Source organism: Salvia splendens, chromosome 9 (assembly GCF_004379255.2).
Source record: "Salvia splendens isolate huo1 chromosome 9, SspV2, whole genome shotgun sequence".
Classification (NCBI taxonomy): domain Eukaryota; kingdom Viridiplantae; phylum Streptophyta; class Magnoliopsida; order Lamiales; family Lamiaceae; genus Salvia; species Salvia splendens.
In genome coordinates this window covers 27230622-27302710 of record NC_056040.1, presented here as the reverse complement: position 1 = coordinate 27302710, position 72089 = coordinate 27230622, and the positions used below count along the sequence as shown (strand labels likewise).

Genomic DNA, 72089 nt, shown 5'->3' with positions numbered 1-72089 from the left:
CTTGGTGGTCTGCAGGACTTGCAGCTCTATCCTCCTCAACTCCATGCTTTTCACCAAGCAAGGCAATAGACGAAATCGATACACCATTAGCATCCGAATTAGAAGCATCATCGCCACATACATCTTCCACTTCTGTCTCGGATTTAGAGTCCATTAAAAGCATAATGCCCAAGTTTTCACAATGCTCCTCTTCCACCGTTCTGCGCTTAGAATAATAGTCAAAATCTCTTGTAACCTCACATGAATACCCAATCGGCGCAACGAAACTCGATGAAGAAGAATCGTCTTCGTCTTGGTCTCTCAATTCATGTGTATATCCACACACATAACTATCCAAACACTCGTCAAGGTTTGGTCAATGTGTATGAGTAATGACTTCTCCAATGTATCTTTCCTCATCTGCTGCATTCTGACAGCAATGTGGTTGTGGTGGCTGCGGCAGGGGTTGGAAAATACAGTCCGGGGTCTCCATACGCACTGGTGGCTCATGTGGCTGGTATTCGGCATCAGGATTTTGTAGCGCCGCGTCTGAAAGCGTGCAGGTGTACGGCGAATGCTCAAAGACCGGTGTTGGGTTTGATTGATGTCGAGGTCGGGAATCGCCAAACCTAGGGATGTCAATGTAACCCGAACCCGTGGGCCGGCCCGAATAACCCGATAAAAATACAGGGTTAGGGTTGTAATTTCGCAGCCCGAATTTAAAATCGGGCCATTCGGGCTGACCCGTTCGGGTTGTCGGGTTAGGCGGGCTGACCCGTTCGGGTTACGGGTCGGCCCGTCGGGTTGAAGGTTTCTGCACAGCGAGTAGTTTTTTTAACGGTCATAACTTTCTCTACAAAGCTCCGATTGAGGCGTGCAATATATCCACGCGAAGCTCTTTCGAAGACGAAGAGAATGATATGTATTAGAGGTTTATCAGACTTCAAAATCGCGAGAAACATTGACTCAAACAAGGCTGCTGCACATCCACATATTTTGTGTACATTTTCTAATCAATTTTCTATCATTTCTCAACAAACATGTAAACATACCAAAATATAGAAATATAATCAAAATCATCCAAGACAACCCTCTAAAACCATGCAAAATTCAAATACGTCAATCGACTATATAAGATCACAAAAAAAATCACCATGTGGTTCATGGATTCATAAATACGCGTATATAAAAGCTTTCTTTTAGTATATTTCCAATATAATAGTGCAAAGTGTTTTGACGCCGCTTCGTCATTGAATTATGCGTACTTTGATGATTCTTAAAACAAAGATAAATTATTATTTGACTTATTTACAGCTGGAATAAATTAAATTTGACCAATTATAATTCAAGAAAACTTAGAGTTACTCCAATTAGCTAGCATCTTGATAATTCACTCTTTAACAATTCAAAATATTTTTGTTACATCTACGATGCACCTCTCACGTTATGAAAATTTTATTTAATTTTCTACGAATTGATTTATGTTTGAATTTTGAAACAAAGTGTTGATTTATGTTTTAAATACATAAACATAAACATACTATTGATAGATATTTTGCAAATAATTATGTAATGAATAAGTTATTTAAATTTAAATAACTTAATCTTTTTTAAAAATATTAAAGAAAATTAAAAATATGTATTTCATTATTGAATGATTAATTAAAAATATGTATATAATTAAAGAAAATTTAAAATACGTATTATTTTTTGAAAATATTAAAAGAATTAAAAATACGCATTGGCCCGAATAACCCGGTGGGTTAGCCCGAAACCCGAAGGGTTAGGGTTAGGGTCGAACTTTTATAACCCGAAAAAATCATAACCCGAATAGCCCGTACCCGAATGGCCCGACAACCCGAACGGGTTGGCCCGAACCCGAACGGGTTGGCCCGATTGACATCCCTAGCCAAACCTATTGAGGGGCTCCATATGTGCAGCAACAGGTTGGTGTTGCTGCCTATAGGCGTGTACCTGCTGTTGCTTCCCGTAGACGTGCCGACGCTGCTGTGCGGGCCAATAACTTGGGGGTGAGTGTTGCCAAGGTTGTGTGCCCGGGCGTGGGCTGCGCTGCTGCCGGAAGTGATCGGTTTGCCGCCTGGGTGTATCCCAACAACTAGGCGGACATGGTGGTGGCTGATCATATTCCAAGTATCCTTGCGATGCACGATGAAGCGGTGGTTCCCAACAAGAGGGCTTCCATGACCGTGGTGGGTCGTAGGGTGGTTTTGGCTCGGGGATGCGCAGCGCCTCCAAATTGTAGACCCGCCTATCAGTCGAATCCAGCCTGAACTCTAATTTGTCGAACTGGACCATGATCTTCTCCAGTCCGACGGAAGAAATCTCGCTCGTCCCCGGAAAGTTGCACGACGGATTGCTGATTTGAACCCTCCGTCTGACTCCGGTGTAATTGCGTGACATGATGACGTTGAATGGTGGCAGTGAAGCACGACAGTGATCGGTGGTACTTTATTTTTGGTGAACAAGGTATCTTCTTTTTTTTATTATTGATAGAATATGGAGGGTGAGATGCGGTGGTGATGGTGGTGCTACGGAGGGTGTGCGGAATGATTCCGTCGGGTAGCGGTGTGGCTACTTGCTGTGCGCGGGTGGATTCCCGTCGGGCAGCGACGTAGCTATGGTTCGATCGGTGTTGTAGAGGCAGAGCTCACGATGAAAGCACCAGTTGTTAAGGATAGCGATCCTCAACGTTGAATTCCACACACAATCAAGAAACAAGACCGTAGTCGTCGAGCGCCCAAGAGGTTTGGGTCGGCGAAGACTTCCGGCGAAGGAGACGGCTAGGCGCGAGTTGTGACTCGTTGGCAGCCTTAGGGAAGGTTTCTTGATGCACAATCAATTGAGCCAAAATATTATTTTTCATAGATTCATTGACTGAATAAAATGATAACAACCTATCCCTATTTATAATACTAGAATACTAGCTTATGGAATAAGAAAACAATATATGAAAAGATACTATGAATCAAAAGATAACTAAATAAAAGATATGGAAGATATGGCATTAATGTCTCGTATCAGTTACACAATACCAAATGACATCAGCTGCGGGAACATTCTGCTACATAGACCCGGAATATCAACAGACAGGGATGTTTGGCATAAAATCAGACATATACTCACTTGGGGTTAGAGGTTCCCAAATCGAACCGAACCGGCTGAACCGGCCCGGAACCGTCACAGACGGTTCCGAACCGGAACCGGAACCGTCGGCGATGGTTTGAACCGTGACCGGAACCGCCGGTTCCCCCAGGCCGGTTCAGGTTTCAATTTCATACAAACCGTAACCTCCAGTTCTGAACCGGCGGTTCGGCAGTTCCTGACAACTTTTCAGGCCTATTTCCGACCTACACCCTAGCCTTTTCATAAACCGGTTCAAAAACCGGCGGTTTTCGTCAGAAACCATTGACGAAACTGACGGTTCCGACCTAAAAACCGCCGGTTCCGACGGTAAACCGGCGGTTCTGCCGGATTTTCAAAAATTTGAAATTTTGAATTTTTTAAATTCAATTTAATCACATTTTTCCCCTATAAATACCTCATTCCTCTTCATTTCTACTCACCCCATTCTTGTGTTAACAAGTATTTCTCTTCTCAATTTCAATTTCTCTATTCTCAAGCCACCATTCTCTCTAATTGCTCAAGTTGTTTACGTTATTTGCGCTCATAATTTACTCACGTTGTTTACGTTATCATATTCACACAATCACACTACTCTCTAGTCTCTATTCTCCACTTTCAATTTCCATAAATATCATGTCTTCATCTCATCGTGGTGGTGATCAGGGCAAGGGAATTGCCCAAGATCAAAGTGATACTCGTCGTCGACGTGCCCCTACTAGAGCACAAGTTGCGGAGGAGGTGGGAAGGCGAGCCGCTCTTCGAGCGCAAGTAAGTTCTAATATGTTTTTATTTTTTTAATTCATTTTTATTAAATTCATAATTTCATTTTTTAACATTTATGTGTCTATGTGTTTTATTTTTGTTAGTATTTTTACCTAATTGTATAATTTTCGTAGGAGGAAGAAGATCGAAATGCGGCCTTGTTACTTGCCCTCGCCGACACCGACCAATAAGGGGGCATTCACATTCGGCTTCGCATTTCGAATACGATGTGAATCTATCATCGGACGAAGGCGATGATGTATCGCATCAATTCCGCCGGCCAAGTTGGCGAAAATGATGAGGAGGCCGATGCTCCTCCTCCTTCAGGACGACAAAAGAAGAAGATGCCTGCAAAGTTGAAATCCGATATTTTCACCAAACATTACAAGAAGGTCCCGGTGGTAATTTCAAATCCTAATGATCCAACCACTACCATAGAGACAAGTGAGTTCAAAGCATATTGTAACTACTGCGAGAAAGTCTATCCATTTGTAACCGGTGGGAGATATGGTACTCTCCATCGCCATTTGAAGGTAAAACATCCCGTGGATGGGCTTACTAAGTCCCAAAGCCAAATAAACTTCTCTGTCGGCTCATCGTCTCAAACAGGTATGCCTCTATTTAAATATGATCCAAAAAATGTTACCGATGCTATGGTAAGATGGGCGGCAATGAAGCATTTGCCGTTTAATTTTTTTAATGACAAAAAATATGAAGTTACTATGCAAACCGTATTTAATGTTGCTACAAAAAGAATTCCCTCCTCAACTGCTCAAAGATCTAACAACCGGCAGTTTTTTGATTAAAAAAAGAGAAGTAGGAAAATTTTTATCTAATTTGGGACACAAAGTTAATATTTGCCCTGATGTGTGGACGGATTCTTTCCAGAGAAATTCTTACATGGGAATTTCATGTCATTTTATATATAATAGTTGGACTTTAAATAAACGTTTAATTGGTTTTAGACAATTTCCTTCACCACACACCGTACAAGCAATTGCATCTTTAATTATTCAAGTTTTGAATGATTATGATTTATGCAACAAAATATTTTCGGTTGGTTTTGATAACACAACCGCTAACACTGCAAGTATACCCGAATTAATTATCCATGACTCCTAGCTCAACTGGTTGAGAAGGGAGGCAAGGATACCGCTCATCCAGGAGGTCTTGAGTTCGAATCATGGATGGTGCAACCTGGGATTAATTTCCCCTGTGGGCCTTTACAAGGCTTGTTGCCTTGGGGCTTGGCAAGCTGATGAGCCTTGACCCGTCCGGGACAGCGCTGGTCTACGGGCCGAACCTGTCGGAGGGTGGCTGGTCTACGAGCCTGACCAAGGCTAGTTCACGAGCCTAGAGGGTTGGGAAGGGCTAGTTAGCTTGCCAAATGTATTACGAACTCCGATGTATGTGTGTGTAAAAAAAAAGTATACCCGAATTAATTGCGGCTTGCTCCCCGGTGATAAGTGGTAAGTATTTTCACCAACAATGAATATGTCATATTTTAAATTTATGTGTACAAGATGTTTTGTCTTTATGGCAAAGACATATTCAACCTATTACAACAGCTGTATCATTGATCCACTGGAAGCCTCATAATAGCAAGGCATGGAAGAAGTATTGCCATTCGAAGAAAATAAGGTACACCTTTTACTTTAGATGTATCTACTAGATGGAACTCTACATATGATATGTTGCATTTTACATTAGATCATATAGAATATTTGGTTGATTTTTATAGAACTTTCCCTGTAGATGATTTATATCTAACCTCTTCTTGTTGGGATCAAAGCATGAGTTTATTTAAATTATTCATAGGTTTTAGAAATGCCACTGTTGAGTTATCGGGTGTGTATTATTGCACATCGTTCGTGTTTTAGAACATTGCATGCATATATCACTTGGTTTCAAAACTGCAATGAAAAATTCCGCAAATAATCCTGAATTAATGTGTGTTTTAAATTATATGGTTGAAAAATGACTTAGTATTTTAATGAGATCTCAATAGTTTTTTTGCTTGCAAAAGTTTTGGATCCAAAATAAAGACTAGTTAGTACTTTAAAATTTTTAGAATTTTATTACAACAATTTGGCTTCTATTGATCTTGAACCACTCCGAGCTTTGCAATCGAATGACGAGGACGACGACAACTACATAAACCTAGCCCAAACATTCCAAATAAACCTCCCCCACCTCCCAACCCTGCAAAGAAGTTTTGAGTTCGACTTGCGGGCTTTCTTTCACGATTACGAAGCCAAGTACAACAGTACCCACCAAGTGAGACCTAGACCCCCCCCCTCGTCCAACACATAACTTTGGCTTCTTCCAAGTTGATGACCCCGCCGCCCAATCCCAATTGGCGGACCTATACGGCTACAGCAGCGGAGGAAGGAAGGCAAATTCGGCAAGTGAGTTAGATTTATATTTTGACTCACACTTTTCCTTCAATGATGAAGAAGGAGGTCATGTTCCCCAACAAATCGACGTCCTAGATTGGTGGGGATCACACGAGAATGATTTTCTCATCCTTGCATCAATGGCCAAGGAGATCTTTTCGGTTCCGACTTCCACTGTCGCCGTCAAGTCCGCATTTAATGTTGGAGGCAACGTCTTGGACCACAGAAGAAGTAGACTTACCGGGCAAAACATGGAAGCCACCATGTTACTTGATGATTGGTGCTCCGCCAAAATTAGAGACCAAGAACCAGATTGGGACAATCAAGTAGCACAACCCGACCAAGACTACTTCCCCGACGAATAAGAGTAGGCCAATTCCTCCGATCAAGCCAAATAGGTAAGCAAGGTAAGAGAACTACGTGGGCTTTGATTCCAAAATGCAATTGAGCATTGAGGATACGTAGGCATCTCAACTTAAATTTTAAATTTAAGTTGAACTCAAGTCCTTTTCCTTTATTTCTTTTTTCTCCCATTTGTTTCGAATATGTAATTTGTAAATTGTAATCAAGACTTTAAGTCTTTTGTAATTTGTAAATTTTAAGTTGTAATTTGTAATTTTAAAGTTGTTATTTGTATCAATAAAATTGCATTTATACATCGCATTATTCTAATTTTATTTATGCAAGTATATTTACATTTTGTACTTGAATTGCAATGTTAACAAAAAAAAATACATGAACCGCGGAACTGGCCCCGAACCTGCCCGGAACCGGCGGTTCTGGACCTTGACATGAACTGCCGGTTCACGGTTCAGGAACCGGAACCGTGGAACCTAGGACCGGCCGGTTCGGGTTCAAGATTTTCTTGAACCGGAACCGGCGGTTCTGAACCGTGAACCGCCGGTTCCCGAACCGTGGTGACGTCTACTTGGGGTTATGTTGCTTCAAATTGTAACACTCGCCACGTTGAAAAGTCGATTGAGAGGGGGACCTTCGCTCAGATGCTCTATCCACAAGTCCATGACTGGCCTGTTGAAGAGGCCATAATGTTTGCCAAGTTAGCACTCAAGTGCACTGAATTGAGGAGGAAGGACAGACCTGATCTTGGAACTGTGGTGTTACCCGAACTCAACAGAATCAGAATGCTTGCTGAACAATCCATGCCCACCACCTATCACTAATTGCAAGTGCAACATGATTTGATCAACTAATTGGCCATTTACTGGCTGGATGCATCCAAGACAGAAGTCACCTAACACATTTTTGTTGAAATCTTTTTTTGCATCAAACTCTGCCTTGGAGCTATATGTTAGTTGTTAGACACAAACCCATCTTCTTGTTATGGAATGTATAAATGTGTGATAGAAAACTTGACTGTCAGTATAACCAAGTTTTGGTATTACTCCACTTATACATGAGATAATATTTCTTAAGACTTTTGTGTATCAAATATAAGATGTTACGGTAATGATTCAAATAAACATAACATACGACACTGTACTTGTTCAAATTAGCACATGACTCAGTGATGTTTGCCACAAAATCACATAAAATAGTTTATACAAAGTAAAGCTAAATTTTATAAATACACACCAACTGCAGTCAGCATGGGATAAAATTTTTACTTTCTATCAATCTCAAAATCTGAATAAGAGGAAATTTCTCTCAGATTTGCTGCATGATTCATCGTCAGATGGAAAAAGAGTTTGTAACTAGAATAAATTAAAAGAGAATCTCAAATAAGATGCTTCTACAAATTATGTATGTAGACAAACATTAATGTCCATTCTACGGATAATGTCACCAAATCAGCATTATAGAGCAATGCACATATTGTATAGTCACCTAATGGTATGCCTGCTGAAAATAGACAACCTATAAATTCTCTGCAGGAACTAGAAGAAATTTATCTTGATCCATATAAGAAGTTCCAAAATACCTTTCCCATGGCGGGTCAGAAGACGGATTCGGATGGATTACGTGACATTTATAATCCTAGCTGTCGCTACTTCTCTTCATGTGGCGTATGATGTGTAAAACCATAGGGTTAGAATTATTAAAACATTTAAGAAACAAAATAGTATATCAGCCAATTCAAAGTACGATTTGCCAGTCAAATTCTTAGATTTATCCAAAAAGCTAGGGAAGGAACAATGTCGTAAGGTTTTAAATTTCTGGAGTGCAGACGCAGACTTTAAAATTGTCCATGTAGATAGTATTTTTCCGAAACATTTTAAAATTGGGTCGGGCTGGAAAAAGACATGCTCCTCCAAAGTTTATGGTTTTTCATATCACTTTTAATAGTTTATGGGAAATAGCATATTTTTGGGAAAGTTAATGGTTTTAGGACCGAAGTCCCTAAATAAAATAATAATGTACAATAATACTCTTAATTAAATAATTTCCATAATCACATTAGAGTTATTGAACTAATTACGAATTAGAATAAATTTTATTTTCCAAATTTAAAATAAAATCTTCCTGCAATCTTTAACTTCAAATAATGAGATATAAAAGGATATATGCATAAAATAGTACCACAAATTTCATACTGCTTAAATAAAAATAAAAGGTTATACTATAAAATTACAATCCAAATTGTACTTGGTAAAGATTATTAATCACCGTGAATCATTGTTATGTGTGAAAATATAATCCTAATTTAATTCGACATGTATTAAAGCTACGAAAATATCACAATTGTCTCAACTCACTCACAACCCACAAACCCTAAAACTCTTCCTTTGTAAAAAATGTCAAGAAATCGTGAGACTATGTCCGATTCCAGCGAAGAAGACGATGAAATCGCTTCCGAGGAAGATTCCGGCTCCGAATTGGAACTCCAACAGACTCAATCTGCGTTGGCGAGGCCACTGTTGCCGCCTCCTTCTGCTTCTTCATCGGAGGAAGAAGATCCGTCTGAGGAATATGAAACCGAGTCGAATTCCGATTCCGATTTGATGCAAACGCCACTAGCCGCGAAGCCAGCAGTAGAGATTGATCAAGTGAAGCCGGTGGAAGATAGTAACCTTCGTTTCACGCTGGTGAAAATAAGCCCCGGCACCAACAAGGCCACCAATTCTTCTGATGCTGCTGATTTGGTTACTCGTGCCAAGAAGTCCGAGACATCGGAGAGGAAGTCTAACCTCTTCCAGAGAATCTGGAGCGAGGACGACGAGATTGTCATCTTGAAGGGGATGATCGACTACTTAGCTACGTATAAAACTGATCCAACTCAAGATATAGACGTGTTTCATTCTTTTATCAAGGAGGACCTGCAGGCTGATGGTAGCCGAACGCAGCTCCTCGATAAAATCAGAAGGATGAGGAAGAAGTTTGAGAGGAAAATCAAGAATGGCAGAGAGATGACCTTCTCCAAGCCCCACGAGCATAGTGTTTATGATCTATCGAAAATGATTTGGGGGAATAAAGAGAAGGCGATTGTGGTGAGGGGATCTTCTAGCAAGAAGGAGAGTGAAGAGGTGCTGGAGAAGAAGAGGAAGAGGGTGAACTTGAATAACCGTGGGGCGATGACCGTGGAGGAGAGGATGTTGATGGATGGTGGAAACTTGTTTGAATCGGGGCAAGGCCGCAAGGGGGAAAAGGAGTGGAAGAAGCTTAGAGTTGAGGAATTGCAGAATTACCTTAAGCATTTGGAGGTAAGAGTAGCTCAAACCAAGCTTGTTTTGGGAGCTATGATGAAGCGTTCTTAGTTGGATGCTCATTTTATTTTGCTTATGGGATGTTTTGCCTTCTATTCACATTTTGGTTTCTTTATGTTTATGTCTCTTACTGATCTATGTTTATGTTTTAGGTTGGAGCCAAAAACATTTTATTGAGCTTATAATTTTATATTAGTAATATAGTAGGATTAAAATGGTTGGAGCAAAGACTCACTCATCATAGAAAGAATAGGGTATGCATATGTATAAATTAGGCATGTGAATTAAGGAGCGCAATTTCTAGATAAAGAAGAAAGATTGAATTTGGAGCTTTGGAAAGTTGCAACTTAAATTGATCCATTTTTTGGCAGTTCTTGGGAAAGTAAAAGGGAATTTTCGTGAAAGGAATGTTTCCTAATGTGATTATGGAATATGTTATTCAAGCAAGGCTACAATGCCTTGTGAAAAACTAATTATTCCACTTAAATTGTGTCCTATAATATAATCGAAAATTGCTTTTTAATATTCAAAATCTATGATTCAAATCGATCCCTAACATTCTCCTATAGTTTGCATCCTAACCTTTTTTGTGCCAAGTCATGAATTGTTATTTTTTTGTCTATGGCAAAGATTTCAATCTAGGATGAAAAATCGACCAATTAAGCACTAATACAAATAGAATGGTGCTAAACAACTATAATTTGGACAATCATAAAAATTAAAATTAAATTAAAATATTAATAAAAATAGGGTATTTAATACTTATCAAGCAGTATAGAAAGTAGCAATATTTTTTAGCCTATTCTATCCTTGGAAGTCACCTAGATGTAGAGATTCGTAAACCGGCAGTTCCGAACAATCTAGAAAGTAGCAATATTTTTTAGCCTATTCTGTGCTTGGAAGTCACCTAGATGTAGACATTCATAAACTGGCGGTTCCGGTTCGGAACCGTCGGTTCTGGTTTCGAGAAATGTGGAACCGAAACCGAACCGTGAGGCTATTTCACGGTTTCGGTTCCAGTTTCGGTTCAAAAACCGGCAGTTCCGATCCGAACTACCGGTTTTTCGGCGGTTTTTTTACGGGTTTTCATGGTCCCGAACCGCCGTTTTTGGCGGTTCCAGCTAGATTTCACAGTTTTCTGACGGTTTTTCACGGTTCCGGTTTGGAACCGTCCAGAATCGGCGGTTCCGACACAGTTTCGGTTCGTAAAATTTGAAACCGGAACCGCCCCGCGGTTCAAAATATGGCGGTTCCGGTTCAAGAAAAAAGTCACGGTTCTGATTAGGAACCGAAACCGGCGGTTAACCGCTGGAACCGAAAACCTTTGGCATCTCTACCTAGATGAAAGCAAAAGTAGGAAGAGGTTACGTCTCTTTTCTTATATTTTATTTTACTTACTCCCTCCGTCTCATGCAAGTTGCATTTTTCATTTTCGAACCTTTCTAAACTATTTACACTATTTTTATTTTAAGTAAAAACTAGGATATTTAGTTAAGATATTAGAATTAGTTAAATGTCTCTTTATTAAGTGTTCTCTTATTATACTTGAAATGTTGATTATATTACACTAATTACTTATTCTTAAATTTTTAATGTGAAAATGAAAAATGCAAGTAGCATGAGACAAAATGCAAGTAACATGGGACGGAGGGAGTAATATTTTTATATTTATTTTGTTAGTTAGAAGAACATATGTCTTGAATGAAAGCTTCCTAGCAGCACATTTAATAACAAGAGACGAAGAAAATCTATAAGGCAATATGAATAATACTTTTTTTACTATAGTTATTTTTACCTTCTCAAATTAAAAAAATCGACACATACACTTTAATTAAGAAATGATTTATTTTAATCATTTTTTAACTATACTATATTACTCAATTCTAATAAAATAACTTAATTATAATTGTATCAAAATTCAATCGAAATGTTCGACTATTCGATTATATCAAAATTTAATAAATATCGATTAATTCTACTGAACTCGTCTGGCTAACTTTTATTAACATACATTCAACCATTTGATAATAGCTCATATTCGTATATACTTCCTCCGTTCAACGTTAGTTGAGACATTTTTTTTTAGATTTAAGAAATTGACAATCCAACAAGAAATACGACTCAACTATCTTGGAATGGAGGGAGTATGAATTTATTAAATTATATAATATTATATAATAAAATATTATAAACCACTTAAATAAAATGAGTACTAGTCTGTAACACACCACAATCCCCCAATCCACACCCATAAGTCCATGCCTCATTCCTAACTAACAGCATCTGCAGCTGTACACCACGCCGTCCATCCAACGGCGCCGCTCGAAGAATCGAGTACGTTCGTGCCAGCGAGCAGCACACGTGTCAACGCCTGATTGGTCAACGACAATGTCGTTGGAATTTTCATTTTAAAAAAATTGGATTTTAATTAAAAAATCTGATTAAAAATAAAAAATATTTTCCCACTTCCCAAAAAATTATATCCATTTTTTCCACACTTTTAATTTATTTTTCAATTTTTTCCCCAAAAATTCACATTTTCATCTATAAATACCCACACTTCCACACAAAAAATTTCACACCACACTACACAATTCTCATCTACATTCTCTCATTTCCATTCTTACAATTCTCAATCTTTCTTTCACTCTTACAACAAAAAAATGCCCGGCTCCGGCGATCACCCCTCCGACTCTCTCGGTTGGAACCACGAATGGTTCAGCTCGCAACCATTTCCTAGTCCGGAAACGGAATTTTCGACCCCTCCTCAAACCCAAAGTTTGCAAGCTCCGGGTGGCTATCGGCCTTACCCGGTGGACGACCAAGATGCCCTCGATGGGCAATACAGGTGGGCACCCGAACCACCTGTACCTAGAGCGGGAGGGAGCGGCAGCTCTCAAACTCCTCATCTTCCTACTCGTGGTGTCCGCACCCCGTACACTCCGGGGGAGATGGATCAATTATTCAAAGCGTTTTTGTCTATCTCCGAAGATCCGGAGATTGGCACGAACCAATCCGGGGACCATTTTTTGTGGTGCATCTGTCGCTGGTACAATCAAAACCGGTCGGCTGGAACAATCGAGCGCCACGAGAGTATGATGCGCAATGCCATATACAGAGCCAACGAAGAAATCTAAAAGTTCCAGGGGTATTACCTCCAGGAAGAGCGGTCGGCGGGGAGCGCCAGAAGCGAGGTCGACATCATCAGTGCCGCATTGGCGACCTACCAATCCCAACACTACAAACCGTGCAAGTACCTCAATGTTTGGCAGGAGGTGTGTGTGCATCCGAAATATAGGGGAGGCGTATCATCCTCCTCTAGCTCCTCCAGCAAACGGTCGAGGTCGGTATCCCTATCCGACGCCGGCCCGAGTAGTCCCCAACGCCGGCCGCAAGGAAGGAAGAAGTAGGCGGCCAACCGCCGTCGCGCCGCGACTCCATCCGCCCCCGATCCCGCTCCCGCTCCCTTTGTGCCACCTCAGCCCCCCACCAACTCATTGTGGGGGGTTTTGGCCCAACTCAATTTGGTCGATAGGTCAACTATGACCCCCGAGCAACTTCGATCGCATGTAGCAATGATACATGGTCTCCAAAGAACATTGGGGGTAGAGACGGATGAATAGTCTTCCACATGGGTATTTTTAGTCTTTAATTATGTAATTTTTATTTTTTAGGAGTTTAATTATGTAATTTTTATTTTTTAGGAGTTTAATTATGTAATTTTAAATTTTTAGGATTTTAATTATGTACTTTTTAATTTTTAGGATTTTAATTATGTAATTTTTAATTTTTTGTAATTTGTAATAGTATTTCGGATATTTTTAATACATTTTAATTTTGTGGAAATGTTTTTTATTTAAATTGAATAATAGAATGGTGGGACTATTAAGCTTGTCCTTGCAGAAGAGCACGGATGTGGGTGTTGTGCTCTTGCCTAAGAGCAAGGAGTAAAAGTGGGTCCGGGCCCACATCCGTGCTCGTTGGCAAGAGCACGGATGGAGATGCTCTAATAAATAAAAATTAGACTAGTGCTAAACAAACCACATATAATCAACAACACAAGATTAGATTATATTACTCCTCTAGCCTCATCCATTTTTTAAATTAGAATTTTCTCTCTTCTTACTTTTCAAATTTAAATTAAAGTTATGCATGAATTACTTTTAATAGTTTTCAATAAAAGTACAAATTTAATGTATAAGTTTCAATAAAAGTAAGATATTAATGTATAAATCTGTACTATAATATGACTACAATATTTTGAAATTATATTGCTTGACTCTATAACGAATTAATGTATGTCAATTCTGGGAAAATTAAATGTATGCCAATTTGGAGAAAATTAGCAATAGGACAAATTCAGTAAGTCTTTCTATTCCATATTAATTATTTTCCCTTTTTTTCACTTTCATCTTTTTTTCATATTTTATTCATTGAAAGAATATTGTTCTTCATTTTTACGCGCTGTCTTCGTAATTTTCAATATTTAAAGAAATTAAAATTTTAGAAAGTAAATAATCAAAATTAAAATTATAAAATTCTTAAAATTAAAATTAAAATTATAAACTTAATTCATATTAATATATCATATATGAATTTTTAATCTTTGCACGTTATAGTGAATTGAGCTAATATAATCAAAAGAGAAAAAATAACTATATAGCCTTAAAATATTATATAGTAGGTTAAGAACATTTGATTATTTTTTAATCGATGCCCGTAACTTTCCAAATATGAATGAGAATAAATTTAGAAAGTAAAGAATTAAGATTAAAATTATAAAATTCTTAATATCAAAATCGTAAACTATTTGTTAATATAGAATCATATATCAATTTTTAATTTGTTGCATGCCAAGTAATTTGAGCTAAGAAGTCTATAAAGAAAAAGATAATATAGTAGTACTATATAACTTTGAAATGTTAAATTGTAAGTTAAGTATACATGATTATTATTTTTTTGACTGAGATTCGATTGTAAAATTTTCAAAAATTAAGAATCTATAGAAATTAATATTTTTAAAAGTAAAGATTAAAATAAAAATTAATAAATACCTAAACTGAAATCAATATGCCAATAGCTCCAGATAGAGCACAAATCCTACCTAGGCTAGGGCTGGCAAATCGTGCGGATTGGGTCGTTATCGGGTCAACCTGATAACGACCCAACCCAATAAGGCCTAACTTGAACCCGACATTTTAAGGAAACTGTAAGTCCGAACACGAACCCTACCTACTACCTTCAAATCCGAACATGACCCGCACCCGACACGAACCCGTTATCGACACGATATAATATGGGTTGACACGACACGATAACAACCCGAACCTGATATTACACGATTAAAACCTAATATTACACGATTAAACCTTAATTTTTAACCTAATTTACACAATTAAAATTCATTTTATACTATTTAAACCTAATTTATAAGAAATTAAAAAATTAAAGTAATATATATTTTTTAAATAATAATAAAAATAATAATATTATTTCTTAATGGGTTACCTGCATCCGACCCGCATCCGACCCGAACCCAACCCCGAAATTATCAGGTTCTTAATGGGTCAACCCGATAAGGACACGGATCCAATAAGACTTGACCCCAACCCAATAATTTCGTGCAGATTCGTGTCAGATTATCGTGTCATGTCGAAAATTGTCAGCCCTAACCTAGGGAATGTGGCGCATCTCCTCAACATAACCAATAGCCCCTAAGAGCACCCGCAACGCGGGCCGCCCGCGTTCCGCGTTTCATGCCGGCGGAACGGAACCGGCGCGCGACGCTTTGCGGAGGTGCGTTCCGTCTCCGTGTCGTGCCCATGTCGTCGTGGGTGCCGTCGCCGCGAGACGCGGCACGGCTTGTGTCGCCACGCGCTTCGGCGACGTGGCTCGCCCTGCGTCGTGCGTGACGCCCACTCGCCGGCCCGCGAGTGGGCGTCGTCACGCTGACGCAATAAATTCATTTTTTTTAAATGAATTTTTTTAAAAATATTTTTTATTTATAAAAATTGTATTTTATATTTAAAAATAATTTTTACAAATAAATGAATACTAGAAATCCGTATTAGCCCATATATATTTGATGGGCTTGCGAATTTATGAAACTCATTCTTGGTTGTCTCTCTTTTATAGAGACATCCTTGAATGTTTCATGTTCCACTTTCGATGTGAGACAAACTCATTCTTGATTACCTCTATTTTATAGAGACATCCTTGAATGTTTTATGTTCCACTTTCGATGTGGGACAAACTCATTCTTGGTTATCTCTATTTTATAGAGACATCCTTGAATGTTTTATGTTCCACTTTCGATGTGGGACAAACTCATTCTTGGTTATCTCTATTTTATAGAGACATCCTTGAATGTTTTATGTTTCACTTTCGATGTGGGACAAACTCATTCTTGGTTATCTCTATTTTATAGAGACATCCTTGAATGTTTTTTGTTCCACTTTCGATGTGGGACAAACTCATTCTTGGTTGTCTCTATTTTATAGAGACATCCTTGAATGTTTTATGTTCCACTTTCGATGTGAGACAAACTTATTCTTGGTTGTCTCTATAAAATTGTATTTTAAATTATGTCATTTTTTATTTTTTTAGGATTTTAATTATGTTTTTTCTATTTTTTTGAATTTTAAGTTGTAATGTTATTTTAATTTTAATGAAGTGTGTTTGTTTTAATTGAATTGGGTTGGAAATAAAAATAAAAAATGAAATTGAATGAATAGTAATTTAAGGAACGGATAAGAAACGGAGGGTTGCAAGTTTCGTTCCTTAGTTAAGGAATGGAGCAAAAAAGTACAACGGGGCCAGCAATAGTAGTTTAAGGAACGGTTTAAGAACGATGGGGGAACAGCGTTGTACGTGACTCTATTGAGGCAATAGAGCGTAAAACCCTACCTAGGCAACGTGGCATATTTCCTTGACATTGCTAATAGCTCCTAATAGAGTACGTTACTATACCTCAACCAATATGTTGATAAGTAGGTAGGTGAATGAAAAGATTATACATCTCACCTATTAGTGTGTGTAGTGTTTAGAAAAAAAAATCACTAATTAAAATTCCAAAATTTTAGTTTTATCATAAAATCTAAAAATTATAAAAGTGGGATGATATTGAATTGAAGTAATATAATATAATATTTCATCCGTCCTTAAAAAATAGATTGGTTTTATCATTTTGTATCGTCCTCCAAAATTAGACCAAGTCTAAATATAAAAAGTTTTTAACCAATTACACACCACCAATAATGTGGACTCCACAATCTACTACTACTTCCACTACCTTTTACCTCTCTCTCTCTTATTTCTTTCTCATCTTTCTTATTTTATCAATTGCACGTTAAAACCCGTATCATATACAAGTTTGTCTATTTTTTGAGGATAATATGTAGTACAATTTTGTTAAATTCTAAGATCATGCTTGGTATGATGGAAAGGAATAATATTCCTACTTTCATTCCATTCGTTTGCTAGGTAAATTTTTTGTTCAAGAATTACCATTCTATTTTGAATCATCATTCCATTCCCCGTGTGAATATCAATTCCTTCTATTTAGCCAAAGAAATGTCATTCAATTTCATTTTTCTTTATTCTTATTTTAGATTTTCATACTATATTACATTTCAATTCAATATCATTTCAATATTATAATTTATACTCCCTTTATCCCATAAAATATTGACACTTTTCTTTTACATTCGTCCCCCCAAAAAATAACTCATTTTCATTTATGGAAAGTTTTCCCCAATTCATTATCCATATACATGAATTTATTTACAATTTATACCATTAGAGCAACCATTAAACACTAATAATAATGTGAATTCCACTATCCACTAACACTATTTTAACTAATTATGGATTACTCTCGCGTCTCAAATGTCCCTTTTTTTATGGGACAGAGTGAGTAGATTTTATAATAAAACTAAAATTTTAGAAATTTTAATAATTGTAAAAGTAAATTCCAAACACTACACACACTTCACACACACAAATACTCACTCACATTGCACATGCATGCCCGCACACATAAGTTTACACTACATACACATACTTTACACACATTACACAACACACGTTGCACACAGCACACACACTATATACACTGCACACAATTTGCACACACTATACACATACTACACACACTACACACTGTGCAAACTGCGCAAACTACACACACTATTGTGCAGTGTGTATTGTGTACAGTGTGTGTATAGTGTGTGCCATGTGTATATGATACGCTCGAATTTTGCACTGTTTTAAGGTCTTTATTTGGTCCGTTTTGAGTGTCAAAGTTGCACTACACATCCATTAATTGCATATTTTATCTATTTTGGTATTTTGACGTGTTTTGTGAGAAATGTGCATTTTAGAGCCTAAAAAGATAGCTAAAAGTCGAAGTTGGAAATTTGGAGCTTTCGAGACGTCCAGCGGTCCGCTACAAACCATCCAGCGACCGCTGGCGGCCACCGACAGCTGAGCTGGTAGCGGTCCGCTCCGGGAAAGTTGTACTGAAAAGAAGAACACACCCAACGACTGTTGGGGTGTGCGCAACGATCGCTCCAAGAGATCCAAAAGCTATGGCATGATTGCCAGCGACCGCTTAAACAAGTGCAACGACCGCTGTTCAAGAGGCAGAAGCTACGGATCAACCCACAACAACGCTGGCCAAGGTGCAGCGGCCAGCTGGGAAAACGTGGTGCACAAATTTGACCTACTTTCTCCCCAAGATTTACCATACTTGGCTACTTTTTTGCCTTAATTGAGGATGCACGAATTTATGGCTATAAATACCCCCTCAAACCTCTTCAACAAGGATCTTCTTTTTGCTACATAATTCCAGAGCATAATATTTGAGAGTTCATCTTTGTTCATCAAAGTGCAAAGGTTTTGAAGAAGGATTCAAGAGAAGATCAAGGCTACAAGGATTCAACCTTTGGGTTTTATTAGCTTTAGTTCTTATTTTCTTTATGATTTCCCTACTAACTATGTTTTTAGATTATTCTCTCATGTGTAACTAAACTCATAGAATTCTAGGGATGTGCTAGTAACGACTTTGGTTATACAATTCCTTTTTATTTAATATCCGTTTTGTTCTTACCTCGTTTCTATTCTAAGTTCTGGATAATTGCTTCACGTTTGAGTGACAAATTCTGTGATGATCTATTGACTTGCTACATAATCGTGAGAGGAGGTTGGCTAGTTAGAACGGCTTAGTTGACACTATAATTAGCTTCCCTTAACCCAGCACTGTTAATTGAGAGTGAGGACTTTTCAAGGGTCTTAGGAGCTTTAGGGAGTTACAAATCTAGGATTGACGCCCCTAGTGAAGTAATCTACGTTTGTACCGCATGGGAAAAACTTAGGCGACTCGTCCTACTGAAGTAAAAACTGTGCTAGGGTGTTGTAATTGAAATTTATATAACCATAACTGTGAAAGCACATCCCTGAAATTCCCCTATCTCATCTGGTTTATCTATGTGTTTTATCTACTTAAGTTGTTTAATTCTGTTTTTAAAAGTTTTTATTTTCAAAAATTCAAAAATCTTTCGGTTTTCCAAATAGTAGAAGAAACTTAGTAGAAAGTAGACAGTCTGTGATTGTTTTCTCTATGTTCGATATCCGGTACTGACCATTAGCTATACTATTTATACCATGTATACTTGCAGGTATTTTTAGTGCTAATAAAAAGTGCATCAGTATATAGTGTGTGTCATGTGTGTAGTGTGTGCAGCACATGTAGTGTGTGTGTAATGTGTGTCGTGAGTGTGTAGTGTGTGTACAGTGTGTATAGTGTGTGTTGTGTATAATTGTTCATATTTCATTCCTTTCCTATATTATTTGTAGTTACCAAGTATAAAAATGAAATCAATTAAGGAATAACAGTTCCATTCCCGTTATATTTTTTGCGCTTACCATGCACAAGAATGGAGTAGAATGACAATTACACTCCAATCTTCATTCCATTCTCATCTCCATTTCATTCCCTCCTTATTAGATTCCATCATACCAAGACCCTGAAATAGAATGGAATGGAATGACCATTCTAGCCAAATGAAAGGAATGGATATTTTCATGGGGAATAGAATGGTGATTCCTAAGGAAAAATTATACCCCATCCGTCCTAAAAAAAATAGACTAGTTTTACCATTTTGACATCCCTCAAAATTAGACCAAGCCTAAACATGGAAAGTTTTTAATCAATTATACAACACTAATAATCTGGACCTCACAAACCATTAACACTATTTCAACTACCTTTCCCCCCTTTCTCTCTTACTTATTCTTATCTCTCTCTTACTATACTAATTGCACATTAAAACTCATGTCATTACAAGCTTGTCTATTTTAGGGCGGAGGGAGTACCAAGCAAAATAATGGAATAGAATAAGTAGGAATACCATTCCATTCATTGAGACAAGCATGACTTAAGTGACACATTTCCCTTTTTGGCATATCTCATTCTAAATAACATATTTCTTAAAATAGAAACATACTCTCTCTACTTTTTCTCTTTGGTACTTTATTTTCTCTACTGTTACCTTACAAGACAACAATGCATAAAATCTCATGCTGAATAAAAATGTTCAACTTAAAATGGGACGAAGAGAGTATTTTTAAGGACAGAGAAAAGTATATAAAAGTGAAACTCATGTTCCACTAAATTTGCAACTTGCATTTCTAAAATCTTGTACGATAAAAGTAAGATTCATATTGAAAGTGTGAAATATTATATTTTATAATGAATAAATTGAATAAATATGAAATATATTAAAAGTCAGGGTACGATCATCTCCAACCATACACCAAAAATAAGTTTTGGTGTATAATACTTACTTCTCCAACCATACACCAAACTCAAACCCATTTTTAGATTTTTTTATGAAACAATACCAAATATGGTGTTACTGCAAATATTTTGTGAAATAAAAACTCAAAATGAGTGTAAAATTTGAATTTGATGGAAATGATTGGAATAAAACTATTCCCTCCGTCCCATTCAAGATGGTCACCTTTCCTTTTTTTTGTCTTAATCAAAATGACCATTTTCCAATTTTGAAAATAACCTTCTCTCTCATCTCTACTCATTAAAATATTCAACTACCTTTTTCCTCTTTACTTTATTCCACCTAACAACACTTCCTAAAATCCCGAGCCACTTAAGAATGTGGCCATCTTGAGTGGAACGGAGATAGTACTTTTTAGTGTGACACATACTCAAAAATGAATTTGAGTTTAATGTAAATGGTCGGAGATGGCCGAACAACTTAGCTAATTAAAAGTTGATGAACTCTTAAAATAAAGAAAATTAAAAATACTCCTACTGAATAAATATAAGGGATATTGGTCCCTAAAATCATAAACTTTGGTCAAAATTTGGTATTTACCACAAAGTTTAAAATTGGTCTAAAATATCACAAACTTCATTTTATTTGGTATAATGGTGTAAAGTTTGACCAAAGTTTATGGTTTTAATGACCAATATCCCTAAGACCAACTCCAATCATACACTAAAACCCATTTTGGTGTAAAAATCATCTCCAACCATACACCAAACTCAAACTCATTTTTGATGTTTTCTACGGATTTACACCAAATATGGTGTTACTGCAAAATTTATGAGATATTGCAAATCGGTCAATTATTATTTAATTATTATGTGAATTAAAAAATGAAAAAAAATTACAATAACAAATGAAGATACTTGATTTCAAAAGTATTTGACTTGATATGACGCAAAAAGAGATAAAATGCTAGTTGATCAATCGTGGGAACAAACACAAATTTCGAGTTTTGAATTTTTCCAATTTTATATCCATATTGTGGCATAACTTTTTTGTAATTGTGATATTTTTAAATATGTTTTGATTTATGTTTTAATTTTATCATAACATGTGAAGTGTATATTAATTTTCAAGAAAGTGTATCTTTTTTTAAAATAGGTATATTTATATAATAAGAAATTTTTGTTTATTATTTAATTTAAATTTTTGTAATGTTGTGGGATTAATGTGTAATTTAAATAAGTATGTAGGTGTAATTGAAAAGGTATAAAAAGTAGGTGGATATGTAATATTCTTTTGGGTTTGAGTTTGGTGTAAATGATTAGAGTAAAATTACTTTTGGTGTTAACATATACCAAAAAATGGGTTTGAGTTTGGTGTAAATGGTTGGAGATGGCCTAAGCAGCAAAAAGCCACATCTTTTACTAACTAGTGTCAACACCCGTGCTATGCACGGGACATAAGATTTTTAAAATATGTGTAAATAAAGATAAAAGTGTGTGAGTTAATATGAAAAAGATATTAGTACTAAAAATATATAAAGAAAAGAGAGAAAAATATAAATCATGTGCAAATAAAGTCAAAAAAGTAAAAACTTAATAAATGGAACAAAATAAACAACTCAACAAAATATGATCCACAAAACACCAATAGTTCATATGTTTAGGAAAACCTCTTTGTAAACAACATTAACAGTCGAATCACCCCTACTATCATCATCCTCGTCTTTACAAACCAAAATCTTCATACATGCACGACTCGTAACTCTAGAAATAGCAACATACAATTGTCCATGACTGGATACTGGTTTTCATAAGAATAACCCAACATGAGCCAATGATTGACCTTGACTTTTGTTAATCGTCATTACATACGATACAACCACAGGAAATTGTCGTCGTTGAAATTTGAATGGCAACCTTGGATCAGAAGGAATTAAAGACATTCGAGGGATCAGAACCTTATGCCCAACATTATGGCCAGCCAACACTTGAGCCTCCAAAACATAATCACATATTCGTGTAATTAGCAATCTTGTGCCATTACATAATCCATTCGAGTGATCTATATTTAGGAGCATTACATGAGTATCAACTTTCAACAGCAATTCATGGTTAGGTGTACCTGAACACTTCTAGTTGTTCAAAAACTCAACAGAATGTATATCAGCTAAACCATCCGATGTCGAATCTGAGTTGGCAATATTATCAGAGCTCAAATAAAGACGACCTTCAGACTGGTCCAACGACATCATGAATTGGTTAACCTCATCAACAATCTCCAACGTAGGAGCAAGTATAGCACGATCACGCAAGCAACCACTCAACTCTTCATGATTCATATAAGATGGATATATCTTCGAAACAATTGTTTTCAAAGGATCACCAGAATTAGACAATACAATGTCAGAAGGAAAACCAATAGTCACTTCACCGTCATTCGGACCACCAAGAACGCCATCTCCTATAGAAGAAACCCACGAAGAAAATTCCTTCAAAATTCCTTCAGCAGTCTCATATTTTTTGTAAGCCTCAGAACCGTACAATACTTCCAAAGGTAAGAAAAGTTGATAACAACATTCACAACATCTTGCCCACTACCCTTTGGCACAACAGGCAAGATTTGCCTAAAGTCACCACAAAAAACAATGGTTTTTCCACCAAATGGTTTCTGCACACTACACTCATCAGATACACGCATGATATCTCTAAAAGTCCTATCCACGGCTTCAATGCAATGTTTATGAATCGTCGGAGCTTCATCCCAAATGATAAGCTTAGCTTTAACAATAAGTTCAGCAAGCGCACTCCCAGGTTTTATATTGCACATCGAATCTTCATCAACATTGATAGGAATCTTAAAGCGAGAATGGGTTGTTCTACCTCCAGGCAACAACAAAGAAGCTATGCCACTGGATGCCACATTTAAAACAATTTCACCCCTCGAACGAATCCCAGCTGACAAAGACCTCCAAATGAAAGTTTTACCAGTACCTCCATAACCATAGACAAAAAACATTCCTCCACCATTTGAGTAAACGGATGACATAATAGTATCATGAACATGAAGTTGTTCATCGGTAAACTTGGAAAGAAAGTCCAAATGTTCTCTTCCCAAAGCTTCTCGATCATAACACAACTCATCGCTAATCAATCTATTTTCAAATGTTTCAAAAAAACTTAGATTTCGGATAAGGCATACCTTGAAAATCACGCAAACTTTTCCCAACATTTAACAATAATTTCTCAATCTCCGCCAAAGCAAAATTTTGGACATCCTCGTCACTCAACAACAACCCTACAATAAAATATAATTTATTATTATACTAAACAAAATTAATTAAATCAAAAAAATTACAAAAAGCATAAAACGTATAAAAAAGTTACCTGGAATACTTCTTAATTTTCGCTGATTACACAAAACATCTTCAGATAAATATTTCCAACAACTTCGCCAAACAAAATCCGGTCTAGAAATAGATTCTGATGTCAACAAACTAACAAATAACAATCTTATGGAATGCACAGAAGACCAAAATGATGCCTCAGTAATGCCATCAACATATTCCTTATCATCATCCAACAACCCTAGAGCAAAACAAGCATCTCGAAATGTATCATACTGAACACCGTTCACACGTTTGATGTCTTCATATGACGTAGCTCCTTTAACAATATTCAACAAACATCTCAGGTAATAGATATCACCAGAATCGGGAGCGACATAAAACAACCTCCCAATGGAGAAGCGTTGCTTTCTAGGTTGCCAATGATCTGTTTTCCACACAAATTTGGTAGGAAATTCACCATAAGTGAGACCACGACCTTCAGAATAAATCTTATTTGCATCCATCCAACCCAAAAACTTGCTCTGATGAATTGTATTTCGGTTCAAAACATTATCCAAACTCTCTCTCATAAAAAATAACACTTTGCTCATTCGGAAGGTGAAAACTTAATCTTTCAACGGACGGATCCTTATACTGAATCTCAAACCCCAAAATTCTCCAAGCAGCTTCACATGACGAAATGTATCTACAATCATAGTACAAACTAATTTCATCCTGTATTTGATCAGAACCATTTGCACCAGACTAGAAAAAAGATGTAGTCACACGATCATGGCCTTTATTTATGTACTTAAAACAAGTACTTAAAGGATCGAGATTGATTGCACCACTCCACATTAACATGACCACCATATTTCATAAGAAGTGCACGATTGTGTGGAACAATGTATCTATTATCCAAGGGCACCCCATCCTTCATAATAACAAGACCACCGTCTCTACGTCTGTAAACAGGATAACCCTCATCGTCAAACGTTGTGGCATTAACAAATTTTTTTGGAAAGTATTTTGAACATCTTCCATTCCGCATGCAAGGGGAGATTTTCGAACAACACCACATAGTCCAGGCACCATATACTCTTTAACATTCTCATAATAGCAAGGATCAGTTACTGGATCAGGAATCTCAGCAGAAATAATCTCATCAATACGTTGAGGTCGAGGTTGTTTATCCTCATTGCTTAAAAATGCAAAATGTTTGAATGAGACAATTCACGCTTCTGAAACTCAATAGTATACACCATTGCAAAAAGTTTACACAAAAAAATCAACCAAATTTTTTTTCAAAAAAATGTTATCAAACCTGCTTTCACAGCTCCAAATATTTTTTTTGGTTTTAAGATCTCTTACAAAACTATCCCACTTAACTTTAAAAATCCTACACACAATATCAGGACGATCATCTGATTTTAGTCCCCTAACAGAAAGAAATCTAACAATCTCTGGCCACTTTGGATTACACGTAAAGGTAATAAACAAAGATGGATAACCAATCCATCTACAAATGGCCAAGGCATCTTGGTAATTCTGGATCATATATCTTGCACCACCAACAAAACTGGAAGGCAAAATGATTCGTTTACCATGCATAGAACCATCTGTATCACCTCGCAGTACAGGCTCCGCAAGACCACTATACATTTCAGCACGCAATTTTTTCTGTTGGGTTCTCACAAATAGTAGACGACCAGTCTCAACCATAGTATAAGCATCAACAACAAATTGTTGGAATAACCGCCTTGAATACAAAAGGACAGAACACTCATTCACCCTATCATGCAATCGGTATGCAAAAAATTCTTTTGGGCTAACTCTCTTTCTATTGCCTGAAGAAGTGCCACTCCCTGAAAAACCAATCTTTTCACTATATTGATCCTCGCCGTAAGCGAAAAGCAAAGGATATTGCAGTGCAAGATAAGAAGGATGTAGTTCATTAATACGCTGCAATCGACCAGATCTTTTTTCAACAATAATATCCCGATCACTCAAGGCTTTATCAAAATCACCAACCACAAGAACAACAATCTCAGAAAGGCTATAAGTTCTGCCATCCCTACTTCTCTTGCCAAGCAACCTTAAACTCACATTCGAGGGGTTTTCTTGATTAATTTTCTCTTTGACCATTCTGAATGTTTTGACTAAAACATTTTCTTCATCCAACATTTTTTGTAGATCAAACACTATTTCTGAATGAAGATTATTAATATCACTCTTCCCCCTGTAAAATTATATTTAATTCAAAACAAATGTAGAAAAATTAAAACAAAATAACTTATACATTTTTTATAAATTAAAAATTAAAAATACCTCACAGACTGTATGGTTGATCTCATTTTCCATATCATAAATGTACAACTGAGCAAACTTCGGTGGGCAACCATCTTCTGCAATAAACTACTCAATAAATGGTAATTTTGCCCATGCAAATGAAATGCAGGTGGAGAATTACTAGTATTCACGCTATTATCAACTTTACCTCTCAATGACGTAAATCCAAACATCGAATTATATGATCGAATATTTTTTAGATAGTGAGCACTTTTCGAATTATATGATCGAATATTTGGAGCATTATTGGATTTAAAATGTTAAAAATTGTTTTTTCAGTATTCTAATATTTGTGTACGAATTTTTTAGATTTATTGATTAGTATAAATTGATGTCTAAATGGTTGTATAGTTTTAGTAGTCTTATTATTTTTGTTGAAATTAGTCCTTTTCCTTATTTTTATTAACATTATGTTAATTTAGTCCATTATAAATCTAATTATATACACTACGCCGTTACGATTTTGCTAATCATTTTTTTGCTTTTACTATTTGTAGCTAATGTAGGTGAGTCTATTCAAACTTCTATAGCTACAAGTGGTATTGTTGTTGATCAAGCTTCATTGCTCACAGGATCATGTTGGAGGTAATGTTAGTGTCACACTAACATTTTATAGTATGACACAACTGATCTCCAAATAATTCCAAAAAAAAAACCTTAACCAAACGATTCCAACACTACAAATTTCAAAAATCTTTATCCCGACCAAACAAATGAATATTTAGTTCTCGTCTACTATTTACTTAATATATGATAAAAAAGGCAATAATAAAAATAAGTAGACCAATAGATATAACATGAAAACCCAAATAAGTATCTATACTAATAACCCAAACAACACAGCCCAATTAAATTAAATCACAGCCCAATTAATAATTGAGAAAAGCCCAAAAACTCAAAAAATGTTACCAATAATTAATTCCTACGCTTTACCAAATAAAATGATAAGCTAAATACAATTACATAAGACTAATCATCTTAACACATAATTAAATTTTAATTACACCTAAACATTAACTTAACAAAACAAACAAAATCCTAAAAAATAGAACTCTCTCTCTACCCTAAAATCTACCTCACACCGCCGCCTCCATCTTCCTCCCCTACCACGTCCCCGACTCTTCCGCCACACCAAATCTCCGGCGACCAAAGACCGAAAACCCTAAAACAAATCGCCAACTAGGCATGCACAAGGGTCGGGAACCGCCGGTTCCGGGCCCGAACCGGCGGGTCAAGGGTCGAGAAATCCATGAACCTGAACCGGCCCGCCTAGCTCCCGGCGGTTCCGGTTCCGGTTCAAAAAACCGGCGGTTTACGCGGCGGTTCAAAACCGGCGGTTTTCGGCTTGAACCGCCGGTTCCGGGCCGGTTCGACGGTTCGACGAATTTTATTTATTTTTTTTTTTTTGCATTTTTCAACTTTTCAATTTTAATCAAATTACATTACACTTTTCAAGTTTGTTTTTGTATGAAATGTGAGTAAATAAAATTGAAAAAAATCCGGCTAAAGTTGCAATTTTATTGAAATTGCATGTTTACAAATTACAACAATTACACGTTACAAGTTACAACAATTACAAATTGAAAACATATGGCGGTCTTGAAGTCTTAAACAAAATTTAAATACAAATGAGACTACTAGTGAAGAACTAATTACAAATGACAAGAAACGACGTTGAAGTTCTTAAACATATAAGTGTATTATATATATACTCTTAATCGGCGAAGAAGATCTTTCTACATAACTAAATTAAGGACACCTTTAGCAATTCAACTTTAAATGTTGAGTTTCGTCTAACAATCAACAATTATAGTAGAATTGTCAAAAGTTTCCCTCATTTAGCCGTATAGAGAAATATACTTCATCGACTAGAGTATATACAAATACAATTATGTAATTGTATTTGCATATTTTTAAAGTAGGAATTAATGGGAAAAAAAAAGAAATAAAAGAAAAAGGACTTGAGCTCAACTTAAATTAAAAATTTAAGTTGAGGTGCCTACGTATCCCAATTGCTCATTTGCATTAGGGAATCAAAGTCCACGTAGTTCTCTTACCTTACTTACCTATTTGGCTTGGCCGGCGGCGGTTGACGGTTGGCCTAATCTTCATCCCCGGTGAATTCATCTTGTGATCCCTCTTGACGATCATTCCAATCATTTTCTTGTTCTCGGACGTCAGCTTTGGCCCAATCATCAAGTAACATCACGGCTTCCATATTTTTCGCCGAGAGCTTACTTCTTGATTCATCCAAAACGCGCGAGCCAACACTAAAAGCGGACTCGACGGCGAGGGTGGAAGTCGGAACAGAAAAAATTTCCTTGGCCATTGAAGCAAGGATGGGAAAATCTTTCTCGTGGGTTCCTCACCAATCGAGGACGTCGATTTGGGCGGGAGGAGTAGGACCTTCATCACCAAAGGAAAAGAGTGATTCAAAATATAAATCTAATTCACTGACCATACCCGAGGACCTTCCGCCGGTGCTGTAGTTGTATAGGTCGGCTAGTTGGGATTGAAATCTGCCGTGAACCGCCGGTTTACCGCCGAAACCGGCGGGTTCGCCACGGTTTGTGTCAGAAAACCGCTGGTTTCTGACCGAAAACCGGCGGTTTATGACCGGTTTTGCAGGCCTAAACACTGACCCTACGACCTAGCCTCTGAAAAGTTGCCGGAACCGTCGGAAACCGGCTCCCGAACCGCCGGTTTACCCCGACAAACCGCCGGTTAACCCCTCAACCCGGCGGTTTACCCCGCAAACCGCCGGTTCCAACGGCTATCCTAAACCCCTACGCGAACCCTACGAACCCCTAACCTACGAAACACTGTTCGATCCTTTGAACTGGCGGTTCGAACCGCCGAACCACCGGTTCACGGTTCAATATATTGTCGAACCTGAAACGGCCCTTTCGACCCTTCAACCCGCCTGCCGGTTCAAACCGCCGGTTCCGAGTCCGGTTCCGGTTCATGAACCGGCGGGCCGGGCCGGTTTGTGCATGCCTATCGCCAACCATAGAACCTCCAGATGGCACGAATATTTACCCAAATCCGCGAAATAGATTCTACAAAATCTGGAAACGATCAAGATGAAAAGCGGCGGAAACGAAGGGAATCTGATATCATTCAAAGTTAGAGAAGAACAGAGAGCTGCAGAAATGACCGAATCACCACTGAAAAACCATAAAGACCGACGAAAATCAATGATTCAAGGTAATCCGACACTAAGTGAAAACCCTTCGAAAATTAATTTTTCTACACGATTCTCACAACTCAGACAAAATTTATGCAGGAATTAGGTATATTTGATGAAAAAATCGGACGGTCTTAAAGTTTCTGAGACAGAAAATTTGTGGACGATAACAATATGTGGACGAGGCCAATCCCAATTGAAACTTGACCCGAACGATTGAGAACTAGAAGAAGGCATTGCAACAAGGATCCGAATTGAAAATTAAAACCCAAAACATATTAAAAACTTATAGTACGTCATTATTTATGAAATGAAATCCCCAAAAAATTGCACGACACAGCTTAACACACATAAACCCTAAATTGAATACAACCAAATTCAGCTGCAAAATCCACCCAAATTTAGCTACAAAATCGACCCTAAATTGAACACAGCCTAACACACATAAACCCTAAATTGAATACAACCAAATTCAGCTGTAAAATCCACCCAAATTCAGCTACAAAATCGACTCAAAATCGGTCAGAGTGCAAGTTACCTAAATTGCGATCTCAAGCTCAGCTATAGAGAATGAATTGAAAACTGAGTATACGACGGTAGGGAGCTCACGCATTAGACGAAAGAAAATGGGAGGATGAATTGAAGTGAGAGAAGAGAAATGAATTTCAAACCCTTAAAATATAGAGGGAAGTACACAGCTTGAGAAAGATCAACTTTGATTTGACAAAAGTGTCTGGCTAATGCCTGCAAGTCGTGTAGGTGTGTGCAGGGTAGGCCTGCAAGTTGCGGTAATATGACTGAAATGTCCTTCAAGGCATTTGGGTATTTTGGTCCGAAAATTGACTACAAATACAAAATATGTGATTATGTTTAAGGTTAGAGTGTTGTGGCGATATTTTTTTTGTTAGGGATATGCAGTGTCACAAATGGAAACGTTAGAGACTTTTTATGTAGTTCACTCTTTTGGTAAAGAGTAGTCTCACATTTTTTGGGTGTGGTGTAATTTTCGCGAACACTGCTCAATTGTTGGCATTACAAATAGGCCCGCTGTCTGAGCTTGAAAACCGAAGTTTAGGGGAAAATTAGGGTTTAAGCATTCACAGACCAACCAACTTCTGCTGCTTCCGAGCATTCAACCGTATTGGTATGGACTCCCATATTCGACTATGAAACGCGCATATGATTCATTATTTCTGTTTAGTTACATGCATGCAATCAATCAATCAATCCTGTGTTAGAAACCAGAGAGTTGCTTTGCTTTTGCTCAATCTAGGGTTCTGCTCTGTCTGCACCATTCTGAATTTATTTGCTTTCATATCTGAAAATGTGGATTTTACTTGTGTTTCTTATGAAATTTGACACTACATTTTCTATCGCCGAACTTTCTCCAACTGTGTGATATTCTGGAACCTGTGGTTGGTTCAATTGGTAATTAATTCCGTGTTCTGAGTCATTTGTGAGCTTAAGTGCATTTTTCGGGTTTGTACTTTGTCGTTGTTTGTCTATACAATCTCATCTATGTGCACAGACGACAGCGAAAGACTTATTCCTTTACGATGGTTTGTTACAGATAAGTTGGTTACTAGTAGGAGCAGATGGACGGATCACCTTCATCCGTTAAAAGGAAGCAGCCAGAGGAGGGCTCACAAGAACAGCAGGAAAGCAATGTGCGAGAATCTCCCTCTAAGAGGCGTAGCTTATCCAGGACATGTGTGCACGAGGTGGCAGTGCCAACTGGATATGTTTCGACCAAGGACAAATCAACTCACGGCACCCTTGCAGATCCTGTTTATAACGGGGAGCGAGCTAAGACCTACCCATTTAAGCTTGATCCTTTTCAGGAGGTTTCTATTTCTTGCTTGGAGAGAAAGGAGTCTGTCTTAGTCTCTGCCCACACTTCTGCTGGGAAAACTGCAGTTGCAGAATATGCAATTGCCATGGCTTTTAAAGAGAAGCAACGAGTCATATATACTTCTCCTCTGAAAGCTTTGAGTAATCAAAAGTACAGAGAGTTGAGTCAAGAGTTTTCAGATGTTGGGTTGATGACAGGTGATGTCACACTTTCACCTAATGCAAGTTGTTTGGTGATGACTACGGAAATCCTCAGGGGGATGCTTTATAGAGGTTCTGAGGTATTGAAGGAAGTTGCTTGGGTCATATTTGATGAGATACATTACATGAAGGATCGTGAAAGAGGTGTAGTTTGGGAAGAAAGTATTGTCTTCTTGCCCCCTGCCATCAAGATGGTTTTTCTTTCAGCTACTATGTCAAATGCGACCGAATTTGCTGAATGGATATGTAATATACACAAACAGCCTTGTCATGTGGTTTACACAGATTTTAGGCCGACACCTCTACAGCACTATGTTTTTCCTGTTGGTGGATCTGGTTTATATCTTGTAGTTGACGAGAATGAGCAGTTTAAAGAAGGCAACTTTTTGAAACTCCAGGATACTTTAAGTAAGCAAAATCATGTTGATGGGAGCAAGAGCGCAAATTCCAAAGGCAGTGGCAGAATTGCTAAAAATGGAAATGCTTCAAGTGGCTCGGACATATATAAAATTGTGAAGGTTAGTGGCTTCACAGGTTGCCATGTTTAGCTTGGATTCAATCTCGGTATCTATGTTATTTAGACATGCAAAATACACTATTTTTTGTCTGTTTATGGCTTTTCTTATTTTGTGATCCTTGGTTTGTATTTTGTGATTCTTGTATTCTTTATTATTTTCTAAAATTCAAGTTGTTGATTGCAGATGATAATGGAACGAAAATTTCAACCAGTCATAATTTTTAGTTTTAGCAGAAGAGAGTGTGAGCAACATGCCATGTCAATGTCCAAACTTGATTTTAATACTCCAGAGGAGAAAGATGTCGTGGGGGAAGTGTTTCGAAATGCTATCGTATGCTTGAGTGAGGAGGATAGAAATTTGCCTGCCATAGAATTAATGTTGCCATTACTTCAGCGAGGCATTGCCGTTCATCATTCTGGTTTGCTTCCTATCATCAAAGAGCTTGTAGAGCTTCTCTTTCAAGAAGGACTTGTTAAGGCCCTATTTGCCACAGAAACGGTATCATCATTTCCAGCCAATTTTCCTTTTAACTCAAATTTGAATAAAGTGATACCAGAACTTTCAACACTGTCACAGTTGCTAGAACTATCACATAAAGATATCCTTGCTTATCTTTTTGTTTAAAATCATTTATCTTTAGTAGTCTATATTATTCTGTAACCTAATTTGATTTACTCACTATATGGCAGTTTGCAATGGGGTTGAACATGCCTGCAAAAACTGTTGTTTTCACAAGTGTGAAAAAATGGGATGGTGATAGTCATCGTTATATTGCATCTGGTGAGTATATCCAGGTGAGTAATTTATTTCTTAAAAATATGGCACTATATCTGCTACCTTGCACTGCTCTTAACATTTATACTCGTATGTAGATGAGTGGTAGAGCTGGACGCCGTGGTAAAGATGAGAGGGGTATCTGCATTATAATGGTTGATGATAAGGTAAGGTTGGTATTCTCTTGGTTTGATTGGGAAACATCTCCCTCTCTAGAAATAATTTCTCACTAAAAGATGTTTTATAGAAACAATTTGTAAGCTGGTAGTATTATCAATCCATGATTCCATATGCCTTAGAAATCATTGTTTTGTTTGATGCATCCTCTTGACAATGTGTAATGCCCTGGGCATGTATAATTATTCTTATAATTTACACTATTAATCATTTCCTTTGAGCCTAATAATAGATATTAATATATAGGACCTCAAAGTTTAATTGCTTGTGTTATATGGAGAAAAGTGAGGGTAATTCCTTTAGCATTTTCCACTAGCCATGTCTAAACAGGCAGGCACCCAGCTACTCTGCTTCTAAGCCGAATAATTAAGTATTGATGTATGGTGAGTTTTCTTACAATATACCTGTGCAATGTTTTATCTCAAGAGATCACTGTTCTTAGTCAAAACGATGGTGTTGGGGGGCTCTCCTTGTCCACAATTAACCCGAAGGGAAGTGCCTTTCTCTCTCTAAGAGTAGAAATATCATGGTATAAATATCATATCAAATGCTACGTGAGCTCCTAACCCGTCCAAATGAATATTTGAAGTTTCTCATCAGACCGTATATCTAATCATCTAATCATTATATAAAACCAGAAGACTATGAACTAGATGTCTGTAAAAGTGTACATATGTAAAATATGTAACATAACTTTAAACATGAAAAAATTGTGAGAATAGTTTATATGTGTAGTGTATAATGAATGTAAGAGTATCCACGCCACTCATAAATTTGATTCATTGACACCCCCGTTTATATATAATATATTCATATATAAACTAAAGTTCTATATATCTTGAGTGGGGTATTTAAAAGAGATAGATGAGATTGGTGCTCTTGGAAAGATAATTATATTGTCCAAAGGTATGTAAATCATCACTGGCCTAGTTAAAGCACCTTCTTAGTAATGATACTATTACTGTATTTTAGCTCTATTGTTTCCGTCTTTCTTGATTGGTGATTGGTCTTCCACACAAATCTAATTTTGTTGCCTCTAATCTGGTTATGTGAAACTGGCAATTGAAAATATACTTTTGTACAATTGATCTAATAATTCTTAAAATTTGTTGTGTTTCGTATAAAGAGCAATTTATCTTAATTAACGTTTACCTTTCTTGTTTTGACATCAGATGGAGATGAACACACTTAAAGACATGGTGTTGGGCAAACCAGCACCTTTGGTCAGTACTTTCAGATTGAGCTATTACTCAATTCTAAACTTAATGAGTCGTGCTGAGGGACAATTCACAGCTGAGCATGTTATCAGAAACTCCTTCCATCAATTTCAGCACGAGAAGGTTTTACTTATAACTTGATTTTCCTGTTCTGTGATAGGTTCTTCATAATTTCTAAATCTATAAAATTTCTGCTTTTTTAGGCTTTACCTGACATTGGAAAAAAAGTCTCACAGCTTGAACAGGAAGCTGCTGTGCTTGATGCTTCTGGAGAGGTAGGATTTTGCTTTCACCTGGAGCTTATAACATCATTTTTATGATTGTATCATATAACAACAGAGTTCTTCTATTTCACCTACTAGGCTGAGGTGGCTGAGTATCACCGGCTTAAGCTTGAGTTGGCCGAACATGAAAAGAAAATGATGGCAGCAATAACACAACCTGAAAGAGTTCTCTCTTTCCTTCTACCTGGTAGACTGGTATGTCTCAGTATGGCTGTTTTCTGATAACATCTTGATTGCTCAGGTCGCTTGTATGGCCAACCTTGTTAGTGGCTCATTTCAAATTCTCTCTCTATATATAGTTGTTGTTGCTTTACAGAACAACTTATCTACTGGGTTGGTTGAGTCTAGCCTTACACTTTTTACTTGACTCCGTAGTTTCTCGCTGAGAGCTTCTTTTGTAACTTTGCAGGTTAAGGTAAGGCAAGGAGGAACTGATTGGGGTTGGGGAGTGGTTGTCAATGTGGTGAAGAAACCACAAGCTGTATCAAGTTCTATGCCAGCTGAACTTGCTTCTTCACGTGGTAACAACTATATTGTGGATGCCCTGCTCCACTGTTCTGTCGGACCAAGTGAAACTGGTTCTCAGCCAAAGCCTTTTCCTCCTCAACCAGGAGAAGAAGGTGAAATGCACGTGGTAAGTTGATATTTCTAAAGAGAAGGTGGTTGTGACTGAACATATTTGAACTCTGTCATCTTACTGCAACTGACATGTGCCATTAAGGATTACCCTTGTGATTCGTGTACTTTATTTATTTATCAGGTTCCTGTTCAGTTGCCTCTTCTTTCTGCACTTAGCAAGCTTAAAATATCGGTTCCTTCCGACTTGCGACCAAAAGAAAGTCGGCATAATGTTCTCCTTGCTATGCAACAGCTTGAAAAGCGCTATCCACAAGGCTTTCCTAAGCTCAATCCTGTGAAGGTGTGTGAATGTTATGCTTTATTGATCTTATTTTGCACTATTTGAGGATATTGCTTAAATGGGACTGGGAGCTTTGTGCCTACATAAAACAGCCTTTTTAATTTAATCCTTGTAGTTGTGTCACATTGTTGGTCTGACAGTTGGCTTGAAATATTTCTAGGTCTTAATGTGAAACTTGGGGATTTTACAATCGTCTGCAATAGTCAATCAAGTGCTAATGTAACAGTGATAGGTTTAACATAATTTGTTGCTTATAATTACTCCGGAAACATGATTTTTTTAATAGTGTATATATACTTATCGTGAAACAGAGACATAATATGGAGAGATACTTAGAAAGCTAATAGCTTATAGCTAAGAGGACAAAGTGGCTGGTGATGGCACAAAATTAATGTTATCAGTCATTGTAATGCCACACTTGCTGATGGTTATATATGTACCATCTCAGATTGCCTCACTTGTGAGCATCATGCAACTCCTGTTGTGGTTTGGTCTTTTGTGTATGAGTGATTAATTGCCTTAAATGCTTCATAATTGCATTTGCACCTTTTTTATAACTTGTAATGTTCTGCGACTTGGTCTAAAAACAAGTTCATATTTCTGGTAGCCTCGAAATGTTTCTGTTGCATCGAACAAATTTGCTGGACTTGAGTCTAAGAGAGGGTATCTGTTTCTGACATTGTGTAAACTTTTGTCAGGATATGGGAATTGAAGATCGGGAATTTGTTGAGTTGGCTAGTCAAATCGAGGAGCTTGAGCAGAAGTTGTTCACTCATCCCCTACACAAGGTATGTGGAAGTGCCCCTCCTCTCTCTTTCTTCTCTCTCTTACATTTAGCTCAGTTTGCTTGTTTTCCCATTGATCTGATACAACAAGGGTTCACTGGCATTCTTGCAAGCATGCTAATCAGCACTTTTACCTGCCTAATTCTCTTTGTTGCTTCCAGTTGCAAGATGTACATCAGATTTCCAGATTCCAGAGAAAAGCAGAAGTCAATCATGAGATTCAACAGCTAAAGTCAAAAATGCGTGATTCTCAGGTACATATGTCTTGATGTTTACACCATGCCTTAAGACTTTCTGCACTGGCTTCTTACTCAAGATTGATCAACACTTGTTTACACATTCAGTTTTTTATGATATCTTGACTAATGAATTACCTGAAACCCTTCTTCTGTTTGCTTCCTTGGTGACTATATTTGAAACCACTGTTTTTTAGGTTGGCTCTGGCCTTTGTGGTTCCAAATACATCATGCTTATTGATTAATTTAAGAATTGTTCTCCTTTTATTTTCTTCAAGCCCCCCTCTGTTGGATTTTTCTAATCAAATACTTACATAAACCTTTTAGCTTCAAAAATTTCGTGACGAACTTAAGAATCGATCACGGGTTCTCAAAAGACTGGGTCATATTGATGGTGACGGCGTTGTTCAGTTGAAGGGACGTGCAGCTTGCCTGATAGACACTGGAGATGAGCTCCTTGTCACAGAATTGATGTTCAATGGTGAGCATCCTGTAAGCGATGTATATCTCAAATTCATGAATGCTTCTTGTAGCAGCTAGTTTTAAAAAGAATTATACGATGTCTAATTTTTGTTGGTGTTCATTGATAAGTAACACAGTTTTCTCTAGCTTTCATAAAAATGTGATATCTGACACGGTAGAAGTTTTTTTTTGTTCGATAATAGTTTCAATTCTTCACTCTTCAGTAATGTATTGTGATTGGTTTAGTTAATTTATCCTTTCACGGTATGTATATCCTTCGATGTACTCAAACTAGGTAACAAACGTAATGTGTTTATTGTGGATTCTATGTATGTTTTGGACAGGTACCTTCAATGATCTTGATCATCATCAAGTTGCAGCTCTAGCTAGTTGCTTTATTCATGGGGACAAATCGAGCGAACAGATACATTTAAGAGCTGAACTGGCTAAACCTTTGCAACAACTCCAAGACAGTGCCAGAAGAATAGCTGAGGTGTCTTTAGTTTGATCTAATAACTGTTTTTCCTAAAAAAAGTTTTTGAAAATTTGTTCCCCAACTAAAATACGGACGGTGAAGTATATTTAATGGAAAACTGAATTTATTGTATTTTGCAGATACAACACGAGTGTAAACTCGAAATAAATGTGGATGAATACGTTGAAGCATCAATTAGGCCCTTCTTGATGGATGTGATTTATTGTTGGTCAAAGGTCAGTTTATAGCTACACCATCTCCTACATGGCATATGCAAAACTGCCAGTGATGCTAAAAGTTGCAACCTTTTAAACCATCTTCTGGAGCATAGCCAGTCTGAATTTTTGTTTTAAGTATGCATAACATTTTACTTAGTTGACACATAGCATGGCTGCTTTTTGATAACTTCTGTGTATACTTCTATTGCATCTCTTGTTGATAATGTTGAAGCATTACCACATCATTGTTTCAATCTGGTGGAATTCTATTTTACCCACTTTTTTTGATGAACATGTTAGAAATCACAATATCACATGCATGGTCAAACTTGCCGCCGGCAAATACCAAAATGTCATTGCTGGAAATGGCATTTGTTTGTCTCTGTGTCAGAATGACTAATTTTTCATCCAAAATTTGTCACATCGAATGCCTTCTTGTTTCTTTTAACATAAAACATCTGTTAATTGGTTGAGGTTGTTTATGCAATTAAATTTTGTTGTTGATCTTCTATTTTTTGTTCAGGGAGCATCTTTTGCAGATGTTATTCAAATGACTGATATTTTTGAAGGTAGCATCATAAGGTTGGCTAGAAGGCTTGATGAATTTTTAAACCAGGTAAGAGTTTTTCACTACCTTGAAGCAGCTTCTAAAGAAAATTATATGTATTTGATGGACTTCCGTTTCAAGACAGTCAGGTTTGATGTTTAAAATCTCATCGCAACCAAAAAGATTATAGTAACGGAATAAAGGAGAAGCAAAGCACTTAGGAGAAATGTTTTTCATTTTTTCTTTGTTACCATTTCTGGCATAATAAGATAGCAACTCATATTTGCATCATTTTGATTGGACATATTCCTTCCATGAGGATGCTTTCACCTATGAAACTAGTCACTTGAGTGCTACAAAAATCCTCTATTTATTTTTTACAAATGTAATATGGAATATATAAATTGTTTAGCACTTCAATATCAGTTCTAATTTAGGAAACTATTGCGCCTCATGTTTTTGCAGTTGAAAGGCGCTGCTCATGCAGTTGGCGAGGCTGGTTTAGAGGAGAAATTTACAGCCGCAAGTGAAAGCCTTCGTCGCGGGATAATGTTTGCGAATTCATTATATCTTTGAAGTGGTTGAATTTACTGATTTGTTGCTGCAAATGAAGTTTGCCTTACTAAAATTCGATGGGTAAGCATGTTCTCAATTTATGGAATTTAGATAGCTTATAGCTAACATATTCTGTATTAGCAAACCACACTCCCAACTCCCCCAAAAATAGAAATGTTGTAGCATTGAATCTATATGGTGTATTCTCTGTGGCTAGGTGATAGATTTTTGGTAGACTAGCAAAATGTTGTGAAATTGAAGAATGAAGATTTTTTTTATTCTAATGTACATTTGATTAGAAATATTAGCATATTTATATTTGCCTTAATAACGATTTTGGAACACTAGCAAAATGTTGTGAAATTGAAGAGAATTTTTGGAATGATGATTTTTTAATTCTCATGTCCATTTGATTAGAAATATTAGCATATTTATATTTGTCTTGTAATAACGTTTTTGGTATACTAGCAAAATGTTGTGAAATTGAAGAGAATTTTTGGAATGATGATTTTTTAATTCTCATGTCCATTTGATTAGAAATATTAGCATATTTATATTTGTCTTGTAATAACGTTTTTGGTATACTAGCAAAATGTTGTGAAATTCAAGAGAATTTTTGGAATGATGATTTTTTTATTCTCATATCCATTTGATTAGAAATATTAGCATATTTATATTTGTCACGTAATAACGTCAGTTATAAACTTATTATACCCTTTTCGTTCACAATCAATAAACCTTTTTTCATTTTTTTTAATCGTCCACAAAAGTTAGTCATTTTTCAATTTTTATATATTTCATTTTTCACTAATATTTTTATGATTATTTCTTTCTATCTCTTTTAGTATTATATTTTATTGATATTTGTCCTAAAAAACTTTTTAGTGCTATACAAAGTCTGTTTCCTTTTGATCCCAAATACTATGTTTTACACTTTTAGTATAAAGTTAACAATTCTGTTGAAAATTTAACGGTTAAATGTATTTTGCCAAATTTATGACTTAATGTTGAATCTAAATAATCCAATTAACCTAATCTTAATTGAGTTATTTAGGTTTAAAATTAAATTACTAATTTGGTCAAACATGCATTACGTTTTTAACATAATTGTTAATTTTGGACCAAAACATCTAGTTTGACACTAAAAGGTAGTAATAGATTTAATGTATATGACTGGAATCTTTTTAGAACAAACGATGACGATTTTAGACTTTAAGTTAGTTCATTATCAATACATTTATAATGAACAGAAATAGCATTTGCAATAGTTTGAGAAGTTTCTGTTTATTAATTTTTGTTTTTATATAGTATATAGATTCGAATAATATTTGTCGGTTAAACACCCTTATGTATTAAGGCCGTTTCTACTTTCTAATGCTTAAAACGCTAGTATTTGCTAAAAATATATGTTTGCTAGGATACTATTGTAAATGGGAGATCGTGAAAAGAACTCGTTAAAAATTAAACTACAACATTAGGTTCCAAAAGAAAAGGCGAAATTATTTTTTCTTTTCTAATAAGTTTAAACAAGGCATTTTTTTATTTTATTTTTTATGAATCAACGAATGTTATAAAATAAATAAAATAATGACTTGGGTATGCCGAGGAGTACAGTCAACTAGCCTAAGCTAGCAAGCCAGGGAGGGGGAAGTAACAGAATACACACAAACTTAGGTATACCCAAGGGCTTGTATTAAGCCAGATTACAACAGCGCACTCCATTGTCCGGAACTGAAGAAGAAGTCCCTAGCCAGCCTAATGGCTTAGACATACGCCCTTGCCAAGTAGATTATACAAGAAAACATAGGAATACCCATGTGTGATAGTACGGGTCTATCCCGAAACCACAAACAAAGACCCTCCGGCGATGGAGGGCGGGCTTCGTTATAACCTCTTCAGGCAAAATCCAATGGGATAAAATCCCAAGAGGAATAAGAGTACCCTAATTAGGGGAATGAGGGAGGGGGATCGTTTGAAGTTAGTATGGGCACCCACCCTTGATCATCGATCTTTAGTTTATCATATAAAGTATTACTCCCTCCGTCCCGGGCTACTCGCTCATTTCCTTTTCGGCTCGGAGATTAAGGAATGAGTGTATAGGAAAGTCAAAAATGACGGCTGTAGGTGAAATTTTTTACTAAAAATGGAAAGAGTGCAAGTAACTTGGGACGCCCAAAAAGGAAATAAGTGCGAGTAGTGCGGGACGGAGGGAGTACTATACTAACAACCTTTGCCTAGGAGGGGCCTATTGTAGTCGGGGTGACCGTATCCCCGAAATGAGTCATGAAAGACTGCTTCATGGTGGCTCTCGACACGAGCCATGCGCGTAATGAGGTCCAAAACTTTTCCCCAAGCTTCGTGCGACACTGATGTTACAATCAAGAACATGAGAAGGGTTGGGGACTCAACCCAAGCCCTAGGCCTAAAGGTGTATGCCCGACTTAAACGTTCGGCCAATCGACGGAGAAAGTTGATGAATATTAACAAAAACAACCATCCTACCATGGAAAGGATTCCAATGGCAGTGGTAAACTCACCCGACCAAGGAAATCCTTTGGCACCCATTTTATTGCTACATAATAGCGATATGGAGTAATGAGGTACAAGAGTGGTGCCAGTCTGGGGTAACACTTTGTTCTCAGACACCAAGATACATTTGAACATAATCATGTGGGTACATAGAATAAAGAGTAGCGTATGTTACCTTTTTCACTTCGAATATTATGTATCTGGGCTCAAATGTAGCACCATCATGAACCAGAGCATTCTGGGCCTCCAAGTGAGACTCACCGTTGCCATGAGTGCCAGCCTTCTTGCATTTCGAATCACAACTGTGCCACTTTGTTTAGCTGATCATTCTCCTCAAACCAACCCATCCCTTTATAGCTGTCCACACTTCTCTAGTCTTTACGCATTTGAAAAAAATGTGGTCGGCCAATTCATTGTGTGTCAAGCAAAATGGGAAGTGTTGATCAACATCCCTGTACCCAAGTCTGTCCCCTGTAGCAAGGCGGCCTTTTACGGCTTGTCTTGTCGTGAAGGAATACTTTGGTGGTACAAAGTCTTTCCAAACAAATTTGGGTCAGAGCTTGCGATTTCCTTTTGGGCAAGAACCAATTGTATGCCTCGAGGGTGCCCCTTGCTTCGTACCACTTGGCCCAGAGTTTTTCAACTTCCCTACGCGGAAGTGCAATGAGCATTTCATCCCTGATCTCAAGTATTCTCTTGAACAGTGGCGAGTCCGGTTTCCTTGGTGTCCACTCCCAAATTGTCTTGCTCGATAGGAATTCACAATATATCCACTTAATCCATAGAGAATCTTTCTTGCTATGGATGTTCCATAAGTTTTGGGCTAACAAGGCTTTGTTCCATGCTCCGAGATCCCACCATACTCCTCATTCGGAAGGCAAAGATCTTTCATGCAATACGTGGGTGTTTCGTGCCCCAAAGGAACTCTCGGCATACTGATTTGATGCGGTTCACACATTTGCTGGGAGAGGGAATACTTGCATCCAATAGCATTCTACGCCTTGCAATACTGAGTGTATGAGTTCCGCCTTGCCCGCATAAGAAAAGGTAGTACCCGTCCATTTGTTTGTGGTAGATGCAATCTTTTCAAACGAGGAGTAGTGCATGATGTTGAATTTCTTGGAGTCAATGGGAAACCCCAAATATCTAACATGGAAGGAGCCAATTGGGAAGCCGAAGATACATCTAATGTCACGCCCGCATTTTCTAAGGATAGAAAACACGGTTGATCGCGACTAGGGGAGGGTTAAAGAAGCGGGGAAGAAAGGGGGAAAACAACATAACTCAACCATAGCCCGAAACAAATGGGAATAGCTCGAATAAAATCAGAGTATCATTTCAACAATCAACAACTCCAAATGAAAAATATCTCAACAATACACGAACTCAAAAGAAACAATATTTAGCGGAAGCATTTCGAGAGTAGAATAATGCTATGTATGAAGACACACCATATTCTAGACATTTGATGGACATTCTTCACTTTTATGCTCAACACCCACCGCGCTCGTCACCGCTCAACCTGCACATAGGGAAAACATATGCAGGGGCTGAGTACTTTAATGCACTCAGTGAACTCATGCCCAAAATACATTCATCATTTAAGTTATGTCAAGCCATCATTGAGTGAAACTCGGGTTTTTCTTTAAAAGGCCGAGAATCACTAAAACCATTCCATAAAAAGTTGTCTGCAGACAAATATCATTATCATCCCCATTCATGTACCATATCTGAACCATCATGTGAAACGAGAATGTGGCCACAAACTCGATCACTGGACCGGCCGACCACAAAGGACGGCTCACGATCCCCATCAGTGCACTAGTCTGAGTAGGGACTCACTCCCTAGTCAGACCCGAATTCGTTAACCATCAAAGTCTAGTAGGATATTATCCTAGTAGACAATCAGATAGGCAATTCAAAACATAAAGTATGGTATGACATAACATTCAAACCACCATTATCTCTCCATAAACATACCATTGCAATTTAAAAGATTTTAAGTAATAGAGCCCACCTCAAAAGCTTAGAATTTCCGTAAATAGTTCCTCGTTCCGACTTCTAGCGTGCGTGCGAACCACCTTTTCGGAAAAATACATAAAGTACCCATCAATTAAAAGAAATGAACCCATCCAGCAATAAAAAAATGAGGCCCAAAATCATTTTTTACACAAGGCCAAAGGGCCCAAATTCATTTCACCGTACCCGTCATCTCTCTCTAATTCTCTTCTCAAGATCTCATTTCTTCACAAAAGAGAAATCCCCCAATTTGGAGAAATCCCTAACCCATCGCCTACTCCTTCTCACGCCGGCTCCGTCCTCGATTTGCCGCTGGTTGTCCGCCCTCTGTCACGACGCAGCAGCTGTACCGAGCAGCCATCACCGTCGCTGTCATCGCTGTAAATCCGCAGGAAGAGCTGCTGATCCGGGAGGCGCCGCTGCTGTCACTGCACAGAACCGCGGCTGTCGTTGCCGGGAGACGCAACGCCGCTGCTGTCTGCAGCGTCCGTCACACATCGCCGCTGCACAAACGCTGCGATCAGCAGCAGTTCGTCCCGATGGCTGCTGTTCGGCAGCCATCGTTCATCACCGATCCAACCCCGAAACTCCCCGAAACCAACTCGAACAGCCCCGCACAACCCCGAAAGATAAGTTTCATTTACTAAGTTCTTTCGTATTTCGCGGTGGAAGTGTTTAATTGTGGTGTTCCATTGAGTTGGTTGTTGATTTAATATTCGACTGGTGTTTATTGTTGAATTTGTTCATGTGGGAGTCGAGTTTGGCAGATTGTGTATTCTACAAAAATGATATGAATGTTTGTGAAACAAGGATGGAAGTGAGGAGTATCAAAGTATACCTCTGCCGCACGAGTTGGCAAGAAAGGATGAGATTGTTGATTTTTGATTGAGTTATCTGCCAAGAAACAATGGCTGGGAAAAGAACTTGAATTGCAATAGCTATGACTCCTCCTTTCTGTCTTCTCTCTCTCAATTTACTTTGCTAATATGCAATTGTGAAAGTGTAGATTGAAGTGAAGAAACTGATGTTTTTAAACTTGGGTGATCTCTGATTTGTAGGATTTATGGTGGAAGATGGAGAGTGGGGAAGTTGAAAGTTGGGAAGTCTCCACTTGAATGAAACCGCCGATCATGAAGAGGAGAAGAAGGAGAAGGGTTCTTGGGCTTGTTCCCTCTTTTTTTTTTTGGAAAACAATGGACTCCCACACTTTATTTATTTGTTGACATTCATAGGCCCAAAATGATTTATTTTGTTGTAAATAAATCAAGCCCAAGGCCAAAATGTAAAATAAAACATTGGACTTTCTTTATTTTTATTTGGATCGGCCCAAATTCTTATTTTTGTTCGTTTCCTTTCGTTTAGACAAATTATTATTTGTCTCGTAGTAACTTGGTGTTGTTCCAAGTACCATAAAATTCATCTCAACCGTCTCATTCAATCATGTCAAGCATAGCAACATCAACGTCATTACTTCACGACATCTTTTAATTAGTACTTAAAAAGTACGGGCGTTACATTCTATCCACCTTAACAGAAATTTCGTCCCGAAATTTGTTCATCTCAAACGAACAAATCCGGGTACTTCTCCTTCCTTTTATCCTCATAATATTATCAATCATACTCATTCATTATCACGTCCAACATCAATTGCATAAACATTTCTCATTTCAAAACATTTTACCTTCTCTCTTGTTGAGCGCGGCGAGATGTCACGCCCGCATTTTCACCACATCTTGTTGCTCAAGATCCAATATCTAGAGGTATAGCATAATGTTCGATCCCTTAGCAACTCGCTATTAGCGGTATGTAAAAGCTGGAAAAAAAATTAACACCTCGTGTTCGTGGTTATATCGTTGCCTCTAGTTGGTGTATCACTTTTATGCATATCTGATTATAGAAACTCTTTCCCCCCGTGTGCATTCGAAAAGCTCAACCTCACCCTTTCACTAAAGTCGAGTACCAAGAACTCAAAAAATTAATCAAACAGTCTTACTTGGATACGAACTGATTTCAAAAATTGTAGCAACACTGCTGAAAGTGTCTTAATCAGAAAGGTTGCAGAAGTAATCAAGAAACCAAGAACAACATTTCTAGCTCGACTCTTTTAGATCTCATCACAAACTTGCAAAAATTGGTTTGTAAACAAAGCAAGGACTAAACCCATTGAACTTAACACATCCATTCTGAGAATTAAATGGTTTAAACGGTATCAAATAAAATCTATAGAGCTTGGGAATTTACTTCTGATGAGAGCTCGAAAGAATATGAGATAGGTCATGAAAACATGATGAAACTGAATTAAGTCTCAAATTCCATAGTAGGCTGCCAAATAAGATATTCAATTGTCAAATCAATGTGCAAAATATCAGCATCAATGAATGATGGCTCAAACATGTCATGACATGAGATGATCAGTCGTGGGAGGGTTTAGAAGCATAGACAAATGTCATGATGTAGCACTGATCATGGTTCGACGACATCAGGTTATTGAATAATGAAATCACATCAATGGATTCACAGGTTTGCAACCAACGTGAAGTGAACTTTTTAGGAAAATCGGCTAGATCAAACATATTAAGGAAAAAGAGAACACGATAGCCTTCACTTGGTGTTGCAGAAAGAAAAATCATTGAGCATGAAACAATATATGTAGTGAAACTGAGCTAAAAAAAAATTTCACCTCTGCAAGAAAGAACTTGCCGCATTCATAGTTAGGAAATAAAAAGGTGTACAAAAGTTCCAAGAAGAATATTCCATCCTTTGAAGAAACATGTATGGAGATGTGATCATACTGAAGGTCATAACTGCAAACAACTTTAGGAATGAAGTTCAATAACGAAAGCTCATAAGGTCAAAATATTGTCCTTACGAAAGATGAATCAAGGAAGACTACTAATCAAGATGTCCAAAGTTACAAAGGCCAGCACCAATTTTTAAGAACTGAAAGTGAGTCATGACTCGATATAGGGGAAAAAAATGGGCACTACTTGCAAAGCATGAGTCAACCAAGGTGTTTAAATAGACAAGGGCTTACGGTTATTCAATACGTATCGAAAAGAACTTAGAATCCAAGTAAGTACTGTTGATTTAAAATCGTTCATTCTAGCTACGAAGGTCGCACTCATTCGCTCGTCTTTCTGAGGCCGAACATGGTAACATCGTTCTAAGAAACCGTGGATTCCAAGTTGATATTCATCACGTCATTACAACAAAATAATTGTAGTCAATCAAAGGCCATATCTTCTTAATATTCTTGCATATTATAACAACCATTCTCTTAAAACATTTTCATCATCCGTGTGCTTCTCTGCCTCCAATAAAGGTCGTCTCCATCGTGTTGCTACTTTTAGCAAAATTATGCGAGATAATGTTATATTAATTTGCATCACGAGTATGATCTCTTGTCGTTGCACAGCTACATCACTTAGCATCAGTTCTTCTTGTCTCGCACCTTTTTCGTGTTTGAAGCTTCATTTCATCTTCTCTATCCTCATCTTCTTGAAATCTTCCTCGCATTTTTTTCCTTATCGTTCACGAAAAATGATAGAAAATAGTAAAATGGTTCACACACTAAGCTTGCTCTAACGTTTCGCGTCATTCCAAAGAAATAACAAAAGTTCCATGGTCCACCGACCTCCATTCGCATTCTCGCTCTCCTTGCCTCGTCGTGCCTTGACACATTAGGGATTCACCCCACACTTTCAGATTCTCGTTGGTTTTCATCGCTCGGGAAAGCGATGGATAAATTGTCAACTTACAACTATGGTTCCGCGCACGTTTCATCTAGCTTAGTCTTAGGCACTCTAAGTTCACAACACATTTCACCACCTCATAGATCAACAAATATCACATTTAAAGTCATTCATACCTCAAATAACAAGTATAATACCCAACATTTCGCTTCCCAGAACCCAGTGCTTTCACATTTCACATCTACTTTCAAAACAACCATTTTCTTCAAAACTCACACTTTTCTCAAATATTTCAACATCTCACTTTCAACTTTGAAGTACAAGTTTTGAATCAAAACTCAATATATACTTGAACATCAACTTTCATCTTTCATATAAAAACAAACAATCCATCGTCCCTCATCAAAACTCGTTCTTTTCTCAACATTAGCAAATACTCTTCTCAAAATCAATCTCTCACAGAAAGATTCTACTTCTTCCTTCTTATAAAACTTTTCTCCTTTTTCTTTCTCAAAAATTTTCTCGTCTTTCTTTCTCCAAAACTTTCTCATAAAAATTTTCACATAAAAAAAATATTACCTCTTTCTTGGTTGAGCGTGGTGAAGCGGGATGTTGAGCCTTCAATACACAATTATTACTTTAATTTATTATTATTTTAGTCTAGCGAAACAAGTCTAGACTAAGACTGAATAACACTCTCGGGTCCAGAGCGGAAAGAAAAACCTGGCTCTGATACCATTTTGTCACGCCCGCATTTTCTAAGGATAGAAAACACGGTTGATCGCGACTAGGGGAGGGTTAAAGAAGCGGGGAAGAAAGGGGGAAAACAACACAACTCAACCATAGCCCGAAACAAATGGGAATAGCTCGAATAAAATCAGAGTATCATTTCAACAATCAACAACTCCAAATGAAAAATATCTCAACAATACACGAACTCAAAAGAAACAATATTTAGCGGAAGCATTTCGAGAGTAGAATAATGCTATGTATGAAGACACACCATATTCTAGACATTTGATGGACATTCTTCACTTTTATGCTCAACACCCACCGCGCTCGTCACCACTCAACCTGCACATAGGGAAACATATGCAGGGGCTGAGTACTTTAATGCACTCAGTGAACTCATGCCCAAAATACATTCATCATTTAAGTTATGTCAAGCCATCATTGAGTGAAACTCGGGTTTTTCTTTAAAAGGCCGAGAATCACTAAAACCATTCCATAAAAAGTTGTCTGCAGACAAATATCATTATCATCCCCATTCATGTACCATATCTGAACCGTCATGTGAAACGAGAATGTGGCCACAAACTCGATCACTGGACCGGCCGACCACAAAGGACGGCTCACGATCCCCATCAGTGCACTAGTCTGAGTAGGGACTCACTCCCTAGTCAGACCCGAATTCGTTAACCATCAAAGTCTAGTAGGATATTATCCTAGTAGACAATCAGATAGGCAATTCAAAACATAAAGTATGGTATGACATAACATTCAAACCACCATTATCTCTCCATAAACATACCATTGCAATTTAAAAGATTTTAAGTAATAGAGCCCACCTCAAAAGCTTAGAATTTCCGTAAATAGTTCCTCGTTCCGACTTCTAGCGTGCGTGCGAACCACCTTTTCGGAAAAATACATAAAGTACCCATCAATCTCGATAACCAAGATATTTAGAATGCATGCACTCTAATTAAAGACTTTTATCACGTTTCTCAGTTTTTGTACATTTTTTTATTATTCGGCTGCCGCCCAAGGCGTCGCGTGCGACGCCGGTCGGCCGCTTACGCCCAAAATTCCTCCGCTGGCTCCTCGTATTTCCCTCCATGATATCGAAATAATTTCCAAAATTTTCTAAGCGTATAATTATCGCAACTATTTCTCTTCGCAATTATATTATTTCAGACCGGGGATAAAATTATTTGTACATCAAATTATTCGGAAATTAATTAATTAATTTCTCACGATTATTTTAATTGACGGCCCAAAGATTTAATTAAAAGGCCCAATTCCTTACCTTATATCTCCAATTAAAAGAAATGAACCCATCCAGCAATAAAAAAAAATGAGGCCCAAAATCATTTTTTACACAAGGCCAAAGGGCCCAAATTCATTTCACCGTACCCGTCATCTCTCTCTAATTCTCTTCTCAAGATCTCATTTCTTCACAAAAGAGAAATCCCTAACCCATCGCCTACTCCTTCTCACGCCGGCTCCGTCCTCGATTTGCCGCTGGTTGTCCGCCCTCTGTCACGACGCAGCAGCTGTACCGAGCAGCCATCACCGTCGCTGTTATCGCTGTAAATCCGCAGGAAGAGCTGCTGATCCGGGAGGCGCCGCTGCTGTCACTGCACAGAACCGCGGCTGTCGTTGCCGGGAGACGCAACGCCGCTGCTGTCTGCAGCGTCCGTCACACATCGCCACTGCACAAACGCTGCGATCAGCAGCAGTTCGTCCCGATGGCTGCTGTTCGGCAGCCATCGTTCATCACCGATCCAACCCCGAAACTCCCCGAAACCAACTCGAACAGCCCCGCACAACCCCAAAAGATAAGTTTCATTTACTAAGTTCTTTCGTATTTCGCGGTGGAAGTGTTTAATTGTGGTGTTCCATTGAGTTGGTTGTTGATTTAATATTCGACTGGTGTTTATTGTTGAATTTGTTCATGTGGGAGTCGAGTTTGACAGATTGTGTATTCTACAAAAATGATATGAATGTTTGTGAAACAAGGATGGAAGTGAGGAGTATCAAAGTATACCTCTGCCGCACGAGTTGGCAAGAAAGGATGAGATTGTTGATTCTTGATTGAGTTATCTGCCAAGAAACAATGGCTGGGAAAAGAACTTGAATTGCAATAGCTATGACTCCTCCTTTCTGTCTTCTCTCTCTCAATTTACTTTGCTAATATGCAATTGTGAAAGTGTAGATTGAAGTGAAGAAACTGATGTTTTTAAACTTGGGTGATCTCTGATTTGTAGGATTTATGGTGGAAGATGGAGAGTGGGGAAGTTGAAAGTTGGGAAGTCTCCACTTGAATGAAACCGCCGATCATGAAGAGGAGAAGAAGGAGAAGGGTTCTTGGGCTTGTTCCCTCTTTTTTTTTTTTTGGAAAACAATGGACTCCCACACTTTATTTATTTGTTGACATTCATAGGCCCAAAATGATTTATTTTGTTGTAAATAAATCAAGCCCAAGGCCAAAATGTAAAATAAAACATTGGACTTTCTTTATTTTTATTTGGATCGGCCCAAATTCTTATTTTTGTTCGTTTTCTTTCGTTTAGACAAATTATTATTTGTCTCGTAGTAACTTGGTGTTGTTCCAAGTACCATAAAATTCATCTCAACCGTCTCATTCAATCATGCCAAGCATAGCAACATCAACGTCATTACTTCACGACATCTTTTAATTAGTACTTAAAAAGTACGGGCGTTACATCTAATCTCCTCGAAGTCCCAACTTTGAGCTATCCCACATGTGAACAGGTGGGACTTGTCCCTGTTGATCTCTAGGCCGGAACTTTCTGCAAACTCTTGCATTATGACTACAAGGATGGCCATGGACATAACATCGCCCTTAACAAACAATGCAAGATGGGTAATTTTTTATTTTGTACATCTCGCATGGTAGTTAAATGTTGTATCCGCCGTTCGAGGGGCAAGCAAGCGTGATAGGTACTCCATGCAAAAGATGAAAAGGGTTGTCGACATGGGATCTCCTTGTCGAATACCCCTCTTCCCTTCAAAGAAGCCATGGGGGCTGCCATTGATGAAGATCGAGTACATTGTTGATGAGACACATTTTATCACGCAATACACAAATTTTGGATGGAAGTTGAATCCGAGAAGGACCGCCCTGATGTATTCCCGAGAATCTCATATTATGATTTTTGAAAATTCTTACCTTACTAGAACACAAATCGATACACATCCCCTGAAAAGGATCCTAAGCATGTTGCCAATGATCCTAAGCATGTTGCTACTAATTACATAATACTCTCTCTGTCCTTTAACAATGAAAACTATTTCGTTTTGGTCCGTTCCTTAAAAATAAAAACTTGTTAATTTAGAAAATCATTTTTCTCTCTAATAAAGTGAGACTTATTCTCCACTAACAATATTTTAGTCATTTTTTTTTCTTTCTATCTCTTTTTTTCTTTACCAATTGTGTATTAAAACTAATGTCGTTTCAAAAGTTTTTATTTTTAAAAGACGGAGTAATCATGTTGCCAATTTTTACCAATTGTGTATTAAAACAATGGCTTGCTATTTCCATCACACCTCCCGTTGTAATCAACCTTAAATCTTTTAACTAATTACTCGAGAATATTGCGTCGGCAATAAACCATCAAAACTCGAAATCTAGGAGAGAAAAATTCTTGAATATTGTTACTCCTAGTAGGATGCCCAGTAGCAATACAACTTCCTTAACAACTTTAGATGCAACCACATGTTCAACTTCTATTGTGAAGTTCGTGATGCATTTCTATTGTACACTCTTCCAGGTTACAACTCCACCTCCTAGATGAACACATAGCCATAGGTAGATTTTATTGAATCCCGATCAATTTGAAAATCAGAGTTGGTATATCCTATTAAACACAACTTGTATGACGGTACATCAAAACATATTAAGTTCTTTTAAGGTACTTGAGAATGTTTTTTATAGCATTCCAGATGTGATTGATATATTGCTATCATGTCTATGACAAATCAAACATCAGGCCTAGTGCACATCATAACATACTTGCGACTTCCCACTAAGCATATGGTACCCGAGTCATTTCTTCTTTATATGCAACATACTGAAAGGACAAGAAACATTTCTTGGAATTTTCCATGCTAAAACGTTAAAATTCTTGAAATAAGTACATCCTTTTTGTTATCTCTAATAACTTTGATCTCAAAGATGTGCCCTGTCTATCCCATATCCTCCATCTCGAAATGACCAGATAACTGTTCTAGCGCCGGGTAACATCTTCTTGTTGTTGTCATTCCATAGGATGTCATCTACGTAAGTACTAAGAATACCACATTTGTTCTCCTATTATTCTTTTACACTCAACTTTCGTTAGGACACCTTTCAAATTTAAAGGATTAACTGCCTTTCAACGCAAAGGATCCATGATCTTGAAGTTTGCTTAAGTTCATAGATGACTTTCTTAAGCTTTCATGCCACGTGCTCTTTACCTTCGAGTTTTTATCCATCAGGTTATACCATGTAGATGGTCTCCTCAAGACTTCTGTTTAGGGAAATAGTCTTGAAGTTCATTCAATGCTATATACCACACTCCATTGCCATAAGTCTTCCAAGATAGAAAGTGACCTTGCATCGACACAAACAATCGTTCACAATAGTCTGTCAACATCTATCTAGGTTGAGAATATCATCTACTTACTTCCACATGGTACCGACTGAAAGATCTTCTGTGACCATGAGTCTATTCATTAGTCCACAATGTAAAAGAATGGATGTTTGTTGTATTATTAATTTTTTCTTCTATAAATTAAATCAACAAATAATGATAAATGACAAACCATTTGATAAACAAATTTTTTCATATATGTAGAAAATTAGATTTACAATACGAAGCAAACATAAATCATGCTTTTCAATATATATACCCTAACACCTTCGTCCATCAAAGCTAGCTGATATGATAATAACCCGTGTGGGCATTATTTAATGCGATTTTAAATTATATATTCAATTCGTTCTATTAAATATGAAACATTTACTTTTCGATTTGGTTTAATATTTTTTTCAATAAATTATTAATTAAAAACATAATTATATTTTGATAGGTGAGATTTTTTAATTTATTACTAGTTCATAATATTAAAATCATAAATGATATAATAGTAAATATAATTATTATACTTATGATTATAGTTATTTACTAATATAATTGAACAAAAATTATAATTTTAAAATTTCATTTAAGACTTTGTTGATTATTTATTAATTTATAAAATAATAATTACTCTCTCAGTCCATAAAAAATATTAGTCTATTTGTGAAGCTACGAGTTTTAATGAGAAATTAGTAAAGTAGGAGAAAAAATATGTAAAATAAGAAAGATAGAGAGAAAAAGTGGGTAAGGTATGAAATAGAGGAGAAAAAACGGGTAAAGTATGAGAGAGAAACTGCTTATTTTTAGAAATAAGACTATTTTTTGTGTAGATCCCAAAATGACAAAATGAGACTATTTTATGGATGTATGGAGTATTATTTATTATTATGTGATTCATAATTTAAATAATTATATTATAAATATTTAATAAATTAATGATAATAATAATATCAATAACAATAACAATAATAATTATAAATAATACAATTGGCACTATTATTATTTTATAATAGTGGTTATAAATATTTATCATATTTAAATTAAGTAGCAGTATGATTTATATTTTTTTAATTTTAAAAAAAATTAATCAATTAATAATATAAATAGTAGTAATAGTTGTTGTATAAAGTTATACTCCATATTCTATAAAATATGTGCATACTTCCTCCGTCCACGAAAAATAGTAACATTCTACCATTTTGTGATATCCATAAAAAATAGTCCCATTTATAAAATGGAAAGTTTCTCTATTCTAGTTTACCTATTTTTCTCTCATCTCTCTTACTTTACCCATTTTTTCTTGTCTCTCTCTTATTTTACTTACTTTGTCTCGATCCTCTTATTTTACCATTTTTTAATTAAAACTCGTGTCATTCCCAAATATAACTATTTTTTTGTGGACGGAGAGAGTATGTAAGAATCCTACAACTGTAAAAAAAAATACTCCTACCTAAGAAAGTTAGTATTCGGAATCTTGAAAAGTTATATAGTATTACTTTCTAAGAAAGTTAGTATTCAGAATCTTGAAAAGTTATATAGTATTACTTTCTATGTTTTAAGAATTCTGATTATTTTATCAATTTAAATAAAATTTAAAATAAATACAGAAATTTAAAATTTTTCAAATCAAATTACTTTATCAAATATATTTCTAGGACTAAAGTCCCAAAATGGTCCTTAACATATTGCGTTTTTTTTATTTTTCTCCAAAACATTATCTTTTGAATTATTCGGTCCCTCACATTTGAAATCGGATCACATTTGGTCCATTTTGGACGGTTCCGTCAATTTTTTGACGGTTTTAATTACCGGGTCACAAACCCGTCACTAATCCGTCACAAATTCCATCACAGACCCGTCACTAATCCGTCACAAATCCGTCATTAATCAGCCGCCGCCTGAATCTCAACCACCACATTAATTATGTGTGTAGGCAAATTTTGCATGGTGGGAGCCTCCTCACGGCAAGTTCAAATTCAACCATCCATGGAAGCAATACTCCAAAATCGGAGCTCTAATAAGGGAATGCGCATGCCTAATCGAATCCCTAAACACAAAATAACCGTGGCCGGCGTCGGAGTTCAGCGCCAAAATCCGGCAACTGTGCGTCGAAATGAGCACGGAATCCGGCAAGGCCCTCGCCGAAATCGCCGCCGCAATTAAAAAAATGAGGCGGCCGCCGCAGTCCGCGGAGGCACACGTGCAAAGCGCCAAATCGGCGGCGGATCGGCTGCGGAGCGTGCTGCAGAACTTCTCGCTGCCCCCGAAGCTGGACTTGCAGGAGGTGGCATCGCTGCTCATCGACGTTATTAGATGCGCCGATGGAATCGCGGTGGCGGTCGGTGAGCTTGCGAGGGAGGCGGGTTTCGAGGGTTTCAAGACGACCGAGGCGGCGACGGCGGTTAATCGGCATGGGATTGTTAGCCCTGTGGATGATGGTGATCATGTGGTGGTTGAGATTCAGACGACGGCTGATTAATGACGGATTTGTGACGGAATTTGTGACGGATTAGTGACGGATCTGTGACCCGGTAATTAAAACTGTCAAAAAATTGACGGAACCGTCCAAAATGGACCAAATGTGATCCGATTTCAAATGTGAGGGACCGAATAATTCAAAAGATAATGTTTTGGACCAAAATAAAAAAAAAATGTAATATGTTAAGGACCATTTTGTGACTTTAGTCTATTTCTAGCAACCAAACATGGTCCTGTTCCTAGACTATTTGGTTGAATTTAGGGGTCAATTAAGTAATTCCAACAAATTTAGGGGTAAAAAATGTGTATTGTGGTACACTGCGACAGTGCATCTTTAGCAGCACGAAACACCTTTTAATGTTATTTCTATATTACCCCAATTCTTCGAGCTCAAAACTATCTGTTGTTAATTCATCAAGTTCAAACATATTCCAATCGATCTTCAACAGAGCAGTATCATGGATTCAATTTACAACGACCTGAACGCTCCGCACTCGATGGGAACCACCATCATCGGCGTCACATACGACGGCGGTGTTGTTTTGGGCGCCGACTCTCGCACCAGCACCGGTACCTTTTCTTCAAACAATTTTTCCTACTTCATACAATTTGTTTTTTTATCGCCATTAAGTATTTCTTATATGGATGTATTTGCAGGAATGTATGTGGCGAATAGGGCATCTGATAAGATCACTCAGTTAACTGATAACGTTTACATTTGCCGCTCTGGTTCGGTAAAAACTTCACACGTTTTTTTTTGTTTATTCGTGTCATTATTGGAAATTGGTTTTGCATATTGAGTGTTGCTTTTCTCTAATTTCCTACCCATTTTTTGTACTCTGAATTCGAAAAATTGTACCGTTCTATTTTGGCACAAGAATTTAGGTAGTGGTGTTTAATGAATTAAATTATTAATAATAAAGCAAGAAAAAAAGAGAGAATAACGTCAGAGAGGGAAATAGGGTATAAAGTAAGAGGGAGAGGTGAGTTAATTATTGCCAAAAAAAGAAACATCTCACTTAGGCCGGCACGGAGGGAGTAGCTATTAATGGGGAAAAAGTTGTGTATACATGTCTGAGCCTTGCTGCTACATCTTTACTGCTTCCTTCTGTTATGATCTGTTCTGCACTTTTGGTGCCACTGAGTTTTCATATCAATTCCTATTGACGATGGTGATGGCTGTTCACAATTTAATCTATCATCATTTTTGGCTTTTAGTACAAAATCGTGGCTTCATCCATAAGCTCACTCCTTGATAGATAAGCTGCATAATTGGACAGATTTCCCACCCTTTCATCAAAATAACATATTTGGCCTTATTCTTTTGATCAGGCTGCAGATTCTCAGGTTCTTTCAGACTATGTTCGTTACTACCTCCATCAACACACGTAAGTCCAGACAACAACTATCACGTATTGTCGCTTGATTCATTGTTTTTTTTTTGTTGTTCTACAAACAACCAGTCCAGTACCTAAGAATTTAAGAACAGTGAACTTCTTCCATAGGTTGCACGAATGAATATATGCCAGTTTTAAAGGCTAATAGACACCCTTACTCCTGGGTTTCACTAAATTGGTTGCGAATGTTGTTAAGGACTCCTAAAAGTGTTAAATAAGATGACACCCTTCTAATTGCTTATGGATGCAGGATACAGCTTGGGCAGCCTGCAACTGTAAAAGTTGCAGCAAACCTTGTCAGAATGGTATCTTACAATAACAAGGTCTGCCAATGCTCCCTTATGTTCTACTGATCTCTGTGTTCATAGCAAGTCAAGTATTAGAGTAATCGATTTACAAAAACATCATTCTTTATCTAACTACAGGGGCATTTGTTGCTTCTTATTCTAAAATACCCTGGAACCCTAATTTGTTACTCCCTCCGCCCTGCTTAAGATGACACGTTTTCCTTTTTAGTTTGTCCCAACTAAGATGACACATTTCCTTTTTTGGAAACTTTCTCTTTCCAATTAATAAACCCAACCACTTTTTCTCATTCTTATTAAAATATTCATCTTTCTTGCTCTCTCTATTTTAATACTTACACCCACCTTTTATCTCTCCAATTAAACCCTTTAACCAATAACTCCTTAAATCCCGTTCCGGCCAAGAAATGTGTCATCTTAGCCGGGACGGAGGGAGTATCATATTTCTCATTTTTTATTAGCTTGCGTGACTGAATGCAAATCATCTTTCTTACGCAATTGGATCTCATGTATCAGAATCTTTGACTATTGGCCACAAAACCTCTTGCAGTGAAAAATTGTGTACCTAATGAGATAGTTCTCCTTGCAATTTTGTCACATTGGTAATTTCAAATGGATGTAAGATGATGGAGATTATTCTATATATTTGTCACACATGCTTCCAATATATATGCAATGCTGAAATTGTTAAATTAATTATTTTGGAGTAGGCACACAAGAAAAAATAACAATGTAGTTATTCAGTATTTGGAGTAGGCTCTTCATGATTGCTACGAAACGGTGGTTTTAAACAAGATATAACTGATTCCCTTAAAAAACAATGTTTCATGAGAGAATGAGTGCTACTGATAAGCTTACCATGTGAAGTCCTAATTTATGCAAAGGTTATCCACTTTTTATAGTTCATATTATTCATTAATTGCTTGTGATGCCAAAGTTATGATTTCAGTTAGACTAGTCAGAACAGTGTAATTAATGTTGGGATTCATTGCAAGTAGATTTGCTTTATGTTTATTAGTAAAACAGTTCATTCTGCTCCACTGAATTTTGTTATAGAGATTCGAATCTTTCTTAGACCACAAGAAGTGTATAATTTCTCGATGCAAAAATAAATAAGTCCAGAATGTTTGTTAATATAGAAATGTTTCAACGCAAGCTGGTGATCCTATGTGCATTATCCAAGAGTCACAGCAATATGACGATAATTTTTTTAAAACTCTCCAAGATGTTTTGTTCTTTGTACTTTTATTTTAGCTGGGTTTCACTGTTTTAGAAGTAGCTGCATACTATTTTGTATCTAATGTTGAGTTTACTCTAACCTATTTATTTTGCAGAACATGTTGCAAACTGGATTGATAGTTGGTGGGTGGGACAAGTATGAAGGTGGTAAAATTTATGGAATACCTCTCGGAGGAACTTTGTTGGAGCAGCCTTTCACTATTGGAGGTGTCCCTTCCCATCTTTTGATCTATATCTGCTCTGTCCGGTTGTAATCTATTTCAGAATCGCCCAGATGTTCAATATAGCCATACCTCCTTATTTAGTAGCCTCCATGATACTAAATAAGCATGATTTTGATATTGTTAACCATAATTGCAGTTGCTTTGTACTAGTAGCAGTATCTAGGTAGACGTTTTGCCGAAACTTGAATGCAGAAATATGTTTTATTCCACGTAATCCTTATTTCTATTCTTATATACTCCCTCCGTCCCAAGCTACTCGCACTTATTTCCTTTTTGGACGTCCCAAGTTACTTGCACTCTTTCCATTTTTAGTAAAAAATTTCACCTACAGCCGTCATTTTTTACTTTCCTATACACTCATTCCTTAATCTCCGTGCTGAAAAGGAAAGGAGCGAGTAGCCCGGGACGGAGGGAGTATTAAGTTTCTTGAAGATCCTTTAGTCCATATATTTTTGTTGGTGTTGGTTTCACAATAAGTAGGGCTAAAATTTTTTAGTTTTCACTAGCTGAATTTCTCAATGTAAAGCCTCTGCTTCCTGGTTTCAACTTGCATTGTTGCATGTCAGGTTTAATATTTCTCCCTTACTCATGGAGGCAGATTTTATATAGCAATTCTATTTTTTTATCTCAGGATCTGGCTCATCGTATCTGTATGGTTTCTTTGACCAAGTATGGAAGGAAGGGATGACACAGGATGAAGCTGAGGTTTGTGTTTTGTCCGAATTCTTATGAACTTGCAAGACTTTAGAGAATCTGTTCTGAGAAATAGGTGTGGAACATGGAACTCTCCTTCGCTCACTAGCTTCTAATCTGTGACTCTTTAAGTTCGGTCTGATTAAGATCTCAGTATTCACACTTTCCTTATATAACTAAGATCCTGTGCATGCTTTTCTCCTTGATCAACTATAAATTTCTTAAGTGATGTTCATGCATTCTATTATTCTCATAATTTTGCTACCTTCTGCAATAAATTCTTTTTTTTTTAATTATGTAACCGATTTTGGATTTTTTGACATCTTCACAGAAACTAGTCGTGAAAGCAGTCTCTCTTGCAATAGCTCGTGATGGTGCCAGTGGTGGTGTTGTTCGAACAGTGACTGTGAGTACCTTTTTGATAATGCAGTATTCTTCCTGGTTACATTGTGACCCACCCCCCTTTTAAGTTGGAAAAATAAATCTCAGACGTGCTGCGTTGTCTTCTCCACCTATATTCTGCTTAGTTTGAATTACGTGCATATAGTTATTTCCCAACTCTGCAAATGAAAAGTTCTAGAAATATAATTATGGGTGTTTTTGACAACTAGCACGACTCAGTTTGTAATATGCTTTCCCCCCAATTCCAACCAGTATTATTAGGTCGGAGGTTGAGTCAGCTAGAAGAGTTGGTGTGAGAGAGTGTAGCCCCATGAAAGGGTGTTTTTTAGTTAAAGGCTTAAAAGTTAAAACCAACATTTATCTTCTCTACAAATGATACCCCATTCTTCTATCAGAAAAGCTAATATATAGTTGTATTGTTGTGACACAAGATATATAGGGCTGTAGAAATCTGATAGTTTTGGGGTGGTTATTGCAGATTAACAAAGACGGGGTTTCGCGGAAGTTCTACCCAGGCAACACTCTTCCCTTATGGCATGAAGAGCTGGAAGCAAAGGATTCCCTGTTGGATAGTTTGTCTGCCACCAGTCCTGAACCAATGGTCAGCTAAATCGTGGGTCTGTCCCAACCACAGTGTCTACTACTAAGCCAACCATTAGTCATGCTTTGTTCTATGCACTTAAGTTCCTTAATCTACTGTCTATCCATGTACTCATCCTAGAATTTTATAAATTTCTTCTTGTTTTTTCTGATACCCCCCTTAAAACTAAAGACTTCAAACTCTCATTTTCCGTTGCATCTTTTCTTGACGTCAATTCTCTGATTCTTATTTGGTTAACATAGGTTATAAGCACTGGAAAGTTGGAAAAAACACTAGTTTAATTCTCCAGGCCCTTGTTTGAGAGTGTGATTATCGATGAGCGAGAGATAACAAAATGAAAGTGTCAACTAGTTTTAAAAAGTGAGTTGCAACGTCTGTCCCAATCAAGATGTCCATCAATCAACTCCTAAAATCTTGTGGTACTCAAGAATGTGGACATCTTGAATGGTACGGAGGGAGTACTACCATTTTTATTCCCAAGACAATGCCTTGGCTAGATAAACTGTATTTAGGATTTTGGTCTTTTTGAAGAAGTGAGAGAGTGCACTCGCCGGTGCCAATCAGGTCGATGTTGTGGTCGGATCACTCCTCGATGGCCACCACCCGAAGCCCTAAGGACCACGAAAATGGTGCGAGCCCTCACCTTCTTGTCCAGCAGGGCCACAAAATTGAATGGCAGATCAGCTGAACTGACGCTCCTCAGTATCTGCAGGTATAGAGACATACATGCCTTCTGTTTCCAGCCAAATCCTCTGCAATTGTCCATATCAAACCTTTCGTCATTTTTCTATAGAATATACACAACCTTACTCATTTCATCAAACATATGGACTGCACATTGCCATTCAAAAACTCAAATATAGGAATTGAGATTTACTCCCTCCGTCTATTAAATATTGTCTATATTTCCATTTTAGGATGTCTACAAATATACTCAACATTTACTTTTTTCCATTCTAGGTAGGTGGCCATAAGAGCGTCCACTATGGGGGTGGACGCGGCTATAGCCGCGTCTGGGGCGGGTGGGCGGCGGTGGGCGGGCGGCTATAGTGGGAAAGGTGGGCGGACAACTTTTTGGGGCGATGGGGGCGGCGGACACGGGATAGCCGCGTTCGGGGCGAGGACGCGGCTATGGAAAAATAGCATTTTGTATTTGGAATTTGGGGGCTATTGGAGGTGTCCACTATAGTGGCGGAAATAGAATTGTGGGGCTATGGACAAAAAACTGGGGCTATGGACAAAAAACTGGGGCGAGGCTATTGGGCGTGTCCACCTTATAGTGGACACCCTAACACTCAAATATATCATTACTTGCGTTCCACTATAAAACTAATACTCCCTCCGTCCGTCATTAGGAGTCTCATTCCTTGATGACACGAATTTTAAGAAATGTTAAGAAAAGTGAGTGAAAAAAAGTTAGTGAAATACGGGTCCAATATATTGGTTTTGAATAAAATGTGAGTGAAATGAGTTAATGGAATGTGAGACTCTATTACCATTTATGGTAAAAGTGAAGCGGACTCCTATTCACGGACAGACTAAAATAGAGAAACGAGACTCCTATTCGCCGACGAAGGAAGTACTAAAGGAGTATCATTATACTTACATTTCACAAATGTCATATAAAATAGAGACATTTGTGGGAACACATGTTTTAATGCATGATTTGTAAAGTGAGAGATAGAAAAAAGTTATTGGATTATGTTAGTAAAGAATGAGGTCCGCTTCACTAGAGATAAAAAAATTATAGATATGGACTATATTTTTATGGGATGAACCGAAATGAAAATAATTTCTATTTTTACGAGACAAAGGGAGTATATAAAAGTAAAACCTGCACTCCCCTAGAAACCACATTGTTAGTGAAATTACTAGAAACACCCTTATTCTCTCATCAATGAGCCTCCTATGGCAGGCGGATGGCCTTTGAATAGACGGAGCGCAGGTTTTAGATTCAAAAAACACTTGATCTTACCTGAAACCTAGAGAGAGAAAGTAGTGAGTAGAAAGAAAGCGATGGGGGGCGGAATGGAGACTAACAAGAACCGTTGGATCGAGGATTGGGCTACTAATAGAGAGAATCTCGAGCACCACTTCCGCTGGACCCGTCGCAACCTTGCCCTCGTCGGAATCTTCGGCGTCGCCATCCCCATCCTCGTCTACAAAGGCGTCGTCAAAGAATTTGTACGTTCTTTTTTAAATTCCCCAAATCAATTTATGAATCATGTCTTCCCTTGTATCTTTGCCCTAACTTACTGCTTCATGTTTCCGTTAATTCTATCGGTTTATTTCCCTAAAAACGCGAAATGTGTGCTAAATGCTGGCTTTGTATGCTCTCTCGATTGCTTATGATTTTTATCTTTGATGGAATATTAAACTCAATTCGATCTTCTAGAGGAAAATAAGCTTTTTCATTTTCTTTCGTAGCTTTTATTAACTGAATATTTCAAAAGTAAAGTGATTAATCATGGTTAGTTATTCAGAGTGTGAACCAAAAAGTGACTATACTATGGAATCAATGAAAAATTTGAGGCAAGGGATTGAGTAGTATCACTGATAGTTATCTGTAACAATTCATTGGACATTACACCTTTCATCGATTCTCGTAGCTGTACATTCATGTTCATATACTAGTGAAGGGTGCACTGCACTCTTATCTACAGTATTATTGGAAGGGAAGGATATGCTGTCTCCTTTCTTATCCGTTAACTCTTCAGTTATTCACCCCACGGATCTAATCAGCTGAAGACATACCTTAAACTTTTCTTATTGTCACCTATTAGCCTTTCCTTTTGTTGTGTTAGGAGGAGCCTCATAATGATTAGAATTAGAGCCCATGGCCTAAGAGAAATTATATTTAGATTAAGATTCTTTCTGAATATTAATAGCCTCTGATTGTAATTGCAGTGGGCATCATACTCTCTAGTGAAATATCTTTGGCTTGCAGTGCCCCTAGATGTAGTCTCGTAGAGACGAACTGTTAACCAATTCTCCTATTTTTCATTGCTTTTTTTTGTGATTGTATGTTTGCTTTGTTATGTAGGCCATAATTCAGTTCCATCCGTAGTACATGTTGCTTCCTTTATTTAAGAAAGCAAATACTCAATGCAATTAAGCCTATTATTTTTAACCTCCATTTCCTGCACTTTTCATGGTTGCTTTGATGAGGTCCATTGCACTATTGTTATGTGATGTCCACGTAAAATCCTTTGTATTAATTGTAGTCACTTGGTGCTTGATGGTGTAAACTCCTATTTGAGTCAACGCGACATACTATTATTTTTTCTGCTGTCTGGCACTCGCACCGCTTTTGATATCCTAGTTTTTAACAATACGAAGCTTGTCCATGACACCAATTTAGACTTGTCCATGCGTTATCTATCCACTGCTTTCCTGTGTTTCGAAAATGGTATTGTTGTCCCGGTCATGAGTGTCTAACTATATTCTCATTGTCTTTGTCATTAAATATTGTGATCATTCTTCTGGTCGTTAATGTTGTTTACTTGTTTTATAGGTTGGAGTTGGGTACCTAGTAGGTTAAATATTGACTGTGATAGCATAGACCATTTTTCATTAGGATTCTGTGGAATCGATACACCATTGAAAATAAGAACTAATTTTGCTTTCAAAATCAAAAGTGACTTGGCCAATGTGATTCCACAGTTTCTGAACTTTGGAAGTACTTTGGTCTTAGGTTCCTTGTGTACAAAGATGTCTCTTGTTTTCCATTGTAGATTATTATGACTAGAGTCTCTTTATGATTATGTTATGTCTTGTAAAATTAAAAAAAATTACAACTCTTGGCCAGTGGTTATCCTTTGGAAATATGCTAGTGTGTATGATACTAATTAATTTTGTTTTCTTGTTTATTAGTATTTGGATTTTCTTCCAAACAATTCTTGTTTAATATATATTCAAACATGTGAGTTTAATATAAATTTGACTGGTATTTGCTGTATCTATTTATTCGATGTATTATTATGCAGTCTTATTACCATCACCTTTATCTACACGACAGCAGGAACACTGTCTGCTACTGCTGTATTAATACACGCTGGTAGACGATCCATGTACAGCTAGTTGGGATAATGAACATGCCATATATATCATGGTTTGTCTAGTTATATATCTAAAAGTTGTGTTTCGCAGTAATGGTAAAAATTTAAGCTATCTTTCATATGTTTGATGCAAAAGATAGTATACCATGCTAAATTATGTGTAGACTAAGATAACCTCAATAATATGTATGCACAAATCGAGAGATGGAATATGGAGGATAACTTAGTAATTTTATTCTACTATCTTATTCAATTTCCAAAAATGTTAGTGTAACCCATCAAAATTGTTGGTTAATTTTCTAGGCAGAAACATGAGCTTCAAGGCGAGCTTCCATGAGCCATAAAAATAACATGTGCTATTTAGCAAGGCTAATATGATTACCAAACACACGATTAAAGCTAGATAATAGCTTGTAACTTGCTCTAACATAGCTACCAAATGTCCTCAAGTAGCAGTGGTTTGGGTTCATAACTGATTATTCTTTCTTGTTACTCTTGATTTTGTTGGTTTGATGTGATCTTGTGACTTTCATGGCTATAATCTGTTCAAATGGGTATCTAGGAAGCTTAGTGGTTTACATTTATTTTAATTTCATAGTGATTCTCCTTTACCATGGCTGTGACCTGGGACTATCTTCCAATACTAACCTCCATAATTTTTGTGGCAGCACATGCAAGATGAGGATGCAGGAAGACCCCCCAGAAAATTCTGGTTCACATAATGCAGTGAGCTTGTTGGTTTTTTCACTTTTGCTGAATATCATCTTCAGTGGTCATTGGAGGTTAAACTGCAGCGTATTTTCCCGAATTTATGTTTTATCAAATAAAATGGCATACTTTACTTTGTACGATAATATTTAACGAGTTTTGGTGTTTTTCGGTTTGCAAGATTTTATTCTCCAAAATGACTTTCCCATCCATTTCAATAAATATTAGTGCGCTGGAGTTATGGGTAATCTATGCATATTTTTGCTCATTACATATTACTCTGTGATAGTATGATACTTCCTCCGTCCCACTCTAAATGACACATTTCTACGATTAGAAACATCAATTTCTCTATTTTTTCTCTCTTATTTTATTTTAATATTGTGCCGAATTAGAAGTGCTCTACTTGGAGTGGAACGAAGGAGTATTAATTATGCATCAAACCTACAAACCCAATCCGATGTTTATGTTATGTATGAGCTGAAAATAAATGTACATAATCATTTCGACGTATATGATGATATGATATTAAATTTATATTAATCCCCTTGAATTAAGGTGAAGGGGGAAGAAAATTGTGGTGGTATGCTCTCTATCTTCTCCCTTTTCCTTGGTTTAGTCCATAAATCGAACTCAAGTATTGCCACTCAACTCCTCCATCTCTCATCTAAGTTGGTAAGACCATCTCCAACAACACCAAATCTTATTCTAAGTGCATGTTTGGTAGAGATGTTAAATTAACACAAGATAACTAAGATGGACTTTAAGATAAGGATATGTTATCTCACTCTTTTGGGCTGTTAAATAACCCACATTTTTTTAACTAATTTGCTTCGGGCCTCAGCGGACCGAGATGGACTTCGATGCCTAACATGACCTTATTTTATCTACCAAATAGCCAAATAACTCATATAACTCATATATCTTGGCCTTATCTAGTGTTGAAAATTTCTCCAATCATATTACAAATCCAAACCTTTCTTTGTATTTTACTCTGAAACAACACCAAATATGAGAAATATGAGTGTGTATTGTAGCTACTGCAATTACTTATGAGACATTGACTCAAAAATGGTACTTCTTTGTCCCATAATAAATAACACACTTGGATAATAACACAAATTTTTCCAAAAATCAGCTTGTATGAAGACATCCCGATACGAGTCTTATAAGTTGTCCAGTAGGACCATAAAGCATTTTTTAATCTCTTGCTCCAATCCTTCCTGAAGGGGTTTACAGTTTTCTCCAAGATACATTTGATCCCCATGTTTGAAATTTCTGCTTGGCCATTACATTGCGGGTGGTAAGGTGTAAATAGTCTATGGTGGACTCCGTACTTGCGCATCAACGATTCCACATACCTATTGCAAAAGTGGGGGTGCCTTGATAAAAAATAATGGCCCGAGGAACATCATACCGGCTGAATATATTTGACTTTAAGAACTTCGTTACTTCCTTGGACTCGCAAGTGCTTGTTGTCTTGGACTCTCACTTACAAACATAGTCCACTACCACCACCGGTGTGTAATTATTTTCGAAGGACAATTGTGAGAGGTCTCATGAAATCCATGCCACATACATCAAATATTCCGCAAACCATGATTGGCACTTGAGATATCTCGTCCTTTATGGATATCCCTCTGGTCAGTTGGCAACGTTTGCATTTTTTGCAGTACTCATTAAAGTCCAAAGCAAACTGGGCCAATAGAATCCACTATCTAGCACATTCCTTGTTGTTTTTTAGCAAAATACTCTCCACATGCCAAAGAATGACAATGAGCCAATACTTCTTCTTGTTCCCAGTCAAGAATACATCGGCAGATAACCTAATCAGTTTCCATCTTCTAGAGATAAGGGTTATTCCAGAAATAGTACTCATCTTTGCTCTTAATCTCGAATCTATGAGCTCAGGTTAAATCAGGCGTAGAGGGAAATTCTTTAGTGACCAAAATAGAAAATGTCCATATATTTTATGAGACGAATGAAGTAATATTTTATAATAAAAAGTTCAATTTTTATTATTAAACAGGGCAAACGAAACTAGCCACTTGGGTAACAAATTTCACTGGTGTGGTGTGTATCCTAATCAACCATCCCTTAACTATTCATAAATCTCACTATTTATTTCGTTCGCTTAATCATTCTTGGTCATCCATAGAAATAAAACTAGTGAAGAACTGTAGAAGGATGAATTTAATTCTTTGCAATCGGTGAATATGATTTGGACGAGTATCGAAGATATGCTGGCAGGATGGCCTACCATCATGGCTTTAAATTAGTCATTTTCATACCCAATTCTTGATCAAGCTGGTGCCTCAGAATTGAATGTCACGTTTTTTAATAGTTTTAATTCTTGGCTAATAGCACTTGATGAACAGTATGAGCTTGGCAAAAATAATTCACATAAAAACAAATGTTTTTGCACAGAATTGACCCCAAAACATGGCATAAGTGGAAATGTGAACGGAGCTGAATCTCCTGCAGCTGTTGTGCTCTCACAACCTCAATATTAAATTTAATAAATAAAATATTTAAAATTTTTAATTTTTTTTAAATGTTGGGGCTGTGAGAGCACATAACCTCCTACTTTGAGGGAGCACAGCAGGGATCCATGCCCGAATGGGAACAGCTCCTTATTTTAAAAATATACTAATTAAAAATATTTAATTAACATTACTTTATTAAAAATACTGAAAAATTACATAATTAAAAATGACATAATGAATATCCTAAAAGTTAAAAATTTCCGGCAGAAAAGTAGGATAATTTTTATATTTTACTATATAATTTCTGATTAATTTATTTCCAACGGCCATATGGGCTTAACACAAGAAGTCAGGAGCAGCGGGATAAGCCGCTCTCACTCCCCCCTTGCACGAGTCTCGCCGGGAGGAAGCACACGCTACACATCCCCCGTCTCATCCCGCCGGGAAGGGATCCTAGTTCTGCTTTGCGGATGCTCTTATGCCCCATCTCATCATATACAAAAATATGTCCACAAAACAATGGTAACTAGTAGTAGTTGAATAAGTATAAGATAAGGCTGTAGTGCCTAAACGTTCTATTCAACACCAAACACTACTTAACACATAAGCAGCTAACAAACTTCCATAGTTTTTCTCATTAAAATATGTATTTTTAATCGGGTCTCATTTGCGCATGTATAGCAAAACTCATTTACAACCCAACAAAGGTGAAAGCTAATTTGATCCATTTTCCAAGTGATCAAGCAAGGAGAATCCCATTTCATCTTATCATTAAGCAAGACCACACAAAGAAGTGCCAATCAAACCGTGCCTCTCTCCAAGCAGAGAAAAACCCACATCTCACTCCAAGTACTTCAATACCTAGAGCAGGAGCTCTGATGAAGACTGAGTGTCGCGTCGCCTAACCTAATCACCGGTACCATACAATCGGCGTTGTAGTGTTCTGAGGAGGTTGCAAGATCGTGCAGTGCTGCCATTGAGGCAAACCTTGGCTTACTGCGACCGAGCCAGAGCTCCTTTGTTGGATGCTTGAACTATCTTCAATATCCATGCTTGCCACTCCCATCGCTTCATCGTCCACCGTTTCACTACCACCTCCACCCGAGGATGAAAACTGTGGTGGAAACCATGGAACAACAGCTTGGCACCCATTGCCGGGGCTAGAGTTGTCATCCTCTGTAGCAGCCTCATCACTAGCTAGTTTCCAAGAATTTCCAGTGCTTGACCTCAACACTTGATCTATACGAATCACACAAATCGGTAAGGTGTTGTTCGGTTTCCTAGATAAAATAGTACCAAGATATAATCTAGGATTGAGTTGTGAAATTACTTTAGTTGGAGGGGGTTAGCTATTACTAATTATATCATAATCATCCAGGATTGAATTGTCGGATTGAATATCATGAACCAAACACGCTACATATTTAATCCCGAGATACAATCTTGCAAACCGAACACCCCCTAAGTGTTTGCTTAAAGTTAAAGAGTTCAAACACAATTGGTAGTAGCAATGTTGGTATAAAATGAAAAGACTAATCAGGCATCTTGACCTAATTAGTACAATTATATGACCTAGGTTAGATCAATTTCACAATCAAATTGGGAATTGCAATTTCTACCTTTCCAGCCGGCAATGAATCGAGGATCCAGGGAGACCGAAAAATTGGAAGGAGAATGCATGATTGGATTTGGTGTAGTGATGGTTGGGTGGAAAAGCACGATAGCCCTCTCCGAATTGGGCAACTCCTCAATTGTCACACCGCTACAGCTCTGTTCCGGCGATGGACCGACGACTTCAGGTTCCTCTACAATTACCATCGGCGGCAATTCAGCATCCTACACTTGTATAAATGAGTACTACTAACTAAGCTAGTAATTAGAATTAGGTAAAACGATGAATTGAGGAGAGATGGTGTTTACCAGCCTACGGATTTTAGTTGCGGGAGAAGAGAAGATAAAATCTGAGACATCATCATCAACGTCTTCAAAGTCTTTCCTTTTCATCCTCGAAAATCAATCGATTGAAATTTGGCGTGAAAAGTGGGATTCGATATTTATACGACTGAATTTTTCCAGATGTCTCCAGAAACTAGGAGACCTGTCTCTGTGTGTATTTATGTTTTTTTTGTTTCTACAGAATTCATTATGTAGCTATTTATTTTACATTTGAAATTAGTGCTTTGGTTGATAGGAGTACAATACAGTAAAGTAAGGGTTTAGGTTGTAAAATCCCAATAGAAAAAAAAGATGATTAATTTGCATAGACTTAATGTTTCTATATTAAGCCTTCAATTATGATATTTGTATCCTTATATTTGAATAAAATATTATTCGTTCCATTTCAAAGAACATGGTCATGACCTCTTGTTTGGTGACCTCTTTGTTCTTCCATACACAAAGTAATAGCATAAACCAACCATATCCATATGATCTTGCTTTGGATGGTCAAAATTCTTTGAAAACTTGCTTAGTGGCTCATGTTAGGGTTAATCTAATGGAAAACATATTTCAAGATATTCCGAGATATACCCACGAGCAAGCAGCTTAAATCTTATACACAAGCCATAAATTGAGTGGTACTTTACCCTCCAAAAAAATACTCTCTCCGTCCCATAAAAATATGATAATGGATATGACACGAGAATTAAGACAAAATTGATAAAGTAAAGGAGAGAAGTAGAATGTATGCTAAAAGAAGAGAGAAGAAGAGAATGATAGTTAAAGTAGTGTCATTGATAGTGTAACCTACATTATTAAATTGATATAACTTTTCAGAAATGGAATGCACATATTTTTGTGAGATGGATGAAATTGGAAAGTACAAATATTTTTTGTGGGACGGAGGGAGTATTTTACTTGTAATGGAACAGCAGGAGTACAAAAGATATTTTCATTGTAAAAAGACCTTCAGCCTACATTAGCACCATTGTGTCAACTTCACAAATTTTAGTAGTAGTACTCTCTCTGTCCGTGAAATAATGCCCTATTTTGCTATTTTCGGATGTACTAGTCTCATTTATTTTATTTTTTCCATTTTATGCAAGAGAACCCACCATTCAGCTATCTCATTACACACATTCTACTAGTATAAAACTACTAATATATAAAAGTGGGGTCCACTTTTTATTAATTTTTTTCTCATATTTCTTCACAAAATTAAATAATTTCTTAAAATTTGTGCGATGCTAGCATGCGACTATAGTACTATATTTATAGCGAGGAGCTGTCAGATTTTGCGATAATTAAATATTAGTAAAATCATAAAATTAATACGAGATAATGTTAACTAATAAATTAATGGTGGACGTGAATGGAAAGGGGAAATTACGCAATGCATGCAAAAAGTTTTTTCAATGTTTCAATTTAGTACAAAAAGTTTTAAGTTAACATAAATCATACAAAATGTTTGACAAAGTTTCAATTTAATACATTCTCATTAACACCGTTAAATTTTTTGTCAAATCTATCATCCTACTGCATTCTATATGCTCAGCCGCCCTCCCCCTCCACCGGCAATTTCCATAAAAACATGGGGTATTATTCAAGGAAAAGTTAGCATACAACAATTTTCTATGACAATTTCTCTATACTTAGTCTCTCTCCACCTCATCTCCGCCGCCGATTCCCCTGCTGCATACCCCTTCAAGAATAAAATTTTATCCACAATGCGTCTAAGAGCCCCCACCATCAAGAATCACCACTTCCGGTATTCCTCCTCCCCGCAATCCCTCACGACCCAGACGAAATCAAGTCCTGCTGCGTCGAGGCCAAATGCAATCTTCTCCAGCTGAGCCGTACTGAACTTGGCCGTGCTCCCAAAACACACATACACCACAGAACTTCGTCATTTTTTCTTCCTCTCTCTCTCCATCAACACTGTAATGCAGAGCAAAAGAGGGCCTATGTTCCAAGCCCTTCTCCCTCCTGTAATGATCAGCCTAGTCGGGCTCGAGCTCGCAGAAGCTTTTCACCATGACGTCGTAGCTTCTCTCATCCGCCTCCATCATTTCCTGCATCCTCGTTTCTGCCAAAATTTCTGTTCTACATGCGAAAAGAAAATGCCTTGCCTTTTGAATTTTTTTAATATAATTTGCTGTCATATGAATAAACAAGCTTGTTCCTTGTGTGATATAAAATGGAGTATAAAGTAGGATGATAGATTTGAGAAAAAAATAGAAAAAAAGTAACGGTGTTAATGAGAATCGTAACAGAATGTATTAAATTGAAACTTTGTCAAACATTTTGTATGATTTATGTTAACTTAAAAATTTTTGTACTAAATTGAAACATTGAGGAAACTTTTTTGTATGAATTGTGTAATTTACCCGAATGGAACACGTACGAATTAAAATATTGGAAGAGGATCCAAACTATAATTTTTTTACTGAACCATATTGTAATCATATTCTCATAATATAGGTTACCTTCGACCATGCATCTACTTGTTTTATTTTTTGTAGTGTTTTTTTTTTCATTGGGTACTCCTGTAGTCCTATGGAGTATTCTCTCCCACGACAGGAGTGGCATTTGATGTGGGCACAAATTTTAAAAATATAAAGAATAATGGCTTGGAAAAGTTAGTGAAATATGAAGTCCACTTCTTTATAATTGTTTTATACTCCTTCCGTCTGCCATTAGGAGTCTCATTTCTTGGCGGCACGAGTTTTAAGAAATGTTAAGAAAAATAGGTGGAAAAAAGTTAGTGGAATAATGTCTCACTTGTATATATTAGTTTTAAATGAAATGTGAGTGGAATGAGTTAGTGGAAGGTGAGACCCTATTACCATTTATGGTAAATGTGAACCGGGACTCTTATTCGAGGACGAATTAAAATGGAAAAACGAGACTCCTATTCGCGGACGGATGGAGTAATAAAATGTTAGTGAAATTAGTTAGTGGAATGTGAGACGTACTTACCATTTATGATAAAAGTGAAATGTGACTCTTATTGTGAGACAATCCGAAATGACAAAATGTGACTTTTATTGTGGGACGAATAGAGTATTATTTTATTTAGATTTCATTTTTTTCTTATGTGTTTTGGACTCCTCTACCTTATTGGGACTTTTTGGAGTG

At 37.2% G+C, this 72089-nt stretch overlaps 5 protein-coding genes across 6 annotated transcripts; 3 read left to right on the top strand and 2 right to left on the bottom strand.

The window, feature by feature from the left end:
* Positions 1-9034: 9034 nt before the first annotated feature.
* LOC121749373 (probable transcription factor At1g61730) lies at positions 9035-9994 on the top strand. The gene has a single exon (XM_042143947.1). The coding sequence runs from the start codon at positions 9035-9037 to the stop codon at positions 9992-9994; it is 960 nt and encodes a 319-aa protein (XP_041999881.1).
* A 12876-nt stretch (positions 9995-22870) lies between these two features.
* Positions 22871-26248, bottom strand: LOC121749372. The gene is made up of 9 exons (XM_042143946.1): positions 25389-26248; positions 25164-25265; positions 24889-25029; positions 24665-24770; positions 24238-24606; positions 24123-24144; positions 23938-24033; positions 23337-23855; positions 22871-23283 (listed from the first exon to the last, which is right to left on the bottom strand). Exons 1-9 carry the CDS (start codon positions 26246-26248, stop codon positions 22871-22873), a joined length of 2628 nt encoding a protein of 875 aa, XP_041999880.1.
* A 4360-nt stretch (positions 26249-30608) lies between these two features.
* Positions 30609-39147, top strand: LOC121749037 (DExH-box ATP-dependent RNA helicase DExH10-like). The gene is made up of 17 exons (XM_042143652.1): positions 30609-30744; positions 31171-32170; positions 32354-32668; positions 32860-32964; positions 33043-33111; positions 34294-34461; positions 34542-34613; positions 34701-34817; positions 35032-35256; positions 35383-35541; positions 36240-36329; positions 36488-36580; positions 36890-37043; positions 37369-37517; positions 37640-37735; positions 38241-38333; positions 38730-39147. Exons 2-17 carry the CDS (start codon positions 31196-31198, stop codon positions 38838-38840), a joined length of 2991 nt encoding a protein of 996 aa, XP_041999586.1. The 5' UTR covers positions 30609-30744; positions 31171-31195; the 3' UTR covers positions 38841-39147.
* A 16092-nt stretch (positions 39148-55239) lies between these two features.
* Positions 55240-59946, top strand: LOC121749592 (proteasome subunit beta type-6-like). 2 transcript variants are annotated; one of them, XM_042144164.1, is made up of 8 exons: positions 55240-55470; positions 55558-55634; positions 56233-56288; positions 56548-56620; positions 57937-58048; positions 58697-58770; positions 59090-59164; positions 59639-59946. In XM_042144164.1, the coding sequence occupies exons 1-8, from the start codon at positions 55359-55361 to the stop codon at positions 59768-59770; spliced, it is 711 nt and encodes a 236-aa protein (XP_042000098.1). In that variant the 5' UTR covers positions 55240-55358; the 3' UTR covers positions 59771-59946. The 2 variants fall into 2 exon arrangements, with proteins under 2 accessions (XP_042000098.1, XP_042000099.1); XM_042144165.1 differs by lacking the exons at positions 55240-55470; positions 55558-55634 and adding an exon at positions 55920-56072.
* Positions 59947-67625: 7679 nt separating this feature from the next.
* On the bottom strand, positions 67626-69186 carry LOC121746764. Its single transcript, XM_042140692.1, has 3 exons — positions 68934-69186; positions 68633-68849; positions 67626-68252 (listed from the first exon to the last, which is right to left on the bottom strand). The coding sequence occupies exons 1-3, from the start codon at positions 69015-69017 to the stop codon at positions 67924-67926; spliced, it is 630 nt and encodes a 209-aa protein (XP_041996626.1). The 5' UTR covers positions 69018-69186; the 3' UTR covers positions 67626-67923.
* Between the last annotated feature and the right edge of the window lie 2903 nt (positions 69187-72089).

What these genes read in the sequence shown, in the direction of transcription:
- LOC121749373 (XM_042143947.1), top strand. Translation starts at nt 9,035, where the DNA reads ATGTCAAGAAATCGTGAGACTATGTCCGATTCCAGCGAAGAAGACGAT.
- LOC121749372 (XM_042143946.1), bottom strand. Translation starts at nt 26,248, where the DNA reads ATGTTGGATGAAGAAAATGTTTTAGTCAAAACATTCAGAATGGTCAAA. An exon ending in TATTATGAGAATGTTAAAGA is followed by an intron (nt 25,030 to 25,163) that starts GTATATGGTGCC and finishes TCCTGTTTACAG; the next exon opens with ACGTAGAGACGGTGGTCTTG. An exon ending in AAAATTAAGAAGTATTCCAG is followed by an intron (nt 24,034 to 24,122) that starts GTAACTTTTTTA and finishes ATTTTATTGTAG; the next exon opens with GGTTGTTGTTGAGTGACGAG.
- LOC121749037 (XM_042143652.1), top strand. Translation starts at nt 31,196, where the DNA reads ATGGACGGATCACCTTCATCCGTTAAAAGGAAGCAGCCAGAGGAGGGC. An exon ending in TCCTTCTACCTGGTAGACTG is followed by an intron (nt 34,818 to 35,031) that starts GTATGTCTCAGT and finishes GTAACTTTGCAG; the next exon opens with GTTAAGGTAAGGCAAGGAGG. An exon ending in TGATTTATTGTTGGTCAAAG is followed by an intron (nt 37,736 to 38,240) that starts GTCAGTTTATAG and finishes TTTTTTGTTCAG; the next exon opens with GGAGCATCTTTTGCAGATGT.
- LOC121749592 (XM_042144164.1), top strand. Translation starts at nt 55,359, where the DNA reads ATGGATTCAATTTACAACGACCTGAACGCTCCGCACTCGATGGGAACC. An exon ending in CGACTCTCGCACCAGCACCG is followed by an intron (nt 55,471 to 55,557) that starts GTACCTTTTCTT and finishes ATGTATTTGCAG; the next exon opens with GAATGTATGTGGCGAATAGG. An exon ending in TGGTATCTTACAATAACAAG is followed by an intron (nt 56,621 to 57,936) that starts GTCTGCCAATGC and finishes TTTATTTTGCAG; the next exon opens with AACATGTTGCAAACTGGATT.
- LOC121746764 (XM_042140692.1), bottom strand. Translation starts at nt 69,017, where the DNA reads ATGAAAAGGAAAGACTTTGAAGACGTTGATGATGATGTCTCAGATTTT. An exon ending in CAACTAAAATCCGTAGGCTG is followed by an intron (nt 68,850 to 68,933) that starts GTAAACACCATC and finishes ATACAAGTGTAG; the next exon opens with GATGCTGAATTGCCGCCGAT. An exon ending in ATTCATTGCCGGCTGGAAAG is followed by an intron (nt 68,253 to 68,632) that starts GTAGAAATTGCA and finishes TGATTCGTATAG; the next exon opens with ATCAAGTGTTGAGGTCAAGC.